The 63,093-nt window shown below is 32.0% G+C and overlaps 1 protein-coding gene across 13 annotated transcripts; it reads right to left on the bottom strand.

Moving 5' to 3' along the window:
- Positions 1-3,714: 3,714 nt before the first annotated feature.
- On the bottom strand, positions 3,715-59,119 carry LOC148600228 (cardioacceleratory peptide receptor-like). 13 transcript variants are annotated; one of them, XM_088558558.1, is made up of 10 exons: positions 34,638-34,886; positions 32,914-32,961; positions 29,766-29,843; positions 27,775-27,827; positions 11,111-11,203; positions 9,529-9,667; positions 7,989-8,335; positions 7,451-7,595; positions 5,251-5,346; positions 3,715-4,832 (listed from the first exon to the last, which is right to left on the bottom strand). In XM_088558558.1, the coding sequence occupies exons 5-10, from the start codon at positions 11,195-11,197 to the stop codon at positions 4,603-4,605; spliced, it is 1,044 nt and encodes a 347-aa protein (XP_088414684.1). In that variant the 5' UTR covers positions 11,198-11,203; positions 27,775-27,827; positions 29,766-29,843; positions 32,914-32,961; positions 34,638-34,886; the 3' UTR covers positions 3,715-4,602. The 13 variants fall into 13 exon arrangements, with proteins under 13 accessions (XP_088414684.1, XP_088414673.1, XP_088414672.1 ...); XM_088558547.1 differs by lacking the exons at positions 27,775-27,827; positions 29,766-29,843; positions 34,638-34,886 and adding exons at positions 45,155-45,291; positions 58,880-59,119; XM_088558546.1 differs by lacking the exons at positions 27,775-27,827; positions 29,766-29,843; positions 34,638-34,886 and adding exons at positions 45,155-45,291; positions 56,482-56,627.
- Positions 59,120-63,093: the final 3,974 nt, after the last annotated feature.

Genomic DNA, 63,093 nt, shown 5'->3' with positions numbered 1-63,093 from the left:
ATTATGAATCAATAGCATGCAAATGCTATTTAAGCACCACTGGTATATTCAGGATGCAATGGAAGAAGCTGGTTTAGGGCACTGTAAAACCTAGATTTAACCCACTATTTCGATTGAAATGTCTGTACCAGCTGTTCCAGTGGTGGTATATCAATTTCGCCAGATTTATTTTGCATTTAACTTGATTATGAATCGGAGGAATTTTCGGTAATTTTGTTGTTACTCTTATTAAGCACTGTAGTAACTCTTGTCGTCTGTTGATATGTTGAAGACTAGCAATAAATTAAAACTTCCGTTAGTGTCTGTCCAGCACAAATCGGGTCATATGATGCTTGATTTTTAACAGTTTCATTTGACATAGACATATACGTCAAAACTTTGAATACAGAGCGACTATAGAACAGTGTTTTGGTAAACGTTGAAAGGAAAACAAACCGCAGTTTGCCGGATTGAATACAAGTATGAATAAAAAAAACTCAGTAACATGGTTACAGTTGTTCTTAGTGTATTTTTATGTTTTTTTTTCAACGCTGTATACTTCTACACCTCATACTCAATTAAAATTCCGACTCAAAAACATAATACATTGTTGTTTCTTAAAAAAATACATTATATAGTTCTTTTTAGAGGTTCCTCATAAAAATTAAATCCAAATCATCTTCCACATAGACAGAAGAAGATGTTTTCAAAATGCTGGAATTTTTTATAAACATATTTGTCCAGTGTGGTGGACGTGTTTTTCAACGAACGGTCGGTATTGCAATGGGACCAAATTGTGCTCCTCTACTTCCTGACCTATTTCTACACTCTTATGAGTCTGAATTTATAGCTGATCTGATCAGAAAGAAAGAACATCATGTAGCTATATCCTTTAATCTCAGTTTCCGCTATATAGATGACGTACTATCATTAACAATACTAGTTTCGGGGACTTGATACATCGCATCTACCCCAAAGAACTTGAGATAAAGGATGCCACGGACACTGTAATGTCAGCCTCAGTCCTACCACAACACTTGTTACTCCCGTAGTGGTATTAATTCAATGTGGATCCTGAAAAATTCGAAAGATCTTTTGGAGAAAGAATATCGTTTGGCTAGATCCTTCAATCTCAGTTTCCGCTATATAGATGATGTATTATCTTTAAACAATCATAATTTCGGGGTTTGATACATCTACCCAAAAGAACTTGAGATAAAGGATACTACAGACACTGTGAAGTCAGCCTCATATCTTGACCTACACTTAGAAATCGTTGGTTAAGGAAAACTATTGACCAAACTTTACGATAAACGTGATGACTTTTCATTCAGAATTGTCAACTTTCCTTTCATCGGTGGCAACATCCCATCGGCTCCTGCGTATGGAGTGTTCATATCACAACTCACACGTTATGCCAGAGCTTGCTGAAACTACGCAGACTTTTTGTATCGCGCTAGAACTCTAACAAATTGGCTTCTGGAACAGGGTTATGTTGCTACAAGATTGAAGTCATCACTACAGAAGTTTTATGGTCGTCATCATGAACTCGTGGATCTCTATGATGTATCCATCATCACCATGAAAACTGATTTATTCAACGGGTCATAGTTTACATTTCGGCGTTTGTCTACCCCGGACTTGACTTTTTATGAGCAACTCGGTGGGTGTTTCTACAAATACAGAGGACGCTTACCCTACGGTGCACCTGGTCCATGCTCCCAGTGTTTAGTGGAGTCCGAGTTGTTCATTTGCTTTTGTTACTTTGTATGTATGATTTTAGTTACTTTATGTTCTTTGTTGTGTATGTCTGTTTTCCATGTCTGGTCTTTGTCCCTGGATTACATTCTTTCGATTACCGCTATAACCTTGATTACTCTTTCTTTTCCCCTTTTTTGTCTTCTTCGGACATGACTATCTATGAGCAACTCGGAGGGTGTTTGGAGAAAAGCAGAGGACGCTTACACTATCGATGCACCTGGTCGTGCTCCCAGTTTTTAGTGGAGTTTTAGTTACTTAATGTTCTTTGTTGTGTATGTCTGTTTTCCATGTTTAGTCTTTGTCCAGGGATAACTTTCCTTGTTTCCCTTGAAGACTCTCTGAAAAACAAATTTTAAAAGCGATAAGATCCTTCATCGTTGTCGGATCGTAGGAAGGAATGAGCTGGATGTTGGGCCCCTCCTTTTGATAGTTTTGTGCGAAACTTTGGAAAAAGCACATTACAGTTTGGAACCCCCTTATGAGTGGATACATTTATCGAGCGCCTGTTTAACAAAGGTAACAGCTATCTGTATGCCGATTGTCGTGAAAATCTGTCAACTGATGTATGAATTGTTGCCCTTTTTCGACATTTTTGGCAATGTTTGATGTCGATATTTCTCTGAGACGACTATACAGAATCAAATGAAACTTTTGATTGTTCCTTCGGGTTTGTTGCACAAAATGATTGTTTAATTTTTTTTTGAAATATCGAAGAGCATTTCTACAAATAATACATATGGGTCAAAAACCTTTAAATTTAGCATAAATTTTAATGGAGTGTAAAATTGTTAACCACCAGAAGACGGACCGAAATTTTCAAAATGACTCGTCCTCTAATGTAGTCATGGCTATTGAAACAAATTTTTGTTGTTTTTTTTACGTGTGCAACAATGAAAATCTACTCTGAAATCATGCAATGAAAATTTAATGAAAGTTGGTATAGCTTTTTAGGGTATCCTGCACAAAGTAGTTGTTTAATTTTTTTATCGATCAAGAACATGGTCGTCGCTACTGAAAATAGAACATTATTGTCAAAATGCTTTTTTGTTTTTTTTCAACAACTGCAGGACGATAATGAAGATAAAAGCTACTCACAAAATAAATATGATATTCTGATTTGACTGGCAGTATATACATTTTTAGGCGGTCATTTTCATTTTCACAAGTTGCTCAAATTCAAATGATTTTAGGTTTTGTTAGGCGACATGGTATTCTAAGTTGAGTGGTGATAACGAAAGTTTGTTCTGGACGGTTATTTCGCCGCTTATTTTAATAATTGGTTTGATTTCAACGATATTTGTTTTATGTAGTAAACATGAGTTGAATGGTGATGATGTAAATACTATATAGCCATGATTAAACTTCATTTTATGCTATTTTTCAGCAAATGTATACTGGGCTAATGCCTCATACCCAATGGAATAATAGAGCTCAGGGGACGCCTGCCCAAATTTTTTTCAGAGGTTCTAAAACACTTTGAAAGCATTATAACATTTTACAATGCCTTAGGTAAGTTGAATTTACATCATTCCTGAATACACTCATGTATATACCCCTTTTTCAGCACTTTTTTGTCAAACATTATAACAAAGCATGCTACCTTTACTTACTTAGTTAATAGGTTATGGTTTGCCAGGTGAGTGATTCAGGCTCTTCGAGAGCCTCTTGTTCTTACTATTCATGTACGTCCGTTTCGTAAAGTCATTTATCCGATAGTCTCTAATACGACAAATTTTCTGCAAGGCTTTTGATAATTAAGTAGATGTCTTTTTAAGAATCATGCAAAATCTGAAAGATGTGATACACCTCAAAAAAGGCTGTATATTTTTATCCTTATAATTAAGTTGTTTTATGGGTCTAACTAATATTGAATCAAAACATTTTTTATTTCCAATGCATGGACCAGGTGCACCGGTAGGGTAAGCGTCCTGCGTAGCATGTATCTTTCTAAGAGAAAGCAATAAAACAATACAATTTTCGGTAACTTTATAAATATATTTGATGAATTATATAAACAGTACACGCTTAGATTACATGAAGGCATATTAAGTATCAAATAAATATACGACTAAATTAACAGACATGCACAATATAGCCCCTGAAACGATCCATATAACTTTCTAATGGACTGTCATTCGATTTATAGTTTTTGAAATTTTTATGCAAAAAAACTACTGATCTTTTCATTGAAATTAATTAAATATTAAGTCATAATAACTACATTTTATTTTTGAAACATTCAATTTACGTTTTGCTTTTTATTAGCAAAAGCAAATAGAAATTTGAAATATATTTCTATATTAGTATTTTTGTAAAATAGAAAATTAATCATTTCTATGAATTTATCATGTTCCATGTATCATGGGATGGCAGGGACTTTATATTACTAATTAGTATTATATAGTCCCTACTTAGGGAACCTTTCGGTGGACCGACGATTGATGTCTATTGACAGTTAGCTTAAATTCTTGATCGGTAGCCGAAGAATGAATAATGAATAATGAGGCAGGCAGATCTCTATTGACTATTCATTGAATTGTTGAAAACCGATAATTGATCTGTAGCAGAAGGATTACAAATGACTGATCGATGAAATTGTCAACGAACCGATATTTGATCTGTACCATAAGGATGATGATACTTCAAAGACAGATGACGAATTGATATTTGATCTGTATATCAATAACTGATCGATCAATTGTTGCACAGATCGATTTAGGAGCTATGATATCTGATTCGTTGTATAAATACAAGAATAATAGTCTAAACATTTGTTCAAGTATATTTATGTCATTGATATACACTATTCATTTTAACACCAGTCTTGTCTATTTTATTTAATTTTCGCCTCTTAAGAACTAGTCACATAGGCTCGTATGCGGTGTTAGGACTGGTTGTCGTCTGATTATGCGCCATCCGATTGCGATCAGATTTTAACATTTGTCGGTTGAATATCATAAAAACGACTGGGTTCATTAAACTGTTAATTGGAGCCAGTGCGTGAAGAAATTGGTATGTGACCCCAACCGGTAATATATTATACACATTAAAAAGCTGTGCAAACGTGATTGGTGACCAACTTATGATATAAACTGTAAAAGAACGTGAATTTAAGCATTAGAATAAACAATACTGATATTTTAACAAAATAGGTGTTATCAGTTACATGTTAACTAAAGAGAATATTTGCTGTTCAAACTTTGACGTCTCTTGGCTTTTTAGTGGCAAATATATAGAAATAAAAAACGCAAATCATTATGAAGTAATATCTCTTCAGCATAGTTATTTGACTAACTAAACAAAAACTTCCGGTTATTGGTTTGGGGGAGATTTCTAATTTCTAAGAAAATTATTTTCAAATGCTTACCTAGAAAACATTAAATTAAAGGAGAAATTGATATTAATAATGTCCTCAACGAATTCGATGTATCTGTGAAAAGAAACATAACTAACAGTATAAGCAAATATTCAGAGTCAAACAAGACTTTTATAATTATTCATAAAACTCACCTAAGACTACGACAAGTAAAACTTTGATAGTTTTTTTCTTGGCATTGGTAATTAGTGATGACCCTCTCTGAACACTACCCACTAACATTGTTTGACCTAAAAGAGTCACATTAAATTTTATACTTACATGCACCGTTTGTTAAGTTGAAATGCTATACTATCTTTGAAGTGAAAAGGTGCATACTTAATCTACTTGATCTAATATTAAGATTGTTTGTGATAATAAAGCAGAATGTTCTTCACAAAAATAAAGAAATGGATAATTGTATACGCTGAAACAACTATACCGGAAGTTCTCCCTGAAATGCTCTTTTTTGTACCATACATTGGATTTAAGATTTCTTAGGCACTTCAGATGTGATAGAATGATAAAGGGAATCAAGATTCTAGCGGTAATTAAAAGAATGTAATCTAGGGACAAAGACCAGACATGGAAAACAGACATACACAACAAAGAACATGAATTAACTACAATCACACATACAAAGTAACAAAAGCAAACGAGCAACTCGGACTCCACTAAAACTTGGAGCATGGGCCAGGTGCACCGGTAGGGAAAGCGTCCTCATGCGTGATTCGTGGTTGGAATATTTTTAAATTTTTTTTTGGTATTTTCTTTACAATTTTATAGTAAACAGAAATTTACATGTGGCTTTTCATATAAACATTGTTTTCGGAAGATGAAAGTTATCCTAATTCTGAGAAACTTAGGTACTTTGAGTATGGTTTGTATTATTGGATTTCAGGTAAGGAACACAACTTTTACGAATCATTGGAATGTTTGTATTCAGCATTTTATATCAATCTCATGTATGCATCAAAGTAACTTGGATTGATTTCATTCTGTTTCAAACGAAGGCTTGATATACCTTGGTGAAATTGAATATGATACATACATATCACTGATTGTAAGAGTTGTGTCCCTTACCCTAGGGGTCTACCTCCTTAAGATCTGAACAAGCACATATGATCCAACATTAATGAAACACATAACATCGAAGCGGTTACTATAAAAGGGAGGTCAATGGAACAAGGCTTTGAGTGAAACACCAATTTAAAAGAACAGAAACATATAAAGAAAGAAGTGTATTTTTTTCCTAAAAAAATCAACATTATGGGATACTTTTATTGTTTACTGTACGGAATGATTTGCGTATGTGTACCTAAAGTTAATTAAGAAAATGTAAATCAGAGATTAAGTCGCATAGGAATCAATGAGTTGATGTGCTTTATAAAATTGATTTTTCAGGTAACTTGAAACAAACATTGATGTTAAACTACCGAAAGTAACTTTGTGTCTATGTTTGCAATCATCATCAAAATTCAGCTGTTGTGTTTTCATCAGTAACCATTTAAAAAAAAACACCAATTACTGAATGGCTTCTTGTAATGTTTAAGTGAAAGTAGAGTTACTGTATACCAAATTTCTGTTAACCAAACCCTGTTATGCCACAATGATGAATGATTAAGTAGCAGTCTTTCTAGAATTCAGAATGAAGAAATGAATATCGTTTTGTGAAAGTAAAGCTTATGTAGACTGAAAAAGCATCGTTTGTTTGGTAGGTAGGTTTTTCTACACTATACATCACTTTATAAAATTTATGTAGACTGGTAAATAATTACATAAAAAATCAGTTTCGTACATCAAGTCGAAGGGATGTCGCGAAATTCATCTTTGTTTTGAAGCATGTTTTTCTTTTCACAATATAATCAGTTTTGGCAAACATGTCGATAAATCACCATAGTATCGTTTAGTCTTTATTTCTGAACGGCATAACCTGAAGGTGATTAGACATTTTTGGATTAAATTATATTTTGTGTCGACATTCATTATTATGTTCGGAAAATCGCGTTTGTTTACATGTATTCCTGTGACCTATAACACAATATAAGTATTTGCTTGATACTGATAGACAACACATTCTTTTATTTCCGGTCACTTCCGTTCAACGTAAATCGAGTTTGATAACGGTGGTCCAGTTACCGCTTTTATCAATTCAAAGTACGCATCAATCGGAACTACTCGTCCATTTCCGTGTCACGTTTTTTTTTTTTTTTTTTGTTTTTTGTTTTGTTTTCTTTTTTGTGAAGAGAAGGGATGAGGAGTTCCGATTAAGTATGCATGTTGTTGACACTTCTAATTTAGGGTAACAATGACGGCTATAAAAGTCAACTAAAATTCACCACTTTGGTTATTTACCATTAGAGAATTTCACACTTTGTTCAGATGTGGCGAATCCTGCTCGTTCACGTCTACGGATTATCAAGACGATCCAAGCATAGCAAAATGCAATAATACAAACCGGGATGAAAACGTTCATGACTGCCTCGGATATCACCATAGCCTAGAAAAATACAGTAATGGTTATAATATACTTTTTAGAATTAAAGTACAATATTCTTTCATTTTATATGATACATTTCCAAATGTTATATGATTTTTCCATGTCTTGTCTTTGTTCCCGGAATACATTCTTTTGATTTTCGCTAGAATCTTGGTTTCCTTGATTACTCTTTCAAACTGAAGTAACTTCCATTTAAAAATGTACATTGGGTCAATTATTATTAGTATAAAATACCAAAGATAAAATTCTTGGATTATGAAACGATAAAGTTTCATCTTAGTAGCGGAAAGATTGCTAGTCAAAATAATTTATCACACACCGAATCACTCATTGAATCAAATTAGTGAACAAAAAGACACTGTAATAAGTGATAATAAGTAAATTTGTAACAACCTTCGTAAGAAAATCAGTCCTAAAGAAATGCCAGCAGACATTAAGTCCTTGATTTGTACATTCAAATCTGATATGAGCTGCGTAGATAATCGCAAGTGGTACAGCAAACAACCAAGCCCCTGCTATTAGTCCGTAACGATATTTTTTCCCTGTTTTTGAAGCTGATAACGGTTTTTCTATCACATAAAGTCGGTCAATCGTAAGAACAACAATTAGAAATGTTGAGGCACATATTGACATGTTTGTGCAAAATCCGTGTAAGATAAAGCAGGAATATTTCTCCCAACTTTTCAGAAAATGTTCAAATATGCACTTCGGGAGAACATACAACACACCGACGCATAAATCTGTAAACAGAGGTAAAAAGAATATTTCAGTGTAATGGAAGACACAATAATGTATCTAAATGGACTATTTCAGCAACATCCCAGGCATCTGAAATGAACAGTCATTTACTATATCATACTACGAAAGGGCGAGTTATGAATAATGTCTGTTAAACATTTGATAACATCGTTAACAACTCGCAAATATGTACAACTTCCTTGTTTAAGTAGTTATTATTCAGTTCCATGCTTAAAATTTGTTTCATATGTGTGTATTTGTTTTTGACGAGAAGGGACTACAAAATTCGACACCGATTTTTAGGACTTAATGTTATACAGAGCATTCCTCTTTTCTTAAAACCTGCTACTTGGCTCTAACGTCGATATTTGATTTTCCCTCAGAATATATTAAAACGAAATCAAACATTCCTTGAGCTTGCCGTAACTATTCAGACTTTTTTGTAGCGCGCTAGACAATTAGGCTTCTAGAACAGCGGTATTTTGCCAAAGGATGAAAGTCATCCCTCAAGAAATTTTATGGTCGTTACATGAATTCGTCGAACTTTGCAGTGTATCCTTCTGCGCCATAAGAACCGATGTCTGGTCTTTGTCCCTGGATTACATTCTTTTGATTACCCTATAACCTTGGTTCCCTTGATTACTCCCTCAACGTGTCATGATTTTCCTCTCTTCTTTCGACTACCCCGAATTGACTTTTTATGAGCAACTCCGCGATGTTTCAAGAAAAGCAAAGCACGCTAGCCCTGCCGGTGCACCTGGCCCATGCTCCCAGTCTTTGATGGAGTTCAAATTAATCATTTACTTTTTAAGCTTTGTGCTTATTATTTTGGTTCTTTGATGTGTGTGTTTTCCATGTCTGGTATCTGTCCTTGGATTGCATTATTTTGATTTCCACAGGAATCATGGTTCCTTTGTTACTCTTCCATCAAATAAGGACAATATAAATTTACAATAAGACGTTTGATATGATATACATATATCTGTTCAGCTTAAACAGAAAATAACAAAAAACAAAATAAACAACAAAAATAAATAAATAAATAAATAAATAAAACAAAATAAAATAAAAAACGAACTAACAAAACAAACAAACAAAAAACAAAACAAAACAAAAAACAAAACAAAACAAAAACAAAACGTCTTGAAATATTCTGGGGAGCGAAATTATCTTTATTACATTTTAAGAAAGTTACCTGAAATAGCTAGATGTTGCACAAAGAAGGCCATTCGGCTTTGTTTACGACGTCTTCTTAATAAGATGATAAGTAATGTATTCAATACAATAATGCCCAAAGCTTCTAATATACAAATCCATTTCAAAACTTTATCAGTCTGAAATGTATAATAGTATTAGAGTATATCTATTTCGTATAACATTAAGCGGTAACCTAATAAAACAATTGTACTATAGGATTAAACATTTATTTTCTAGAATCTATGGATGTGTAAAATCGAACCTTTCACTCACAGAACAAATAAAAATCATAAGGACTTTTATGTCAGGTTTGTGAGTGAATGGTCTGTTTTTATACATTCATAAATTTTGGAAAAACAATGTTGAAACATTATAATTCCGATTCCTAACTATCTGTAATAAATTGTTTTCTTGAGGACTCTCATTCAATGAAACTGAATTGCAAATGGCAGCGTTCAACCAAAAACGTGTCATGGTTATAAATTTTTCAATACCGGTATTCGTAGTATTTACGGGCTACTGATAACTACATAATATATTTGTATTGAATATGCAATGTCGAAAATGAATGGAATAAAGCAGCTAATACCGTTTTAAGCCTCTTAACAGACTCTATCTTTTGTCACAGCAATGGCAACCATGTTGTTTACGATTTGTACATGGAACTTACACTGTTGTAAAAGCTGTCATTGCCGAGGTCGTGAAAGGTGAATAACTAATCGTAATGCACGGAAAGGGCATATGCAAATTAGATTGGAATTATATCAAAATACAAGTTTAAAACAAATGAATTTTATTAACAAGTGTTTGATTCATACTCATAAGTCTTTGTCATACATAAGATTTGGTTATGCAAATATAGTTTTGTAAATTGAAAAGGCTAATCGTGTGCTCTAGAATAGGTTGACGAACAAAGTCGCATCGAATCTGATACGTTATTTGACGAATGTTTATGATAACCAGTATGCCAATATTATTTATGTGAACGTACTTAGACCTCCGTATTTAGTACCAGTCCATATAAAATTCAAAAACTATAAATGGTAGAGGTGATTCATCGTGTACAAAAATCTTCCGCACAAACGCTGCTCTTTAGGTCTACATATAGTATATTTTTAAGTAACAAAAGTTCATTCTGTATGCAGTTCTGTTTTTTTTTATAGAAAATTATACATTCATATTTTACTAAAATCAGCCTAATCAAACCAAATCAAGAACGATTACGGCTGCTACCAATTTCACACATAATATATCTAGCTATATATATATATATATTTTATTTCTCAAACTGCAAGATCTCAATGACAAACTAAGATTAGTAATATGTTTTGTAACACTTTCTGAATACGAAATAAAGTGAATTCAATATTGTTTTAATCAAATAATATTTATAAAGACTGCTACCTAAGTACGTAAGATAATGTCTTCTGTTTGTAGTGAACGGATTTCAGTATTTAAAATGAGATAAAGTAAAAAAAATGAAAATTAGAATAAGCATTTGTTTGATGTACGAGGGGGTAGACATTGATTGATACATATGGAATTATCTGTGAAATGCGGGAAATACTGGAAACACTTACCATTTCTTCATTCAGTAATTGTGGTGCATTGAAGCAAGCGCTGTGATTGGCATTGACGGAATTGTTTAATGTCATATTTGTACTCATGATAATCTGCAAAAAATGTAAAAGAAAATATACAAAATATTATCACGTAAGAAAAATAATACACAGCTTAATATGTTAGGTTCATATAGTTAAAGTGTGTATATATTTAAGATTTGAACTCAGTCGTGAAGATGCTATCAATGTTCCTTATGAATGATATGTAATTAAGTAGCAGTCTTTGTAAGAATCATACAAAATCTGAAAAATGTGGTACACCCCTAAAAATGCTACATATTTTTATTTTTGTAATTAAGTTGTTTTATGGGTTTATATTGTGCAATGTGTAATTATTCATTCATGTCTGCCTGCTCTTAGGAGATAATCCACATTGAAAATACAATAGATTCTATTGTATTTGAGTGTCAATTACAGAGTTATCTCCCTTAATTTTGAAATCTACAGTGCATTCTATATAATTTTTATCTCCTATGAACATGGGCTATATGAAAAACCACATGTAACTTTAAGTTTACTATGACATTTCAAACAAAATATCAAAAATAAAAATATGTAGGCTTTCCAACCAGGAATCACATTTTGCATGATTCTTATGTGGAGTGCTACTTAAGTTTAAATATTGATTTGTAAAGTTGTTTTTATCAAAAATTCATGAAAGGACAGTAGGTGATATTTTTCAACGTAACATCAAAGAGAGTAACTTAGTAAGATACGAAAAATCTGAAGACAATATTTCAGCTTAATCCTATATTTTGTACTAAATACAGCTGTTTTGAATACCTAAAAAATGTTTCATCAGTTAAAAGCATTGTGACAGCACAATCTTTATCACACCCCTTTATCACACTCCTTTATCACACTTATAATCGGATTTCTTTCTCTAACGCTATTGTGCTTGCCGTTATTCGGGATTTTTCAGACAAAAACGGTGGCAGGCCGTATTGATCGTAGAAAAAAAAAGCAGAAAAACAAGTTTTAATCAACATATCAAATTGAAATACAAGTGTACTTGAGTATCAAACCTAGACGAAAGGAATGTCAATCAAAATATCATAAATTCTTTCAAATATATGTTAAAGCGGATAAGACATAGCTAGACCCGTATCACGTGCCGTATCACCCTCGACCAATAATAGCCCTCGGGACAGAGGCCCTCTGGTTATTATTGGTTTCTCGGGATGATACTTATCATAGTAGTTTAACTCCCTGAACTATCGACAGGTTTTATTTGATCAAACCATTGTATTCTTTTTAAACATGTGATAACAATACATGCATCTTTGACTATTCTTAATTCTACAGCGCTTTCTATATAATTTATATCTCTTATGAACAAGGGTTCTATGAAATGTTATTTTCTATTAACTTAAGCATTTTAAACACAATATCAAAAATAAAAATATGTAGCCTTTCCTACAATGAATCACATTTTGCATGATTCTTAGCTGGAGTGCTACTTAAAACAATCAACTTTATTGTTTTTATCATTCTAAAAATGAATTTTCTTCATCCCAACACTTACTTTTCTTTAAATTTGTGCAAAAATAATCTGGAATCTAAGTTTATCCAAAATCAATAAAAAAAATAATTTTTTTAACCTGTACTCACATGTCAACTTTGTGTAATTGTATACAACTCAAGCAAAGGGTAATCAAGAGACCCAAGATTCTGTGGAAATCAAAAGAATGCAATCCATGGACAAAGAACAGACATGAAAAACAGACACACACAAAAAAACCATAAAAAACATAAAAAAAACATTATTTAACTATACAAAATGCTTACTTATAAAGTGAAATGAAGGATTACTTTTTGCTTAAAATCTCTTGTTGGTTTCCCAAAAACATGTCATTGAATGCATCTGAATAAAGATTTCATTGTTACAGGGCTTGCATCCACTCCATATGAAAGTCAAAAAAGAATTGAAACAACAAAATTAATTTCACTTAAAATACATCACTCCTTGTCTGTTTAAAACACTACCAATTCAAATATTATTTTCAATTCATAATTCACAGCACTGATCTTATCTTAATACAACTTGGACCTTAAATAAAGTGTCTAACGATCTTTGTAAAGCGACTGTGCTCTAATGATAAAAGAAAAATTCCTTACAAGTTTGATGCCAAATATATTCCCTCCTATAATATTTACAAATTGTTCATCAAGAAGAATCTGAACACGTGGGGAATAAATAAGGTTGGTTTAAGATTTTCTGGACATTCAAGTTGGAAAGGTTCTGAAAAGGAATAACAATACAAATTTTTAACAGGAGACAGCATTTAATATCGAATAATTTATCTTTATACGTTTTATATAGACCGTAGATATTGAGTACTAGTACTTTAGTAATTGTAAACGACCTGTTTATATGATGTAGTTGATGTATTGAACTTACTAAAGGTACTAAATATACTTGTAAAACTCCCAGTTTTTAAGGCAGTCCAAGTTTCTCTTTGGATTTTTGTTTCTTTCTACGTGTTATTTTAGATATTCCATATCCTTTGTTAACGTTGTGGGTTTCTATTTTCCCTGTCTACTCTCGTTATCTTTGGATTATATTTTTCTAATTGCTGCTTAACTAATTGTGATATTACATAAACTTTTTTGCTATGTATTTTATTGAAGTAATATCGACCGGCTTTATAAATGACAAGATACACAACTATTACTATGTTATTTCTATATGATTGGTATAGTGATTTCCAATGAAGTTTGTCAGCCTTCTGTTTTTGTGAAAGATAAGTATCTCATTTATTAGGCCCACGAGGCACACGGTCAAGCGTCACATAACAAAAAATAAGTGTTGTACATAGTTAAGTTACACCATTCTGAGATCGCCAGACAGTTTTGAGTAGTTTTCATGAAAGGTCTCATTATTTACACTTAACTATGGTGGTGATTGACTTTTAATAGTGCTCTCATATCGACGAAACATTCTATTATAAGACCAAATACATTGACACTGAGCACTGGAGGTTCACTAATGAACAAAATAGAGCATATTAAAGCAACCGTCTTTTCAAAATCTAATTTTTATGTCTGGATCTTTCCATCGATATAAAAGAATACCACTAGCCACCAAATATTCAACTACCATAACGACATAGATTTGAGCTGTACTGAAGTCGAGATAAAAACCCTTTTTGATGCTTTTTTTCTTCATCAGCCGAGAGTTTAATAACATGGTTAGTATGCGAACAAACTTTAGACGAATCGGGTTCTCATGATAATGAATTAGGAGTTCAAGCACTTAATTCCATATTAATTTGAATAAGTGTTTTTTATAGAAAGAAACAACGTTAACATTGGTCATACTTAGTGTGAAGTATAAGAGTAATCCCACTCTGACACACTTTCTTAAAGATTTTTACATATATACTTTTTTATTATTCTTTTATTTAACAACAAATGTAAATTAAAATATAATTTGTTTTAGTGCTATGTTTTTTCTTTCTTTCAAGCTTTTAATAAATTTTACCCTATCTTCCTTGGAAATGTCTGAAACACTGCTTTACTTGGTGATAATAGTATCATCGCTCTCCAATATGACAACCGAAAGTCACGTCAATGTGGCTCATGATTTCAAAAGATTATATAAAAATAAGAAAACTTGTAATATGTAATACACAGTAAATTGTATCCTCAACTAAAAATATAAACAATTGGTTATTTCATAATTTGAAGATACTTTCTTAGACGAGAAGTGCGCACAAAACTGCATACTTCGTTGAATACAATATGCCATACTTTTTTTCCCTTAGAGATAGTAGTACGTTGTCTTTAAGACGTTGATTGACATTTCATGAATTTTAAATTTTATAAGTTTTTTTTCTAAGCCCAGTTAATTACATTTTGATTGCATTTCAGAGAAAAACAACTACGCACAATTCAATTTGAATTGAAAGACTACATTTATTTTCTCATTAGATAGTGGCAAGTGATTTTTCAATCTATTTTAATTAAAATAGAACAAATACATACACCTTTGCAAATTTGTTATAAAAGAAAAAAAATGGAAACATTCTACTGTTTCATTTGAAATTCACATTACAAATATTTTATCTTGCAATAAATATACACAGGTTTATGTTCATAGAGTTTACATTAAAAGAGCATGGAAAACTAATGAAAAAAATGAATTTAGTTTGTTCAGTTGGGAAATTATCACAGGATTACAACAGTAAATTTGAAAATTGGTCTGACTTAAAATGGATGAAAAAGTTATAAATGGGTCAGAAAAATATCAGTTTTCTTATTAACTCAGTCAGCAATTCAGCTTGAATTTGGCTGTTTTATTATAACATGGAAGATTTTTTTAATTAGGTACAGCTTTATCCAGATTACTTGACTCGCGTTTCAATTTTTCAACTTTTCCACGTTATCAACTGCGACGAAGTACATTGATAATTCTGATGAAATCCAATAAGCTTTACGAAATGAAAGTATAACTTTTTTGATTAATTTAACATTCAAAGGATATCATTGTTGTTAATTCGCAATATTACATTTTTTTCGTGTAGTATTTAGTTGACTTACTAAGGGAAATCAGTGTTGCCAAAGCAAATTATTGCCTAACTTACGTAATGCAATTATTTTGCTAAGATCGAGACAAAAAAGGAATTGAATGATGATATTTCATTCTATTTTAGTCATGGAGTTACACTGAAGTCTTTACTCTGCAAAAAACCACTTCTTGCACTTTGGAATAGGAGCTAATTGCCAAATCATGTCCTTTTAAGTAGAGGTCATTATAAAAATCAGTCAGCAGATGAATTGCGCATGTCAAAAACCCACCGAATTCACTTTTACTTCTTATTCGGAATCAGTTATAGACCAAATAACCAGACATTTGGATGTTGCGCTTTTGAAATAAAATTTATATATATAGTACATTGAATTAGCACTTTGCAAGAGTTATCGTTCTTGATTTTGTTCGATTTGGTTATTTTTTGTTGGAGATAAATGTATGATTTTTTTTCAAAAGTACAGATCTGAATATGGAAATTTAGCATATGTAGATTGAAAAGTGTTTTTTTTTTTGTTCGATGGGTTTTTCTTCACCATGAATCACTTTAATATGGGCAGTGTCTGAATTTTATATGGATTGGTACTTTATAAATTATTAATGCACCTATCATTTACCATAATCTCTGATACATGCATATTTGTAAAAATCAAAAGTCGTTGCCTTTTCCTGTATGGTATTCATAATAATTCTATTATTATAATTTAGTGCAATAGAAACAATTTGTAAATTTCTCATAAAACCAGAAAGCGACATATTTAAGCATACTACAGCGGTATCATATTTCTAAGAAAAAAAAAACCAAACAAACAAACGGCGGGTGTTTCTAGAAAAGCAGAGGACGCTTACCCTTCCGGTGCACCTGGTCTATACTCCCAATTTTTTGTGGAGTCCGAGATGCTCATTCATGCTTTGGTTACTTTGTGTGTATGATTTTATTTACTTTATGTTCTTTGTTGTGTATGTCTGTTTTCCTTGCCTGGTCTTTGTCCCTGGCTTACATTCTTTTGATTACCGCTATAACCTTGGTTCCTCTGATTATTCTTTAAAATGTTATTGAAACGAATTTTACTGTATTAAGAAACAAAAGATTTGAAAATGTGTAAATTTTAAGAAAAAATGTAATCTCTTCCCTACTGTAACAAATGCATCAAAAAAATAATTATGTCCATGTGTACTTCCATTGTTCATATCGTATATTGTTTGCCTGATCAAATGACACTATCGCGATATTGCAACTAAATTAATTTAATAGAGAAGTTTGCCTTGATGACAATAATTAATGATATAAGTATTTTATAACAAAATCATTAGCGAAGCATTCTTCTTAATGCTAAATTGGAAAAGAATATAAACAATTGTGGTTTGTTCCAGACTTCCTTGTTAAGGAAGTAATCACGACAAATGTCTCAATATTCTGTACAAAACTATATTGAAGATTTTAAACACATTTGTTTTACAAAGTAGACGACATTATATGTGATTTATTACTGATAGCTTTAATCGTATTCTCTACATACATTGTTTAAATTATTGACATTCAGATACACTCTTTCATGACGTTAATAGAAAGATATTGTTTTGAACCATCACGAGAAGTGGAAATACAGTTCGTATTTTACCAAATTTTTCTACTTCGGTATTTTGTTTGGTTAAAAGTGTGTAATGTTTCAAATTTCATTGATTTAAGATACCACTTCCCAAAGTAGAATCAGTACAAATTAAAAAATGCCTTGTGGTAATAACACACTTATCATTATAATCTTTTTTCTGTTAGTTACTACATCAATGCTAGTTTTATAATTTCTAAATAAACTGTTCATTTAAAACCGCGTAGGTTACTATATCATCATAATGTGAATCCAAACGTGATTTTTAATAAGCACGCATACAAAAACGGCTGAAGAAGCTGGCTGACTCCCGCAATGAACGCAGATATCTTATACTCCACAAATACTTAAACATGTGCTTTATACTTTGTAAACAGTCTTGATTTCGAGTAGTTATTGAATCATTTATAGAAGCTTTAGGTTGGATATGTAGGAAGAGAATGGAGTAATGGAATAACTAGCTAGTTCCTATCTGATCCTGATCAACTTGGTCGGTGCACCCCCTGGAGATTGTCGTGGACAGCTCCGAAACAGTCGGAGATGATGGAACCAGTTGAGAAGTGGACTAATCGGCAACCATGATTGGAATTGCGAAAAATAGTATGTTGTCAGACAGTGAACAGTGAAAACGGGTACAAAGGCTTACAATTTTTTGAAAGACCTTAGTTCACTCCAGCAATGGTGAGTCTAAGAAAAGATTTTTGATAAGAAACACCATTATCTTGCAAAAGCGTGGGAGGATGAGTTACCACTGAGAAAATTAATGGAAACAACTGAGACGGAAACACGGACTATGAGACAGTGAATGGACACACCTAGAGTTTGCTGCAGTGGAAAGATTAGGATGAAAAAGGACTTATGATTCATCGCACAATCATAGAATGACCAAGGATAACGATTCTTTAACGACGCACATAGCAACGTAGTGAGCTTAATCCATTTATAGATGACATACCGAAAACAGCCAGGTCAGTTATGGACAACGAAAACATTTTACAAGACCTGGAAACCTCATAGACTTGGCACGCACGAATTTCAAACCTGTGAAGTCAAGGAGTCTGATATTGAACGAAGGGAAGATGCAGGACAGAGTCAGAATTTTTACCGGGAGAGTATACAAGTCAGGGTGCTATCAGCACGGGATATTTCTAAGAATCACATGTCTATTGTAGATGTAACAAGAATCTTTGAACTGAGGAAAGTCTAGAGAGGATGTTCAACAGATACTTACGATGATTGCTTGGGGTTTCCGAGTGGTTAAGCAGCATGGGTATGTACAATACCAGTTCAAAACTTCAACTATCGCTGTCTTCCATTACATAGGAATTTAAAGTCATCAAACCAGACATGTAATGATGTTAAGGGACAATAAAGATGATAAAGTGGAAGGACCAAATGTTGAAGTCTGGACAGGACGGAAATGGGCAGAATGTGGTAGAAGATGCAGACAGTCTGTTGAGAAATTGAAAGTAATCATCTAGAAACACAAACAGAAAAGCCAGTGGAAACTTGACAACATCAAAAGATTGGGAAATCCTGGATGTCGTTGTGACTCGGAATTTTTGGATGACGTTGGAGTAAAGGCATCCGTCCAAAAAGAAGTGTAACAATTACCCATCGACTAGATATCATCCTTTGGTTCTGAACCAGTAAACAGTTAATTATTGTGAACTTGACATTTTCATTGGACCCAAGACTGGCAAAAGTCCTTGAAAGAAAAACTAACTTCCAAGACCTGGTTAATGAAATCAAAGAAAAGAAGTTGAAGACATGATATGTTTCCAAGAAAAGCTGGACTGTAGAGGCTTTTCCCCCAAATTTTATGCATAGCGTCTAGGTTCCTTGAAATGACTGTTCCACTAAGAAGACATTTTGTTGGAAGGGTGGTAAGGCAAATAGAAGAAATTTATGTTCAGATATGGAGGAAAAGAGAGGAGCAGTGGAAGAGCTAATAAGTTCCTAGCTGAGCCGCCTGATCAACATAGTCTTGGCCTCCGTAAGAGAGTGTTGTCGACAGCACCGAAACAGACGAAGAGAGGGGTGTTCACCTGATGATCGAACCAGTTGAGAAGTAGAAACATTGTATTAATGTATTCAGCCAATACGTCGTCCTACAATTATGAAGTCACCTGTAATTATGCGTGGGATGTTTCAACATTTTAGTCATTTATAAAATTACACAGAACTAAAGTTATTCGTCCAAAACAAGACAAATATTATTTCAAGATTTCCCGTTATCCTTTATGTTTTGAACATTCAATTATACATGATGTTTTGTGTCTGAAATAATATTTAGCATCCGGTAATGTGGATCCTTGACAGTTATCCTTACAAAATTAGATTATTTTGCTTTTTGGAGGATATAACTTCAAAAGAATCGCTTAGTAGGGTCAGTATTAAAGAGTCTTTAAGATGATTAGACTGTACACCAAAGATCGAAATCATATGGAGCAAAACATGTTTGCTGTGGATACTGGCGATAAAAAAAGAAGAATCGAAATCAAAATATGTAAATAAAAGAAGATATTTCCGCTGAAAACGGGAAAAACCTTTACTATAGGTATGTAAATACATGAACTTGTGAATGCCAATGTGACCATCTGAAATGATATAATATTGAAAATCTTAGTAATATGAAATGCATTTTTCGATTCGCATTACTTGATTATTTTTGGCGTCATCATATTTTGGTGTCGGTATTTCAATGCCTTTTGAGCATGCACGCATATATAATTCTTACATATTGTATCACCCTTTCCACTTTTAAGGAGGTAGACCTAGGGTAAGGGAAATTACTCTAGAAGTCAGTTATATGTTTGCATCATATTCAATTACACCAAAGCTTATCAAAAACTTTCATTTGAAATCGAATGAAATCAGTCCAAATTACTTTGATGTTAACATAAGAATGATGTAAAATGCAGAATGTCCCAATGATATGTAAGAGTTGTGTCCCTTAGCCTAGGTCTACCTCCGTCAGATGTCCATGACAAAGTAATACTTTTTTTGATATACGAGTATAGTTTCTTGTCACAGAATAGATTTCACTGTTATCCGATTTCACATCGCACAAGTGTTTTTGATTTGACTTTTTGAACATATATTGCGTTGCTGTATATCATAAAATAGCAGTTATTGTGAAAGTACTTTTATTCGTGGGTACCAATTTTTGTGCTTTAGGGGAGAATGATCAGTTCGTGCATTCTTGAATTCGTTGATTTTGAACAATAATACTCTCACAGTAGGTTTTGTTTAGAGTAGTCAAGGGAACCAAGGTTATAGCGGTAATCAAAAGAATGTAATCCAGGGACAAACATCCGACATGGAAAACAGACAGTAACTATAATCATACATACATAATAACAAACGCAAATGAGCCACTCGGCCTCCACTAAGACTGGGAGCATGGACCAGGTGCACCGGTAGGGTAAGCGTCCTCTGCTTTTCTAGAAACACCCGCCGAGTTTAGGAAAGTAATGATTTATATTTCCTTGGCATCTTTAGATCTAAAAATAGGACACATTGCATGTCTATGAATAGATCATAGAACATGATCATATTTGATAACCAACAATTGAGAATAATAAAATATGTTACACAGCCATAAAAAGGATATGAAATTTAGACAAATTTCTTTTTGTTGATTATGAAAAAAGGAAAGGCTTGTTAAAACTGTTAACCAGAAATCCCCAAAGGGTTTAAAAGTCTACAATTTGAAATCATTATGTATAATCATAGTTTTTTAATGTAGAAAAGCCCACATTTTTCCATTTTAAGAACGTGGTACTCTCTTTAATTCCAAATGATTACAAAATTATAAAAAAAAAATGGCAAAATTGGCCTGGACGATTTTCAGCATTGAGTAATGTTATCAGAACGTTCAACTTTTTCTAAAATGTGGATACAGGAAATTTGTGAAAAAGCGTCCGAACATTACGTAAGAGTAATCACGGGAACCAATGTTATAGCAGTAATCAAAAGAATGTAATCCACGGACAATAAACCAGACATGGAAAACAGACATACACAATAAAGAACATAAAGTAACTAAAATCATACATACGAAGTAACAAAAGCATACGGACCATCCCATAGTATGATCAATAAGCTTTCTTTTTTTTCAAAAATCAGTGTTTGTTATTTACAAGTACAATGTAGACGTTTTAATGCAATATAAAATTGAATTATCTAAGAGTTGAAATACACAGACTCTCTGGATTAATAGAATGTCGCCTATGATTTTTTTTTCAAATACTAATATTTCATTTAAATTACTGACTGTCGATGGAAAATAAAAACTGTACATGTACGAAGTGCATTGATCGTTTTGAACTGAAAATTATTGGACATCTTATTAACATTTCAGCAACTACTATAATGTAGTGCCCTTTTACGCTGAGTTTGTAAAGTTAACATATATTAGGGATATCAATTTGTCCCCTTTTGAAAAAAAATTCGGATCATATAGTAGCAAAAATCTATTTCCCGTCTTTCCTCGATCGGGAAATAGATAAAAGTAAGTACACTGCACAATGATTGTTCAGTTCATAGGTTTTTCGATAATATACATAAAAGTCAAATAACATGTGCAGAACTTAACTCTGGACATGATAATGGTCTTAGTCTTCGTAATGTATATCCGTACAAACAAGGTTTTGGAGAACAAAATCGCTCTTCTAATACAATGTAATTTACTGTTTTTATTAGAATCATCTAATGGTCTTTCTAAACACTGAATGCCCAGTATGCTATTTGCAATGCAAATGTTGCCGATACTTCGACAGAATTTAGTGATGATGAACGCTCCGACAATAAACTTTTCGCAAAGTCCGTGAAACATTTAAATTCCGTGAAAAAAATACAAGTGTATAAAGTTGTTGACAAAACAAAATCTTTTGATATCAAAATGAATGATGCTCATGTAAAAATGAACCCGATAGTTTAGTCAATGTGGAGCTTAGAAACAAAAACAAATATATAGCTAATGCACACAGATCAAGTAATGCCACGAAATTAGAAGAAAGTAAAGCGAATCTAAGTACGTTACAAAACAGAGCCACATGAACTCAAAATACCGGATAGTATAAATTCTGTTAAAGAAAGTTCAACAGAGATAGAAGCATTGGCAACAGATACAACAAATGTTCAGAAGTATTTTGAGGAATAGGTAAAATTAAAGGGCAGAAAAGTGACGAAAATTTCATGGGTAATTATCATTGAAATCAGATTGTATACCCGTTGCACAGAAACCACGACATTTACCATATTTCTAAAGAGCCTTTAAAGAAATGGATTAAAAAGGTATCAAAGGGGATATATTTGAAATGGTTGGAGCAAATGAAGCAATTACATTGTGTTCACCATTAGTGGTAAGGAGAAACCAAGATTTGGTCAAGTTGTAAGGATAATCCTGGATTGCAAATGATCCGCGCAAGTGTAGATTTGCGTATTTTGAATTAATACATGAAGAACAACAGAGTTAATCAATACCAGTAGTAGAAGATTGCAATTACATGTTTTACGGATGTAAAGTATTTTCGAAAATGGACTTGAAACAAGGGTATCATGAGTAAGTTTTACACCCTGGTTTGAGAAAATTCCAACATTCAGCACACCATTGAGACCCACGAGACTGACTTTCAGTGAAAAATCACTACAAGATTTGTTCAAAGAAGCAATGTATTATATATTCAGTGACTTTCCTATATGTTTATTTCAAAGAGTTGACATTCTTATTGGTGGAAGAACAATTATTGTGGAACAACAAAAAGCACTCAACAGAGAGAAATGCCAGTTCGGAGTCGAGGAACTAAAGTTTTATGGCTGTCAGTTTACAAAGGACGGTTTGAAACCGTTACTAAAGAAGGTAAGAGCAGTTAAAGAATTTAAACCGCATGAATCTAAAGAACCCCTCAGGAGTATACTTGGTATGATATGATACGAGATACATAGTGTTAAGCACAGAATTAAGAAAGTGGAAAAAGAAAGAAACAAAGTGGAAATATAGGAAAATGAATCATTTCAAACTCGTAAGACAACATTACAGACGAAAAGACAATTGTTACGTCCGAATAGACCAATCATAGTAAAAACGGAGGAATACAACTTGTACAATTCATAAGTAGTTCGATGAACGACACCGAAAGAAGGTCAAACGGAAAAGGATGCATTTGCCGTGAAATGGGCCATAACTATTTAGTATGTACTTCCAAGGAGAGCCAAAGTGCAAGATTATTACGTTTAAAAATTGCTCAAATGTAACAAGTACATGTGTACAGTACCTGAACTGATCTTCGAAATTTAAATTGCGATCAGTCATCGATCACCGATCAATTTCCTACCAGTCATCGATCCTTCACACCGATCCATTAAACCGGTGATCGCATCACGCAACCACAGAGCGATCAACATATTTTTTCGGATTCCGTTGTTTTACTTGTCAGTTTTTACACATATTAACATATATTTTCAACATCAATTTGTTTTATTTTACTTTTCAAATAAAGACAATACCGTATGCGGATTTAATATCTTAACTTTAAAGTGAATTTAATTTTTAGTATATTGTTTTCCTATGAAAAATCTTAAATTTACATGAACCGATCATCCGTCATTTTACATATAAAAACTGCAATGAGATTGTTCAACGATTATTAATCCGTCAAAATATTGGGCGGATCGGTTCAGGGACTGTATCCCGTTGTAGAACAAACACACACAACTTCAAGTAAAATGACAATTAAAAAGCTACAGACAATCTTGTCAACTTTTAGAACACCGCATCGAGTAGGAACGGATAATGGAACGTCGTTTGGGTTAGCAGAATTTACCGATTTCGCATGAATTTGGATTCAAACATCATAATGTGACACCGGAACATTCTAGAGCTAAACGGGAAGCTGAGAACTTTATGAAACTTTTAAACCAGGCAGAGAAAACACAAATATTAAACGAAAACGAAGTAATGGCGCGATTCAAAACATGCCTATTGGATATAGATCAACATCGGATCCCGCTACAGAATATACACCTACGAGGTGTTATTGAAAAGAGAAGTGAAAACGAAATTTGATTACACCGGAAATCATACGAACACTGATCGCATGAAAAGCGAATTCACTAGAACTGATACCAAATATGGAACAATCGAAATCAGCTAAAGAACATTCATTCAAAATTAATGATCTAGTGTTGAAACAAGAGAAAAGTAACAAGCTCATAACAGCTTATAAACATGAACAGTGTATTGTTTGCAGAATACCAGGATCAAGTGCAAGAGCACATTGGAAATCAAATGGACAAGCTTTCTGCGATCCCACACACTTTATTGGAGCAAACGATAAAGACGTTTCGATCGAAGATCGAGAAAGTCGACCGTTAAAACTGCTCAGAGGGACGCGAGAGGATACATCAGAACAGTGAGCACGAAACAACCGGACAAATACTAGGCACGCCCAGAAGAACCAGACAAATACCAGAACGATTAAAAATTTAATTTTCAAATAAGTGACTTTCAATTAAATGTAGGGAAATTACGGTTAAGTGAATGGACTGTTCATTGTGAAATATTTTCAATTGATTGATATAGAAATCTGAAAGACTGTAATTATAATTCCCTTTATAATTGAAATGCTATTTTATTTTCATTCAGAGTTTTCATGTTTTGAAGAAATGGAGAAATGCAATGACTTAATAACGTAACGTTATATTTTTGCTTCAATGTATTGTAATGTCGTATTGTAGTTACATATTGTATATATACGTGTTTGTCTAATATACACGTCTAAAACTGTAAATTTTAGTTCATTAGTACATAAACCTGTCTAATAGAGAGTTTTTAGTTTCAGTCACTCACATCACTATCTATACATACAAATGCACCTATCAACATGTTTTTATTAACTAAGTATTTGATAACAATTTATGATAGACATATCACGGAACTCTCCCCGACAAAACGTCTGATAGACAAGATCTGTCTTTTAGCCTTTGATATATTTGTAAGGTTTTTAGACGAAGATTTGATTATTTTGAATGGATTCATATTTACAGAACTTTAAGCTGTCATATGTTACAATTCTTTAATGTTTTCTATCTAGAAGATATAAGAGAATATATTTACGAAGCGAAAAGGTTTTTCTACAGTTTTTTTTTTTTAGAAATGTTTATCAAAGAAAAAGAAAAGAAAAGAGAAATATTCCTTTTTCTTGAAGTTAAACTATTGGAAGTGCTTCTTGTGATAGTCATGTAATAGTCAACGAGTTTGTTTTTGCGGTCTTGTATACTGTTAATTAAACTTATGTAATAAAATAATCTTGACACAAAAAGAAATGAAGAATCAGCGTTTGTACCTGTAATATTTGAATAAGAATTTGTATTTTATTGTAAACATTTTACTAATATTTATTATGCGTCACGTAAAACCTTGTCTGATTCTTAAATCAATAAAAAAAATATTGAATTGTTTTTGTTATTTGTTTTTTTTGTTAAGTTATTACATGGCGTTAACGTCCAAATTTTGATTGCATGGGAGTTTCATATTACCTTCTTTCTAATTCAACCTATATTCACAAAGTATTTTTCTGTTGACGATTTTTTTCACGAATTAGTCTGCCCATAGAATATTACATTTCCCTAAAGTAATTTATGAACAATGTTGTAACTGATAACGGTATAAGTGAGATTAAATTGTACATGTGGGAATTAATAACGATGTCTTAAGTGATAAAATTGATAAAAAAAAAACAATTACTAACACCAGGACAAATAATGCAGCAAAAAGTAAAGTACAGATGATGAATTGTTTTAGTAAGAAAAAAATCATCTATTAAAATGTGAAAAGTATGCCTTGAAAGACATGTGAATTAATTTACTGGTCTTTGTCAGTATCGGATGAAGTTAAATGTATGCACCAACTCTACCTTCAATACATTTTCCCTGAATCCTGTATACAGGCATTAAATTTTACTTTTAGAACTGATTGTCTCTAAAAGATCTTTCGAATTTTTCAGGATCCACATTGAATTAATACCACTACGGGAGTAAGAAGTGTTGTGGTAGGACTGCAGACCCTCTTTGACAGTTGTGAGTATAGAAGTTAAAAGTTTTGAAAGAGGTTTGGTGGTACATTTTGTAACGTTGTTTGTATGGATTCTTGTGGAGTTCAGGAATCCAGTACACGTAAATCTGACTTAAGCTTGTCATATGACAGTGTGGTGTACAAGGTAGAAAAATTGTTTACTGCTACAAAAATAAGATCACTGAAAGAAAGACACCCTCGAAAGTCTTTTAAATTCTTCAGAATCAACATCTTATTTTTGCCACTTTTTGTTACTCTTCTCTGACCGCCGTGAGTAAATGTAATGGGGTTTCGATAGGGGTTTAGTCGTGCCCTTGCCAGACCTAGCAGTATATGTATATACATCTTTTTGTTAGAACACTTGTGAGGCTTTAGAATATGATAAATAGTATGGAGAACCATAGTATCAACACATATAAAAATTTTGAAGGCCGTTACATGTAGCACAAATATGTGAGTTTTAATTATGTTTTCCTTGGGTATAGTTATAAGCGAGTATGTGTGTTGTTAAGTGAACTGTCAATGTTTGTTTGTTTGTTGGGGTTTAACGTCCGAGCAGCAATATTTCAGCTATATTCAGACGATGAACATGAAATGATGATGAAATGAAAAAGGGATGGGACACAAGGACAATGGGGTCGACAAATTTTGATTGCCACTGGAAATCGGGAGATGTGGGTAGGGTCTATAGTTCCTATTCCGTGAGAATACCACACTCGAGTTCTTTAGCGTGCGAGGAACGTGGCATCTTTCCCAACACGGTGCACCACTATGGTTTGCGGTCAGGTTTTCCGTATTATAGCCTGACAACCCCACTATGTAACACGCCAGGGGTACCCCATTCAACCACCTGGGGCACCCATCCCAGTTGCTCTGTGGGCAAAGCGCTCTAGCCCCCGGCTAGGGTTCTGAGCACTATTTAGTCGCCTTTTACTTAGCGCTGCTGCTGGCCTATTCTTTTAACACCCGGACCTGCACGGGGCTGTGAACTGTCAAGGCCCATTTTATTATTCAATGTCTTTTGTACACAAATACTATGTTGTTAAGAACTTTGTCTGTTGGAACGACGACATATTTGTCTTCTTAAACTGGGGATCTTTAAACATATAGCTGGTTTTGGAACCGACGGGATGTACAACATTATACTTATTTTTTTGCACCTATTACGTTTGGTAAAAATAGGTACAAAGAATCCTAAGAAAAAACGCTGATTTGATAAATGTCTGACGAAAGGTGAAGGTTGATTACGATATAAAAATAAATGACATAAAACCTTTGAAGAAATAGACATAAGAAGTTTGATACAGAGACAATATAGTAATGCATTGATATGATATTAATATGATATTAAAACCAAAAGATTAAAAAAAAAAGCTTTTAGTAAAATTACTTCAAAACTTACTTGTTTATGTTATTTTCACTTAAATTTTCTATTAAACTTCCTTCTGTAATCACCTAATTAAAATAAATGAATATATAGTATTAGGTATTGATGGTAATATGTAATGTATCTCAATGTCATGTAATTGCTTTTTACTAAAATTCAAAACAAAATATTTTACCTCCTTATAGCAAAAATTCACGAAAACTCGTATCGTTAAACGCAATCAAATTTTGCGCCAGGAATGCCTTTAATCCTGGTATCTGCATTTCGTTTTTTTATCTTGTTTTTGTTTTGTTTTTATTTTTTGTTTTTATTTAATTCTATTATTTTTTTTGCATTGTAGCAAGTTACTTGCACTTAGCCTGCATGTAAATAATCATGTAAAATGTTTGACAAAATGATTGTCTTACATAGTCATGTTCAGCCACAATTTTTGCAAATACTATACAATGACTTTTGTCGATTGCAATAATGATTATATAATAATAATATTTCTCACGGGATTAGATATTGATGATTATTCTGATATCAAATATATCTTTATTTGAGGAAAATTAAAGATTAATCTCTATTCCTGTCAACAATAGTTGTAATGCATAAAACATGATATAAGATATATTCTGTCTACTTCTGCGAATTCGTCTCAATGATAGATGCATGTTAGATTTTTTCCGAAGAAAATTAATTCACATCTTAACGTGTCATAGTTTTCCTTTCCTCTTTTGTCTACCCCGGACTTGACTTTTCATGAGCAACTCCATGCTCCCAGTGGATTCCGTGTTGTTCATCTGCTTTTGTTGCTTTGTGTGTATGATTTTAGTTACTTTGTGTTCTTTGTTGTGTATGTCTGTTTTACATGTCTGGTCTTTGTCCCTGGATTGCATTCTTTTGATTACCGTTATAACCTTGGTTCCCTTGATTACTCTTTAACAAGGTCCCGAATTTCATTTCATCACGTAACAAGAAGTCTGTGTCAACTAGGCAATTGCATTAAAAATGAAAATACGTAAGTAAGTCTGGTTATAATCTCATCGAACGTGAATGACACAGAAATTAGCAAATTGTTAATATTTATAAATTTAGTTGATCAAAATTATTTCAAATCTTTCTCCTATATGTGCTATCAGTAATGATTTAATAGTCATACTGATGGGTTTATAATCACGTCAATATAAGCTGTTTTTAGAGTAACTAAACAAGTAAAAAATCTTCCTCACATTTTCCCTACATAATAAGTTATTACTACACTACAATACTATTGATTGCAGTTCATACAAATATGTCAATTTAAAATAATGACACTTGACAAAATAAATGATTATATTCTATGTCATTTTCCTGGTAACGTTAATTGAAGAATTGGTTGAAAACATTTGGTAGTTACTAAGTACATCTGCCTATTTGAATGATATCATTATCTACAATAACCCAAGAACACTATCCACAATAGAATAAAAAAAATACACGTTGAACGAAACATGTCATCATAATATTTTACCGTCAAATTTTTATCAAAGCAGTTGAACTGTATTTTATGTGTTTTCTTGCTAATGTTAATATGTATGACAAATAAAGTTGCGACTTCAATGGTTCCAAAAGCAATAATGAATAGACAAAACTCTATTCGTGATTATGTTCAACTGTTGAACTAAGCAAGCATAGAGCAGTATTTTGTAATATTCATGAAAAATTTTGACTTAATTTTGACTTATTAAACTCAATGGTTACTTGTATTGGCATGCAAAGTGGTGTCGTTGAAAGGCTCACTACATTTAAATGTAATAATAGAATAGTATATTGAAAAGAATAACCAAAATATAATCACGAACGTCGAAGAATTCCACGATTAAACGAGCTTTCGGAACTTGTTCTGCACACGACTTTAATCTTAATTCGTTCTTGGCTTAGAATATAATAACACTTAAATCATTATAAAAGCTGTATGAAATTGCAATTGATCGTAAAAGGAATTTATTCTCACTGTCATTGACAGTAAATGGTTACCATACCTCCAATTATTCCGTCGTGTAATTGTGTCAACTTTCCTCCTTCAAGTGTCACGCATGTGATGTTTATACTGATTATAACTGTGATGAGACAAAAAAAGGTCATCGCTTGGAAATTGAGTATTTTCAGATGGAACCAAAGTAAATATCAATAGACAAATCATCAATGATAACGACCACACAACAATAATATAAAGGTAACTATGTGTTTATGAGGGCATGCTTATCACGTGATATAATGGTCAGGTAAAAATATTTTTTTCAAAGGGAAAATAGAAGTATTCAAATTTCATGACTTTTGCAAGCTTCTTTTCCATTTTCTTGAAGGAATGAAACCTGTGATTCCATTTCGTACATTTCCATACTACACAAAATATTGAAGTATTATCACGTTATATAACTCTGTTTTATATAGTTCATTTTTCCTTTGGCCCTTTTATAGGTATTATTTTTCAATAAAGTTAGGTAATAATCCCATAAATTATGAACTTCTTTTTGTGGTATGGTATTTTGTTGGAACAAAACAATATCATACAGATCCATGTGCTTATACTTGAGTATCATATTTTTTTTTGTTACTTCTGCCCCGTAATTCCAGCCTTACAAATCCTTACAAATTCTGATTTATTATTCAGTATTCAGATCCTTTTTTTAAACGAATCTACAGATCCACAAACAAATGTTTAAGTCAATGGCACAAAAACAAGTGTCTTTTGATGACAACGACACAAAAAACGAAATCAGCAGATAATATTACCACCGCATTTTTTTTTGCAATCGTATAAAGCTGACAGGTTTCGGTTCTAAAGTTAAAGTTTTAACACTGAACATTGATGAATGACTTTATCGAATTTATCATGTACCTTTCTTAAAGAGCTTGAAGTTGAGAATACTGAAGACACGAAGTCTTCCCCAACTTTCCATTGCTATACAAAAGGAACAAAAATCGCAATGACTTTGATTTTCCTGCTATATATTTCTATATTAAGCAGATCCACCGTTTAAAGTCTAACAATTATTTTGCCAAAAGTTAAGGCAATATCACAGACCTTTGGGTAAGGCACAACGACTAATAGCCAAATGCTACTTTGGACGAACAAGGTTAGCAACTCAAACAAACAGGTTATAAAATTGAAATAGTTTCAGGTTCAGGAATAAAAAGATATTACAAATCTATTCAATAAAGAACAAATATAGATGTTAACAGACAATGTTATTATGTAGCTAACAACATATGTTTGCAGCTGTACTCTTATTAATCAATAGATAAAACTATTTTCAGTCTTAAATGTTCGCTCTCTGGCATTTACAGACCCTTAAGCCTTGTCAGCATCAATAAATTGAATTGTTGGACATGAGTTACTTTCTTAAACAAATTATCCCTTACATCCTTGCTGATAAGTTCATATTTTGCAGGCAAAGATTTCAGTATTCGGTAAAGCTAATGAATGGTTGTTATTTCTAGAAATATCTTCATGTTCGCTCATCCTGCGTTGATGTCAAAATTGAGTATTCCAACGTATTGTAAAATAACTTATCAAATTTCGTTGATGGCATTTTATAAATATAAAAACGTCCCGTTCTTGATATTAATGTCCCGATAAAAGGATTGGGTTTAATTTCAAAAGAGTATAATATCTATATACAAAATAACACAAGACTGAACTCGACAAACAACAAGCACATACACAAAAAGTGAGCGACACTTTAATAGAGAAACAAACACAGAGATGGAAGTGAATGGTCAGTCATATCTCACTTTAATTTAAAGGTAGAAAGATGGATTTGTTAAAAAAACAACATATACAACAAAAACAACAAAAAGATGGACTGTAAAAAAACCAAAAAATACAACAAATGGATGGAATGTTAAAAAAAAACCCAAAACAACAAAAAAGAATTTTTTTTACTGGAAAGTAACTCTACATTTGAACATGAAGAAATCTATTCTTATCAGACAGAATGATTAAATTTCTGCACTCCTATTGTACGTAAAAGAATATACAATCGTCAACTTTTGATTAAACATTAACTGAAATAAGTATTCAGAACCTCCAGACCAAACGAGTATGTGTTATTCATTTTTCACAAAATAAATAACACTATATAATATGGTAGTCATTGTTAAGAACAATAAGAAGCTTATCGAAATAAATTTTAGACCGGTATTCAAAAGAATGTAATCTAGGGACAAAAACTAGACATGGAAAACAGACGTACACAACGAAGATCAAAAAGTAACTAAAATCATACATACAAAGTAACAAAAGCAAATGAGCAACTCGGATTCCAATGGGAGCATGGTCCAGGTGCACCGGTAGGGTAAGCGTCCTCTGCTTTTCTAGAACACCCACCGATGCATAAAATGTCCGGGATAGTCGAAAGAAAGAGGAAAGGAAAACTACGACACGTTGAACAAATCAGTTTTCATTTCGCAGATGGAAACAACGTAACGATCCACGACCATAAAACTTCTGTAGTGATGACTTCAATCTTTTTGTCAAAACATAACCCTGTTCCAGAAGCCTATTTGTTAGAATTCTGCGTAGTTTCGGCAAGGTCTGGCATAACATATGAGGTTTGATATGAAAACTCCATACGCAGGTGCTGAACTGATATGTTGCCACAGATGAAAGGAAAGTCGACAATTCTGAATGAAAATTCATCACGTGGCAGGTGATGAATTCCAGAAATGGAAATCCGATCATTTAATAATTGCGACTGTAACAATACAGATATTGCTAAATCTGGCGAAACCTAAACGTAGTAATTTCAGAGAGTATATTTATGTATTTTACTCCCTGGCCCATTAATTAATTTAAAAAATGACACCAAGGTCAAGAATGATACATTTGATATTTCTTAACTATACGCATGTATGAAAATACATTGATTGTCAATTTACATCAACTGTGCCATTTATTGTTGCTTGACAAATATTTATCATGAGCATTTGACAATAAAAGCATTAATTCATGTCTACTTTGCTCGTTTAGCGATCTTCACGGTTGTTGTCGGTTTGCCCCTTAAGGCAATTTGTATAAATGGTTCAAACACAAGGAGAGCATAATTAAGAATACGTGCTATACATATGCACTGATACTAATATTTTAATGGAGAATATAAAAAGTACTGAGTATAATAAACTTACATTTATTCCTTTCATATCTTGAAAGTCTTGATGTATCAGTTGAAAGATCTAAATGACACAAATATTGAACAAAACATTCAAAATCACTGACATCAATGCTGTAACGGCTAGTAAATTATCAATGGACCATAAATATCATTTACAAAAATTTTCATCACAATGCTTCCAATGTATCATTCAGAATGATGTAGTTCTTAATCTTCTTAAATTTATGGAAAATTTGTGTAATATGATTCATGACAATCATTTAAACAACAATGATAGCCTTCCACGCTATGTTAACAAACATGAACAGGAAATGAAAAAAATATTTGTTTTATTGAAATCATATAAAGATAAACTATTTGTCACCGGGTTGCTCTTGCAATCATGGTATTATTTACATGTATTGGGATATGGAAATTAGAAACGTTGAAGGTTGTGATACCAATATTACACCTTGAAATATTTTTTAGTTTTATTTATTAGGAGAGATCTATTCATATCAAATCTAGAATATAATGGCATTTTTATCGTTAATGTACAAATATACAACAGCTTTACAATCACATTGTTGTAATATAAAATGGAAGGGGAATACCTGTAATTACATTTCACCGTTTATTAGTTTTGCACGATTTATAACCTTTTTGTTAAAATCTGAATCGTGACTGTTTCAAAACCGACAACTACGAAGATTAGATAAAGCTTCGTTCTGTCACTCCATTTAAACAAAACAGTACTTTTTGCTATGTCTACACTAATATATTAAGTACAAAAAGGATTGACGCTAAACAAATGTTCTGTGATTATGAAAAGGGCAAAAACTGCAGTTAGTTTCTTCTCAATACAATGTTATCATAATGTTAAGTACAATTTCCATGTTAGATAAATAGAGGCACGTATCATATTTGAAAGCCATTTCCTAATAACAAGATTTAATATGATTTAGACAGTAATAAACAATGGTAAAAACTTCAAATCCCATTAGATTTCATACTTTATATAAAAAATACAATTAACAGATAATGTATTATATCCAGATTCCTATCAATTTTCAATCATTATTAAATGACAGCCTAGGTTCCTTCTGCTTAATTTGTTATCAACAGTAACGGGAAATAGCTAAATATGAATAGTCCGATTTAAGATAAAATTCAATTAAGACGTCGACTTTTCAATGTCAGATACTTATGTATCATCATTGTCGTCCATATCAAAGATATACACTTCTTAGAAAAACGAATCATTGATGTCCAAAGTTTTGTAAAAAATGATCTAATCATGTTAATATTAGGTAGTAAAGAAAGTACTGCCACCAAATCACTTTAAATATACTTAACGAAAACGGTTTGTTTTGTTTTAAATCGACAACATATTTGTCCCTGCACAATTTGGCGTTCCGAAAAGCAGCATGCGCCCTCTATACAAAACACCGATTAAGTACAGTGAACTTTGAAATATCCTGATATCCGTCTAAACCAGACACTTTTGAAGTATCTATATCTAAGTTTAAATGCATTTTGAACCTTGAACACCTGTCTAAAGCGAACCAATTTAAAAATCCAAAAAGGAGTTCGATGTAGACAGCAACTGTGATTTGATCCTTCCATAATAAACGTTGTTTATACATTGCTTTTGCAATGAAAAACATAAACGAATCGTCAAAAGGCTTTGATAACTACAGGTTAATTGTTAAACTAACCACAAAATTAAAACTTAGGCACAAACGATCAACAGCTTACCTGTTCGTTGGATATACAATGTACCAAATGGGTCGAAACATTCAGAATGATTATATAAAACCACATCTAAGAAGACTTTCTTTTTTTTTTTAAATATCCCACTAACTCAGAATATAGCATGAGTTTTGTATACTGAATAACTACATATACTTGATTCTTTAGACAACTTGCAATCTACCATCCTATATTCTTCATAAAAATATATCTAAATTATATATCGCCTTGTTCTTTTGATTCGTTTGATTAGATCAGAAAATAGAGTTGAATGTAAGTAATTAAAGATATTTTCAGTATATGTCTACTTGAATCAAAAGACGAATTAATCAAGCAATACATTTTCACAAGATGGTTGCGTCATAGCAACACACCGAACAGTTGTTTAGTTTTCTCTGACAGTAAATTGGAGATTTTTCAGGAAAGTAAATATACTACACACATTCCATTAGAAGAAGGGAAAGTAAGAATCCATCATCTATAAAAACAGTAATGGTAATTACTAGTGATGGTATAAAATGTTAATGTATACATAGTACCAAAAATCAGGTATAAAAACATGAAAATGGGATGTTTATATAACAAAGCATCACAAAAACTATTTAGTTTTTTTTAATAATCAACAAGCATAGACATATTGTGGTTCAATAAAGAGAATACTAATTTCAGTGTTCCAAGTTGCATATTCGTTTACCCGCCATTGTCATTAACTTAGCTGGTTCTAGATACTTATTGCAAGTCATGTTTCCATATTTAGTGAAAACATATACTAAGTATTATATTTTCCTTCTCATTTTATCCTTATTTACTTGTATGTAGAAGATTTAGTGATTAAAACCATCATTTAATATTCCAGCTGAACTTGTACGTGTACTTTATACTCACTATGTATTATAGAGGACGAAGGCCTCATAACGATAATCAGTAAAAACTTAAACTTTGACCTTAGAAGCATTGGGCGCCCGATTTGTCTGACATGAAGTTAACAGGTAATGCATCGGGTAAGACTGTGTAAGGATCTTAATTTGTTTCGTATTTTAATCAAATATTGAAAATGTTGAAACTAATATAGAGTAGACACTGCCTATAAAAACAAACACCATGAAATTATACTCGACATGTAATTTTACCATTACGAGCAACTCCAGTCCTTTTTTAACAGTGTTAGTTAATTTGTAAATACACTGGAGCAATAAGTATTCTCATATTAGTATTATTTCTTGAAGAGACCACAGAAATAAAAGAACAATTTCAAAATTAATACTTCTTATTACGTCTGTTTTACGCTTTACGCCTCCTGGCTACTGTTTTGCCAGTGACCGTCATGACCATTCTTTAACCAAAAAAAAAAGAGATTCCTGACGGAAAAAATAAATTGGTTTTATTGCGAAGTACACGCTGCAACTTATCTGAAATGCTTTAATTTTTAAAGAAAATATTTAAATTTGCTCCCACAATTGCTTTTCTTTTAACAAAGCCTATACGGACAACATTTTTCAATTAATTCAACATAAACATTATGACAAAGAAACTATTTTGTTCATAAAGAATACTAAATAAAAAACGGGGTTGTCAATGAGCAACAAATTTAATTGATTTCAGTTGTTGCATTTTTATTTACTTGAAAGTCACTCTGTGTTATCGTTCAAGGAGGCTTAAAATAGGTTGAATGCATTGTTACATTTGTACATTTAATTTTCAGAAGTGACAGTAACATAATCTATCTTTTTACTATATAATTGTACTAAATTACCAATCAGGGTTTAGAAATTGAAATTGTCTGAAGTGGTACATTTTAAGTTTAGAATTCAATATAAAAGGGTAATATTTAAAATAAATCGTAGCAGCTTACTGGCCAAACGTAATGCAAAATTCTGCAAATGATGTTAGTATCAATATCATTTAAAATTGATATTGAGGGAAATAATAGATTGAAAAAGATAAATAAAGACTACGTTTATGAATATTTTTAAACACTAAAATGTGCAAGTATTCATTCTCTCTTTGTTCGTTAATTAGTTGACATCATAAGTCCAATCATAGAACATGAAAGATAATTAGTGACATGTCTTATTTGCTGCATAATTGGTCAGAATGATGAATGACTACAACTGCATGTTTTGTTTGCAGTTGGTAAGTTTCACATATTCTTTCCAGAATATTATCACAGCTATTTACGTCAACCAGGTTTCTGCTGTAAACAGAAACATGTTTCATATTTTATTCTTTTGACGAAATGCTTATAATCATTGTTTTAACTCATATAAAATTCACTTTCTATTGTTGAGGTGATTCATAGCTCAGAAAAAAACAACCGAATAAACGATGCTATTTCAGTCTACATATGCATTTTTCTTAAATACCTAAAAAACCTTTCTGTATACCGATCTGTATTTCTTTTTAGATTTATTTCCAATTTAAACCAACAAAATCACGAACGACGACTCTTGTGACACGCCAATTTCTTGTACAATTTTTTTTTCAAAAATAAAAATAATACTGGTTATTTGGCACTTGAATTTTTCTAAATCAGAAACATAATTCTTTCTTTTGGTTTTTGACATGCAGGAATCAATAAATATTGATCATAGTTTTTCAAAGAAATAATAAAACAGATACTTTCATAACTTCCTTTTACAAAGTGAATTTTATTCTGTTCTTTAACAATTTATTTTGCAATTATGATAACATAAAACTATCGCTATGACCTCTTTCAAAGAGTAATCAAGTGAATCAAGATTCTAGGCGGAAATCAAAGGAATGTAATCCAGGGACAAAGATAAAAAAAATTTCACCCACCATTACATACTTGTTTTTTTTCCAAAGACGAAAAATATCTTATCATGCCGATGTTTGTTTGATTCGTTTACATTGAAAGTTTAAATGTTTCTCTTTCAAAAGAAATTCGTAAAGGCAATGCTAAATATAAATGGTTAAGATTAACCTTTGTTTTGCTTTTAAATTATTCTACCGTCATTCAAATTGTATACATTATTCGGCAAAGGTTTAGATAATTAACCGACTTCCAGCGTACCGTTATTGTTGCACTATTGTTTTGTTTAATAATATGACAGAAATTATGTGATTAATCTATATCTCTTCCGCTTTACAGTTAGAAGCTGTGTTATCACAATTAAGATCAATGCAAAATTTGCATAAAATGTGCAAAGACGATTAACAGCCTTTGATATTTTGACTTGAATAAAGGAGGTACTACTAATAACCATGCATATTCCATATTATAATAATTAATTCTGCATTTTTTGTATAATTTCAATGTGTTACATGTAACATACATTATCAGAAAAAGATGTGGTTATGCATAGCTCAAACTTATATTTTACTAGAATTTGTTTGCACATCTTATCAACAAATACTCTGTCCCATATATCATAAGTTAATTATATTAATATCCGTATATATGGAGATTTTTAAACCTGGAGTACTACAGTGGCAAGCATCGTAATGTAGGCGTCAAAATACCTGAAGTACAAAAGAAAGTCGTGAGCCGAATAGTCTACAGGGTACTGAAGGTGTAACAAATCGTTATATCGACAGATATGAACGTAATTAACGAATTTATTCCTGATGTAAGTCTAATAATATTAGTTTTCTGTCAGAGGGTCAAAATAAGGCGACTCAAAAATAAATAAGGCTTTCTTTGACATTCTTTTGATATTGTTACGAACTTGGGAAAATTGAGTCGTTTTAGTCAAGTGTAGGGATCAACCTGTAGTAAAAGTAGAAAACGCAGGTTCTTAAAGAACGCGGTTTTAAGAGTTGTTTCGTTTCTTTTGAATTTTTTAATACCACCATATCTACATGACGTTGATAATGTTGATTTGCATATACTAGGGATTAAACGGCACACTATTTGCGGACAAAGTCAAAGCAATCTGATCTACTATAACAGCAATGAAGGTCATTAGAAAATCTGTCACTCATGATGGTAGAAAACGTTTCTAGCGTATTTTCTTTCTAGTACCAAAAATAGAAGAGAAGTGAATAACAATAGGTGTATATACCGTCACAGTAGATAACAGAAGTCACGTATGTCGCTCAATTATATGTAGTAACAGCAAATCGAGTGTTCCAATCTTATTTAATTAAAGTTGAATCATGTGTACAAAAAAAAAGATGTAGAAAGTTTCGAAGACCTGTTTTGTTTGGTTTGTATACGATTGTTCACGTTTTTGATTCAACTTCTGTATATCCGTAATGGGTTCCTTCGGGAAAAAAATGCATTTACACGTGTATGTGTTTTGTTATTATATAGATAGCAGTCATATACCAAATGTTCCCAGTGTGAAAAAATTTTCGATAATTCACACTGTGAAATAAATTCGGTAATTTCATTCCCTGACTTTCTACCACCAAAACGTCACAACACGAATATCAATCCACCGATCACAAAATAAAAATTCATGTTGAAAATAGCATTGACTAATGAAGTAAATGCTATTTTCAACATGAATCGTAACTGGTGGTACAAAATTAACATCGTTAGACAGCATATATCGAGAAACCGGATGGGAAAAGCTCGCGGATAGTAGGCGAAAGCACAAGCTTGTGATATTTTATAAGATGATAAATGGTGACACACCTAAATATTTGAGTACCTTTGTACCAGACGCGGGGGTTAACAGTCACAATCATTTTATCCGTCAATCTAATGATTGAACAGAGATACGAACAAGGACATCCTTGTATTCGAACTATTTCCTGCCGTCCACTATTCGATTGTGGAATAACCTTCCGATCGAAACGCGCAATTCCAGATCATTACATGTCTTCAAAGCGCGTTTATATGTTTCGAACGAACGGCCATTATATTATAATATTGGAAGCAAGCTAGGTCAGGTATTGCACACCAGGTTACGAATGAACAGTAGTTCACTCAACGAACACCTGTTCAGGCGTAACCTCATGGGTAACCCAAACTGTGTTTGCGGACGAATTGAGTCAAACAGCCATTTCTTACTTGAATGTAATATTTATTCTGATTTACGACCTACCACTATTCACACTTTGAATTTCCAGTTTGACATTGATATTCTCCTAAATGGGTCTGATGCTCTATCATCAGATCAAAATACTGAACTTTTCTGAAAGAGTAATCAAGGGAACCAAGGTTATAGCGGTAATCAAAAGAATGTAATCCAGGACAAAGACCAGGCATGGAAAACAGACATACACAACAAAGAACATAAAGTTACTAAAATCATACATACAAAGCAACAAATGTAAATGAGCAACTCGGACTCCACTAAAAACTGGGAGCATGGACCAAGTGCACCGGTAGGGTAAGCGTCCTCTGCTTTTCAAGAAACACCCGTCGAGTTGCTCATAAAAAGTCAAGTCCGGGGTAGACAAAAGAGGAAGGGAAAACTATGACCCGTTGAATAAATCAGTTTTCATGGTGCTAATAGGTCAGCTAGTAAAGAAGCACAATTTGTTCCCATTGGAATGCCGACCGTTTGTTGAAAAAACACGTCCACCACACTGGACAAATATGTTGTCAATTAAAAATTCCAGCATTTTGTAAACATCTTCCTCTGTATATTTGGAAGATGATTTGGAATTATTTCTTACAAAGTATGAGGAATCTCTACCAAGAACTGAAGGTACAATTCTATATTATAAAGAGTAAACGATTTGTAAACGCATAAAAATATAATTTGTATACATGCTATGTTTTGAGTGCATTTCATCTACTTTATATATATAGATTTATTTATATTATAAGTCTAAAGGAGTGTACAACGATACCGATAAAGGTTTTAACACACTATATTAAAGTATATAATGGGCAAAATTTTCAGTCAACAAATGACCTTCTTCAGTGCCTTAAATAAACTGAGTGTGTATGAAAGTAAATGGTCTGTGAATACAATTCACTACCTAATCAGGTGAATACCTGTGACATAATTTTTTTTACCGACAGTAACAAAGATCTTGAACATTGTGCTGTAGACACACGAAGTGTGTTGATCTTGAATACTGAACTATAAAACTAAAACTATTTACAAACACTGTTATAAGAAACTGTACAAAATAGGAAGACCTTAATGTTTTTTGTTAACTTCATGTGTGTAAAAGACGGAGTTCTTTTATCCAAAATCCCTCCCGCTTCACTCTCTGTAGATCGCTCCAGATCGTGTTTTGTTCCACGATGAAGATTTTCATTTTGTTGAAATCATCGAGGCAGTGGTTAGGTAATCTGAAGTGTTGACTCACTGGGAGTAAAGGCTTTTTTATTAGGTCGCTCCTGTGTCCGTTCAAGCGCTTGTGAAAAGGCTGTTTAAATTCACCAACATATTGAAGGCCACAAATGGGACAGTGGAGCAAATATATTACAGTGCACGTTGCAAATATCTCGTAGCGTTTCCCTGTGACTGTGTTGGTGAATGATGACAAGTGGTGCATTTGGTTGCAACATTTACACCTTTTTTCACCACAGGAGCAACTCTCGCCTTGAGACAAGTTGGGCTTAGATATTTCAGCCCTCACAAGTAGACTACGCAAACTGTCTGGCTGTCTGAAAGCAATTATAGGTGGTTCGGGAAAGACTTTGGATAATGTTGAGTTTCCCAGTGCTCACGAATGGTGTTGTGGCTGTTTGTAAGGCAGGAGTGGTATGTTAGAACACAAGGGGTTCTTTTACATTTTTTCTTTGCCTTGTATTGTAACAGACTACTTCTTGGGATATTGTGAATTTTTTGGAACCCTTCTTTGATGGTCTTGTATCTATATCCCCTTCTTCTTAAATTGTTCTTCAGTTGACCTAGACGTTTCTTTCAGGATTCGTCATTTGAAGAAATGCGTCTTAGCCTAAGAGCTTGACTGAATGGTATACTCTTAGTCAGGTGAGATGGATGACAGCTCTTAGGCATAAGATATTGATGTGTGTCAGTTGGTTTTGAGTATAGGTCCGTGGAGAGCTTTCCCCCCGATAGTGTGCTGGAGTTATCGAGGAACGAGATGCTAGTAGCAGATGTTTCGTGAGTGAACTTAATTGAAAGATGTTGATTGTTGGCACGAGGGATAAAATTGTTTAGTTCTTCCACTTCATATCCACGTCGTCAATAAACCTATACCAGGACAGAGGCTTTTCTATAGAGGATTCAAGTAGTTCTTTTTCAAATTTTCCCATGAAAATGTTGGCATAAGACGGAGCCATTTTGGTACCCATAGCTGTGCCATTTATTTTTAAGTAATGGTCTCCAATTAAAAGTAAAATTGTTCTTTTTTAAAACCATTGTGAGCAAAGTGACTAGGCAGTCAGTAGGTGGAACTTTGACCTCCCGAGAGTCCCATACTTCTCTGCAAGCCTCGATACCATCAGAGTGAGGAATGTTGGTATAGAGAGATGTAACGTCCATAGTGACCAGAGTGGTGTTTGGTGGAAGGGGATTCAGAGCCTGCATCTTCTGTAAGTAATCAGTCGTATCTTTTATAAATGATGGAAGTTTTTCAACATGTGGACGTAGATGAAAGTCCACGAATTCCGACATTTTCTCTGTTGGATGGCCGTTAGCAGAGACTATAGGTCTACCTGGGTTGTTAGTTTTGTGAATTTGGGGAGTAGGTAGAATCGACCAGGTTTAGGATTTTCAGGTTTGAGATATTCAAGAGTTTTAATGTCAATGTGGTTATTATCGTACATTTTGTTTAACTCAGTGTTTATTTCGTCCGCAAAGGATTGAGTGGGGTCTGTTGTTAATTTGATATAAAAACGGTCGTCTTTAAGTTGACGCTCGGCCTCATTAATGTAGGCGGATTTGTCCATGATCACTACAGCGCTGCCTTTGTCTGCAGGTTTTATTATGATATTGTCATTGGTCCTTAGACCTTGGAGTGCAGCACGTTCCCCTATTGTTAAATTATCGCGACTCTCTACGTTGACCCTTACATTTCTTATTAAGTCAGATTTTACATTATCAATAAATGATTCCAAAGTTAAATTTTTTGCTCTTTTCAGGGACCCACTCACTTTTCTTTATAAACCGATAGTTGTTTTCATCGTCTGAATCACACTCATTTTGACCCTCACTCACTTTTGAGCCAAAGTACTCTTTGATCCTCAAACTTCTGGCGAAGTTGTCAAGTTCCTCGATCAGGATGGTTTCATTTACAGGACCTGGAACTGGGCAGAAATTGAGACCCTTAGCTAATAATGATGTTTCATCTTCAGTTAGGTTGTGTGATGAAAGATTAATGACAGTGTTGGATGGTTGACTGTCCAAGATCTTCTGTAAACACTCGTGAAGGAACTATTAATCAAGCTTAAGTGTTACTCAAGATCCAAGTGATAAATTAAAATGGTTTAAAATCAACATGTTTCAGAGTGCCAAAACGTTTAATATAGGATGGGTGTTTAAAACAAAGATTATTGAGTCTTATAAACATTAAAGGTTTAAACTGCAGAGGACATTGGTTCCCTTGATTACTCTTTCTGCTATTCGTGGATACAAATTTTTGTGGATTAAGGAATTTACAGTTCGTGGACTATTCGTGGTTTTGCGGTTTTCAGTATACACATCAAGGAAAATCTTCTTTTCGATGGGGACCAAATTTAGTGATTTGGCCCACCTACGAATATCACAAAAATTGATGCATAGCGAACAATTATGTTTTCAGAGCAAATAGAATAATCAATCGTAACAAAAAAACCTAAAAACAAAATATAGCAAGACATTTGGGAGTAAATTGCATGATCAATACTACATCGGAAGACAAATTTGTAAGAAGGAAAAAATTGGCCAAAAAAAAAATAATAATGAAAATAAATACTAATGATAATAATAAATAAAATAAGATGCATTTAATTAATGAAGTCTAAATACCATGGCTCATCAACGGACTAGAAAAAAATAAACTTGATTTTTAACTTTGCATGACAAAGCAATGTACCAAATATCCTATGCAAATCTGCAAACATAGCAAATAAAATAACGGAAAACTTGGTTTTTGCATTAATTAAGCACAAGGACCATAACTTTAGGAAAACTGCATTGACAGACTGTTGGACGGATGATGTGAAAGCCTTAAGTCGCCGATAGAGAACTAATAACTCGAGAATTATAGGAGATTTTACTTGTACGACGTTCTTTGGCGCTCGCGATCGTAATCATATTTTGGCTATTTACTCTTTCCAATTAATTATTTTTTCATTAGTAAAAGTTAAAAAGTTAAAGTAAATGTCCAAATTAGAAACATTTTGGACGTCATATCTGGATGTTAAATGCCTTATAGCAATTTAACCCAAGAGCGCTGTGTAAGTATGTAACATCTCCTATGGTAAAAAATTCTAGAGGAAATGAATCGTGCGTTATCGATAGTTTCAACGAATGAGATCTTAATGACTCATGACTTGTTTTCTTGAGGATGAAAGCAAAAATGCGATAACCTTAAAACAGTAAAGATAGATTTTTAGATTATGATTGACTCTCCCATATCGTCTGGGAATGTATGAAATATAAACAAATCAAAATTGAGCTACAGTCAGCCCGTGAACTAAATCCATTTATTAAAACTATTACTTTACAATTTGAAATTTTTTGAATGACTCTTTATCAATGATTTTTTTTATAATCACTTTTGGTTTATTAATTAGCTGTTTGTAGACATTAAACAATGTATTGACTATTATCAAGCTTAACATGTCTTTTTACACTTTATTAGAGCACATATATACACGAAAACCATTTGAAATTCATAATCATGTTAAAACACTCTATTTTAATCAATTTAAAGTTTTTTTACGCTAAGCATTAAAGGACAGAAATTCATTTTAAATAATTCTACTGAACAGCTTGAAACACTTCTTTTACATCGAAATTATTCTATTATCAATCTTGATTTAACTTAATTTATCATAGTGATAAAAAGTAATCATTTACCCTTTCAGATGTATAGGTTCATTATGATTGGAAGCTGAATATATCAACTCAAGTTATTAAATTTCAACATCATAACAAACTACCTCGGGGAGTTTGTTACCATGTTGAAATTAAATATCGCAAGTTTTTGCATTATTCAAATTCCACGAGTTTTGAAACCTTTTTCCCCCATGATTTATGTGGGCTATTTTGCAATAGTAAGCAATTGTTCGTCCATGATATAATAAACAAACAAACCATAGAAAATTAATATATAATTTTATATATATATAAGATCAAGTTAAGAATCATGCAAATTCTGTAAAATGCGATACACCCAAAAAAGGCAACATATTTCTAATTTTGTAATCAAGTTGCTTTATAAGTCTATATTATCAAATGTATAATAATTCATTCCAATTTGCCCACTCTTAGGAGATTAGTCACATCGAAAATCCAATGGTTCTTTCTGTAATATACATAGTTGTCTCCCTTAATTTTGAATTACAGTACATTCTATATAATATATGCGTCTTATAAACCAGGGTTTTATCAAAATTCACTTGCTATTTTCTGTTCATTTAAGCATTTTCAACTATATATATATAAAATAATATGTATCACATTTTGCATGATTCTTACCTGGAGTGATGCTTAATAAGATGACTTCGATGGAAATTTTATCTTGAAAGAGAGGTTATTTTAAAACCTATGACTGGTTATCCCCGGGATGTTTTTTATTGGATGACATAGCCATTTAAGTTGCCCGTGAAATGATCCTGCAAAAAGAAAAGTGTTTCAAGCTGTTCAGTAGAATTATTTAAAATGAATTTCTGTCCTTTAATGCTTAACGTAAAAAAACTTTAAATTGATTAAAATAGAGTGTTTTAACATGATTATGAATTTCAAATGGTTTTCGTGTATATATGTGTTCTAATAAAGTGTAAAAAGACATGTTAAGCTTGATAATAGGCAATACATTGTTTAATGTCTACAAACAGCTAATTAATAAACCAAAAGTGATTATAAAAAATTCATTGATAAAGAGTCATTCAAAAAATTTCAAATTGTAAAGTAATAGTTTTAATAAATGGATTTAGTTCACGGGCTGACTGTAGTTCAATTTTGATTTGTTTATATTTCATACATTCCTAGACGATATGGGAGAGTCAATCATAATCTAAAAATCTATCTTTACTGTTTTAAGGTTATCGCATTTTTCAAGCCAATATAACAATAACATAAGTATGATGAATTTTATTTGACAAAATTCTAAGACGGAAAAGGAGTCATGGCCATCGCCACTATACGTCACCTAAGATACACGATGTCTCCATAGATGGTCTTCTTCCTTTCATACAAAAACCTCTTAGACTTCATCAAATTCGAACTAAACTATATTCTATATCTCTCACTCTACTATACTCTCTTCACAAAACAATTCTTGACACTCCTGTTTCTGAACTTACCTCATCATTATACAGACTTGTTGTCACCATTTTGGATATTAGTTTCCACAGACTCTTTAAACCAGTTTGTGTAAAAGGTCAAGATGAAGAATAATGATCATTTCTTCCACTGCCGTTTGTCAACAAAGGTATAGATGCAATTAATTTGGCTGACATCCTTCATTGCAAAAAAACGTAACCAAGAAGTACCCCCCATATTTCAAGGGCAAATCAATACAGATTATTTCATATTCGTATACATAACTTATTGCATCTCAAATTTTCAATCATACAAGGCTATTGCAGAACCTCGAGATTGAGAACTTCAAGACTAAACCATCTGACTTGCAAAAACTCTCCATTTAAATATGGTCCTTTCAATTTAAACATCATCGAAAACGAAATTAAGGTCCTTTCTTAAGGTCCCAAGAACGTGAACCACGCCCTATATATTGGAATTATAACTTTAAAGTTCTGAAAGATGTTGTGGAGGACTACGCAAGAAAATGAATAAAACGAGAACAGAAAGACATCTGTAGTGGTATTAATTCAATGTGGATCCTGAAAAATTCGAAAGATCTTTTGGAAATCCTCAATTCAAGATTATTGTTAGAATATAATGGCATAAAAATCTTTGATTTTTCAACACTGTATACTTCCATACATATTTAAAATCCCGATTTAAAAAATTATACATCGTTGTAACTCCTAACAAAATGGTACACCTAGATACAAATATATAGTTCTCGGAAGAGACGCCTTATCCTTTGTAAAAAAAATCCAAATCAGCTTTCAAATAAACAGAAGAAGATGTTTTCAAACTGCTGAATTTTTTTATCACATATTTGTCCAGTGTGGTGGACGCGTTTTTCAACAAACGGTCGGCATTCCAATGGAAACAAATTATGCTCCTCTACTTGCTGATTTATTATTTCACTCTTATGAGGCTGACCGTATACCTGATCTGATCTGAAAAAAAATTACCGTTTAGCTATATCCTAGCTAAATCTTAGTTTCCACTATATAGATGACGTATTATCTTTATAAAAAAACATAATTTCGGGAATTTGATACATCGCACCTACCCCATAGAACTTGAGATAAAGGATACTACACACACTATGAAGTCAGCCTCATATCTTGACCTAATCTTAGAAATAAATGGTAAGGGAAAACTCTAACCAAACTTTACGACATACGTGATGACTTTTCATTCAGAATGTCAGCATTCCTTCATCTATAGCAAAATCCCTTCAGCACCTGCGTATAGAGTTTTCATATCACAACTCATACGTTATGCCAGGGTTTGTCGTAACTACGCAGACTTTTTGGGCGCGCTAGACTTCTTACAATTAGGCGTCTAGAACAGGGTTTTGTTGCTACAAGATTTAAGTCATCACTACAGAAGTTTAATATCATGAACTCGTGGATCGTTACGGTGTACCCATCTGCACTATGAAATTTGTCATAGTTTTCATTTCCTCTTTCGTCTACCCTGGACTTGACTTTCTTTGAGCAACTCGGCGGGTGTTTCTAGAAAAGCAGAGGACGCTTACACTACCAGTGCACCTGATCCATGCTTCCAGTTTTAGTGGAGTCGGAGTTGCTCATTTGCTTTTGTATTTTTTTGTATGTATTGTTTTACTTTCTTCATGTTCTTTGTTGCATTTGTCTATTTTTCATGTCTGGTCTTTGTCCCTGGATTACATTCTTTTCATTTCCGCTAGAGTCTTGGTTCCCTTGATTACTCTTAAGACATAACTTCTTTGTTTCATATTTGATCACACAGTAATTCGAGTTCTTGGTTGTTAATTAATTTGATTTGTTTATTGTCTACATGTTTATTATTGCTTATGCTTATGCTATTGCAAACATTTTTGTCCAAATGAAACAAATCCGCATTTATGGGTAATAATTTGTACATTACACATGTAATGTTTTTACATTTTTGTTGTTCTTATACAACCAACGTTTAATACTAAATCGTACACGTTTTGTACTCAGTTACCTACCTAACAATTAATTACAGCCATCTTGTATATTTAGATAAGATGCTGTCAAAGTGTCAACATGCTTGGTTTCAACGCATAAATAAGAATAACCAATTCGTTGCGATTAGAAGTCAGTTAATGGAAAATTGGAAAAAAAATATGATATGATTTATTCTATTGGGGTCCATTCTCTTGAAATGTAAGTAGCACTTAGATTCCTGTATATCCCCTACTAACACGGCAGTTTACGTCCTTAAAATAATATGAATTTTAAAAAAAAATTGTGTTACTTAAAAAAAGGAAAATATGATAAATTCTTTATTTATTTAGTTGGTAGTTTCTAGATCTCTTCACTTCTGGTTTTCAAATCATATCCTTCACACAATATTGACGGCATCGGTTTTTATTTGTAGCTTATTCATTAGGTATTCAATATCCAATTGTAATTGTGATCATAATCAAGTTAAACAGCTTAAAATACTAAGAGCGAGCCAGTCGTGCCGATAACCGTCAACATGATTATCAACAAGTCTAACGTCTTTATCTGTAATGGATGTCGTTGACTTTGAACACTACAATGTATACTTAACTTTGCTTTTGAATCAAGAGATGTCGGTGGGTATATGATTTTGAATAACTTAGAACAATACCAAAACAAAATATATATCTAACACTGCCCTGTATTTAATCCTTGTTTCAAACTCGACATGATATTAGCATTAATATAATGAACATTCTGTTTTGAATATCCTTTTTGAAATATATATATATAGACTTCATCAGTTCGGTAAAGTTGTTATAACTCTAATATAATGTATTAAATTCAAAATTCCCTGTGAACCAGCTGATCTGATCCGAAAGAAGGAACTTCGTTTAGCTAGATCCTTTAATTTCAGTTTCCGCTATAAAGATCACGTATTATTTTTAAACAATCCTAGTTTCGGGGATTTAATACATCTACGCCAAAGAAATTCGGACAAAGGATAAAAGAACATTTACTCTACCGTCGCAACTGGTCCATGCTCCCAGTTTTTAGTGGAGTCGGAGTTGCTCATTTACTTTTTTTACTTTGTATGTATTGTTTTAGTTACTTTATGTTCTTTGCTGTGTTTGTCTGTTTCCCATGTCTGGTCTTTGTCCCTGGATTACATTTTTGTTTATTTCGCTAAAGTCTTGGTTACCTTGATTACTCTTTAAAAAATTCTCCCATCCCAACCCAGTGTTTAAAAATGCATGTGACTTTTCAACCACCGGGCAGTTATTAAATATCTGCGAGAGTTTTCCCTCCATTCTACATTTCTGAGTTTTCTACAGGTTTCATAGGAGAAACAGGATCTCCTCCAATGCGCTGAGGGATTACAAGATTTCTCCACTCTCGGTGGTTAAATTAAAAATTTAACCTACCCTCTAAAGTTCTTGTTTAAAATCTAATGTTTAACTATGTCGAGCGGCAAAATCTTGTAATCCTCTTGAGACTGAAGGAGCATATATATGTATAACATACCAATGAATTTGATCTGTTTTGTTATACTTAGAAAAACTATTTGTGAGTATTTAAAAAAGCGATTAATTTTATATATAAATTATTAACGATTTAATTTTTTTCGAATAGTCTCTTATAAACAAAAACGACACAAACAAGTGCAAAGCGTTCTTTTCCACCATAGCGGTGAATTGTGATATTACTGTATAAGTATTTTGCCACGTATTTTCAATACTTAATGGCAGGTTAAATTACAGCTATAAGTTTAAAGTAATTAATAGGTTTTTTTTTTAGAAATTTATTAAATAAAAATATAATTATGATATCTAAGCTTTGGTTTCAAACAAAAATCCGATGTGTTGAGAGCACGTAACTTTAATATATTTTGTCTACTTTTAGTTAAGATGGCGTCTACGTAAAAACTTGGCAGTGGGTAGTATATGACAGGTTTGGTTTTCAAAAACAAAAAAAAAAAAACAAAACAAAACAAAACAAAAACAAAAAAACATTCATCCATTTCTTACCACAAATAAACCTTTTCTCAAAGTTTTTTAAATGTTAGTTTTTGATTAACTACAGAGAGGAGAAACAAATAACATAGAATGCATTGAAGTTCATTAAAAAAAGGAGATAACTCATTTTGTGGAAAATTTGTTCCTTCTTTAGGACAATTAAAATCAATTTTTGATCCATCCATTGTCGATTAAAAAGTTATTTATTATTTTTGAGATACATACGATATAAACATTGCATTGGAACAAAATATTTCGTTAAATAAAATTTTCCATGTGCCAACCAAACCATAGGAATTGTCTAGTTTCTACGTGGACAGACTCTCAAAGAATCTTTGAGAAAAAGTCCAGATACATGTATGCTGATTCAAGGAGTAATCCATATTTTAAATGCTGATGGCAAAATTGTTTTGTGTTTTTGATATACCTGAAAATATATGATCAGTTTTAGTATATCTAATAACAGTATAAAGTTAGAAAAAATTGCTGGGAATTCATAATACATTGTAATGCTTAAAGTGATTGCAATGACAAAACAAAAAATGACAAATACGTTATGCGACTAGTAACTGATAGGCTGATACATATATGATACTGATGTCTTATTCGAAAGAAACATACAACACAATAAACACCACGAAATAATCCAAGTAACGATTTTTTATATAGAAATCTTCTGTTTTCACACTGTAGTTCCATTACGTTTTTGTAGGAAATATAAATTATCAATTGGACGTGAAAACCAGGGAAGCTACGTCTAAGTGATAAATTGATTATACTGTAATCCGAAATTTTAATTTGTTTGTTGATCGAAAGCTATTTTCTTTGGCATATTTGTCTGCAGAAGCAACTACATCTATGATTTGAGATCCTTGAACAAATAAACAAATAGAAACAAACACAAAGACAAAAAAATATAAAAAAACAATAGCCCAATACAAAATACCGAAAAAAAATTTTGAAGATAAAACACTTCACTGGTCAAGATCAGAGCGAATGTTAAATTAGAAATCGAAAGCGTCATTGTTTAACATAACGTCAACTTATATTCAAGTATAGTTCAATATACTTATAAAGTATTAAGTGCCTTATAAATAGTAATGTCATAATGATATTCCCAATATAAAATATTCTTATATACATTGCGATTGACACCAGAAAAAATCGTGTAAAAATAATAAGCTCTTTTATTTCTCCCTGTTATTTAATCACCATCAACCACATTTTAAAGCCGAACGATTGTCTTTAAATAAAATTTGATTGGAAATGTAGTGCTATTTTTAAAAGTGTATTTGAATTTAACTCGAAAAGATAATATGATCGCTCTACAAATCGTCAATCAGATACAACATGAAGGTAGGAAAATTAGAAAGAGACAGAAGGAACAGAAAGAACACAGCATACTTCTAGTAGACCGCAATGTATTATGATAATATTTAATAGAGATTATATCAATTTTATTTAATAACTGCATGACCCATAAATCTGAGCAACTGACTTCTTTAATTTACAAATTTAAGAGCACAAACTTATCCAATTCAACCACCTCAAATTTAGTTTATCCCGCGTGTTTTAGCTTTCTTACGGTCTAACGTCATTGAAAAATGTCAAGCATCCGATCCCATTTCAAATAAGGCAAAATAGTTGAATTTGAATATACAAATAGACGGGCGATGCTTTAAAATAATACCCATAAAGTGAAGTGCAATTCAAGTATATTCATTGAACTTAATCTTCAACTTTCTGCAAGTTTAAAAAAAGGCCGATTTCCCCAAGTTTCTTGCGTGACGAAAATTCACAACTTAAAGCGGGGACATTCATTGGATTGTATGTTCTTCGCTATATTATTTTCCTGTGGTAGATATGAGACGGTGATAAATGTTACTATAAAATTGTGCATTTTTTCAACATTTGATTTTCAAGCGATTTAAAGACGAAGTTTAACCGTATTCAAAATGAATAATTTCGCGTTAAAATAACTTACAATCAATTAGATTTTTAACTGATTAACATGGGATGATCTATTTTGTATCATATCTAGAAACTCGATGAAGTGCAAGTAAGTTCGCATTTTTTACACTGATATTTTAAACTACGTCCTGAAAATTCGGTGTTGTAATAATGACAATGCGAGATTGACCTTCTTTTATTGGGAATTCAATAATGCCAGTTTGTTATTTATTTCATGTAAAGGGTTAGCAGATTTATAATGGTAACTAGTTTTAACTTGTCGTAAGAATTTGAAAGCCCTTATAAACAGTAGTCGATTTAAGTCAAAAGATATAGACCTGTTTCAACTTTTTTAGGATATTCTTCAAACGCGCAGAGGCGTACTTCGACAATAAAGAAATCTCTGTAGGAATTTGAATGTACGTAGTCTTGCTATTTGAAGTCGCCCCTTGAAAGCACCAAATGGAGGTGTTTTCTTGATTGTATCATTGACAACATTTATTGGGACATAATTTCGTGACCCATGTAATGCAGATCAATTATCTCTCTGCACGCCGAACTTAATATTTTTAACTGATAAACCAAAGTATCTCGTTTTTGGACTAAGATGAAAGAATTTTTATCCTTAAAGCAAACTAAATCAAACAAAAAATAAAAATTTATCTCGATATGAGAACAAGATTTGTTTATTAATTCCTTATTTAACTTTCATCTATAGTGTAGAAGCTGAAATTAAGGATTTTGCGTTATCTTTTTCTAGAATACGTTCAGGAAGGAGAAAAAGATCAGAAGAAAGAGATGAAAAATTGTTTGTCATTTAATAAGTTCACATTAATTACTGGTTCGTCAATAACCAATCTATTGTGCTTTATGGTCGAAAAAATTAAGCATATAAGTATATTTTTTATGTGGTGTATGGGACTCTCAAACTGACAAATTATCACTTTTCAAAGGATTTATTAGTTATTTTAAAAGCTTGTATTAAGGGATTAGGTAACCCAATGTAAATATGATATATCAAGAAAATCTTTGCTTATAATACAGATGGACATGCACAATTCAAATACAGCTGAGAGGTAGAATCAAACAATCAATCGAAGAAAAATACACTATACAAAGAACTCAACCACAAACTGTCACAAAGTCTCGTAGTAACTCAATATAAGTATAGCACGCTTAGCCCTAAGGCGTATTTACAATAGATAGTATACACATTGTAAGTACTAGTATAACAAGTTTCACCCTTAGGCGTATTTACTGTAGAAAGTATGCGCATCATTAGTCCTAGTATAGCATGTTTCGCCATTATAGGCGTATTTACTGTAGAAAGTATACACGTCGTTAGAACTAGTATAGCATGCTTCGACCTTAGGCGTATTCACTGTTGAAAATGTAGATATTGTTAGTACTAGTATAGCACGTTTCTTCCTAAGGCGTATTTACTGTAGAATGTATGCGCATCGCTAGTACTAATATAGCATGCCTCGCCATTATGGGCGTATATATTGTATAAAGTACACACGTCTTTAGGACTAGTATAGCACGCTTGGACCTTAGGCCTATTTACTGTAGAAAGTGTACAAATTAATATTACTAGTATAGCACCCTTCGCCCTTATGCATACTGTTTAGTGATTGGATGATTGCTGAACTATTCAATTCGAAAGAGTAATCAAGGTTATAGCGGTAAAAGTTTAATTAGGTATGGTATACCTAAAGCTGAATTTTTGGAAATGAAATTTGGTTAGCAATGGTCTTAGAAAGAATATGTGTTTAAGCTTTTCTTTTCTTTTCTTTCTTTTTTGACTAAATTAGTAAATTATATTTGCACTCAAACTTTAAAATTTAAGAAAATAAGTAAGTCTACCAGTGACATGTTGACTAAATCGTATTATTAAAGAGCCTGAATATTGAAATGAATAATAGAACTTGGCCACACGTTAAGCTATCTCGCGTAGAAAACGACGCTTATCAAATTCATAATTAAATTTTTTAGCAAATGATAAGTTAATGTTCGAATCACACTTACATTTCAGCTTAAAGCAATGCTTTGTTTTCAAATAAAAAAAATGATATATACTGAACATATTGTGTGTTATTGACATTGGCAGAGCACATATTAATTCACATTTATCCATCAAAGTTGACTCGGAATTTACATAAGCTCTTAGAATTGTTATATAAAAGTCAAGACCCAAATACTTAAGATGTGTACCAAAACCAACTTGTCTAAAATACTGTTACTTTACAGTTTTAATTGTAAGATATGTATTAGCAAAACAGATTGAAAACTTATTATATGCATTGCATGACTTTATTTTTTGTTCATAATATTGATTCAATTACGATGTGAGCTATTTCCATGACAAATAACATTGAAATTTTAACAGAAATATGTTTGTTCAAATGCAATTATTATATTGTGTCATTGTTTTTGCTGATTGACCTTCCTAAGTGTCACGCATGTGATTTTGCTTCTGATATTAACTGTAGTGAAACAAAACGGTTGACTCTGGAATTCATGTAATTGTAAAATTTCATTAAAATGACAGAAGCAGCCAAATGACAGTTGTTATTTTTTGCAGTCGTTAATTATATTGCCACTGTGTATAATGATACCAACAACATTGCTATTATTTATTAACCGAATTTTGCAATTTATATAACGTTGAATTTTACATTAACAGTTCTTTTTCCCCTAATTTACAAGGCGATTTGTTTTTTGTATAATTAGAAATCCAATACATGTGATATAATCTATATGATCATTGGAAAATTAACATTTACATGTCTTTCAAGAACCTTACTCATTTAAAGTCATAATAAAGCATACCATTCATTCGAAGGAAAACAAAATTTATAGTACCGATTTTGTACTTTTTATCACGCATATCTTCATGTATATGGTTCAGGTAATGTTAAATACAACCTTCTATATTATCTCATAAGTAGTATGAAAAGGTCGCTTTCCGTCGCACTGAATGAATATAATAACATGTTTTTATTGTTTTTTACAATGTTTAATGTCAACTGAATACAATTTGTCGATTATGTATTAAGACATTAGAATGCTTGCCGTATTTAGGGTTTACATTGATGTGACTCATATGTTTTTATGTGGAACTTTATGAACTAATGAATCATTGATTTTAGCCCATTCACTAGGTGAAACCTGAAACGCTCCCGAAGAAGATAAGTCCTTACAGGTCCTATCAATTTTCTGTTCGATGTGAGGTCATTAAGAAAATGAGGTATAACACTCTTTTCACTTGTTTGTCGAAAAAAATCATTCAAAGTCTGTATTGAGTAACTTCTTATTGAGTAATTCATAATTTTTCCACGTCAGTTCTTTGTCCCTTGATTACATTCTTTTGATTACTACTATAACCTTGGTTCCCTTGATTACTCTGACCAAATATCTGACAAATAATAACAATAATCGTCACGGTATTCTGATGGAATATTGAATGAACAAAATATCGATACTTCTATTTGGGTTACTTTACACATATAAAGTTAAAAAAACAACAATAGTTGTTGATCTACGAAGAGTTGTACGTAACACTGCCCACGTTCAATATGTCATGAGTATGTGATTTACACGATTTATCATTTCAAATATATATTCCGTATTTTTTTAGTTTTGTTGCACCTAAACTACAGTAGGTTTCAAAGATTTCTTAACTATTAAAGTCACTCAAAATATGTTATTTAAAATCTTTGTGGTTCATCATTATAAAATACACCTTTTGAGATCAAACTGAATTAGTATACACTAACAATTTAAATATTTTTTTAAAAAGCTATTACGGTTTTTAAAATTAGTTAACAGGGCAAAATCAGCAACATTTTCGAAAGTTTGTGCAGTAGTGAATTCGTTCTTGATGATGTTAGATACAGATTTAATATCCAAGCAATAACATCGTAAAATAACATGGAAAAAAGAGTTATAGTAATGGAAAAATTACAAGCCTAGAAGTATACTTTAGGTAGCTGTCTTTGTAAGAATCATGCAAGATCTGAAAAATGTGATACACCCAAAAAATGCTACATATTTTTATTTTTGTAATTAAGTTGTTTTATGGGTCTTTACTATAAAATGTGTAATTATTCATTCAAATCTGCCAGATCTTAGGAGAAAATCAATCTTGAAAATAGATTCTATTGTATTTGAGTGTCATTTACAGAGTTATCTCCCTTAATATTGAAATATACATTGCATTCTATTTAATTTTCTTCTCCTAAGAACACGGGTTATATGAAAAATTGAATGTTTATTTCTGTTTAGTATGGCAATTCAAACAAAATATCAAAAATAAAGATATGTAGGCTTTTAACCCATGAATCACATTTTGCATGATTCTTAGCTGGAGTGATACAAGTACTTAAAACATCATAACATAACATTTAATATTGTTTATATAAAAGAATCAAAACACTCAAAAGCTATGAAAGCAAAATACTAAAACAAAACAAAAATAAATAAATAAAACAAAAAACAAAAAAATACAAAAAACAAAAAATATAAGAATTGATTTAAGCAAAAAAGGTAAAAGCGTTCTTACTTAACAAAAAAGTTCACTAACCTTAGCGTTTCTTTAGCATCGACTATAATGCCAAATATACGAATGAAGTATGAAGAACACTGATCGAATCATTCTTTAACAGATGCTATTTAAGCATCCACGCCGACTGACTGGCTATGCTGTCATTACATTTATCACATTATCATATCTATTTATTGGCTAAATGCTTTCTAAATAGGACACAAGTTTTTTTCATTAAAAATGATATAATTACGTACACCCTTTTATACATAAAATAGAGTTTCAGATGTATATGAGTAAACTTTATACACAGTCAGATGACTATATACGAAATACATATACTTGTCTAAGAGTTTGCTCAATTAAAATCAAAAGCAATAAATCCGGAATCTAATAATTTTGGGTATCTAATGCAATAAATAGATAAAATGTAAAATACATTTCGGTGTAACAGGGGTCCATTTTTCAGTCAAAAATCGCCTTAATACAAATAACAATTCAACCTTTGAACAATAAACGGTTGATCTTCAACTTGATAATGACATATTAATAAATCATGCGAAAACTGACCGAACATAAAAAAAAACTTGTTTCAAGATTTGAAGGGAAAATGAAATGTATCTCTGTCTAATTTTCTTGATCTTTCGCGACTTTAAACATGCGATGGAAAAAAATATATTGTAAGTCATAACACTAAGCGTTTTTGGCTCCCCCAACACAGTATGTAAAAGAAAGGAGCTACAACACTGTAGCAAGTAAGTGTCAAGTTTGGTAGATTAATGATCCGTTAAATCAAAATGAAGATATATCGTCGCGTCTGGCAGTTAAAAACTTGATATCGGTCGATCCAATTGTAATAAAAAACCACATAAATGTTAGCAATGAAGGCTTAACATACTCCCGATTTCAAAATGTTGACCGTTTCTATGTTTTATAAACAACGTCAGTATCGAGATCACAGATTCGACAGTAGCAAATCAACAATGAAATGTATAATCCATACATGTTGGTATATTGCCACTAAGAAAGGAAAGGTTTACAATTGGAAAATCAAAACATCTCGTTTGTAATATAGTTTCGATTTAAAACGTTATTTTTCACCTTTGTTTAAATGTATGTCTAGGAATAAAGCAGAAGAATGTGTATCAGTTGTCTTTTTAATTTCAATAAAATGTAAGTATTCGTTTTTAAACTAAAATTATTGAAAAGTAATATTGGAATTTGAAATTGAATGACTCGGCTACTCATATCTCTTTTTTTCCAATGGTTTGTTGGTACAATTGTCCTTTAAATTACAAAAATGGTAAAATAAACTACTTTATGAAATGCATTGTGCTCTATGACACGAGTTAAATCTTAAAGCATTCTTGCGAGTGATCATATTTTGGTTATTCACGATGATTATCCTAATTATCATATATATTTTCTTCATATTTTACATGCTATCTATATAATAATACCTGACATTTCTCAGATTACATCTTCTAAACCTATTCTAATGATACAAAGAAAAACCCCAAAAATGTCTTGTGTTATTGAACCGCATAGAAAATAAGTATAGTGTTAAATCAAGTAGGTTGTTATGTTACTGGACACTCTATTACTCAATAATTACGTCTTGTTAGGGTTTACGTATATGTTTAAAATTCTTGGATTGATCTAAAACAGAACCTTATTATGTACAATGTACCGCTCCAGAAACCTATTTCAAAAACTTATAATAGACAAATATCAAAACGATGAGTGCACTGTATTTTTTTTAATACAAGCAAATTACTGTTCATTTAGGAGGTAGACATAGGGTAAGGAATACAACTCTTATAAGAGTAATCAAGGGAACCAAGGTTATAGCGGTAATCAAAAGAATGTAATGCAGGGACAAAGACCAAACATGAAACGCTTGTATTTGGCGTTTTACATCAATCTCATGTAAGCATCAAAGTAACTTGGACTGATTTCATTCTGTTTCAAATGAAAGCTTTATAGTCTTGGTTAAATTGAAAATGATATAAACATATCACTGATTTCAAGAGTTATTTCCCTTACCCTAGGTCTACCTTCTTAATGTAATTGTAGCAGCTGAATAACAAATAATAGCATGAAATCTGTTTTCTTTGGCTTTTTAAGAAGCGTTATAACTTATCTGATAAAACTGAAATTACTATGAAATAAATGATCTAAAGAATGTTTGCTCTGGTACTATTATCAATGCTTTTTTGTATTGTTATTCCCTACTAAATGTATTTATACGAAACCTATCCCTTCTTTTCTCCAGTTTATCTCATTTTGCAGCCAAAATGATAAATAATAATTTTGTCTTATGAATGCCAAATTGAAAATTTTAGACAACAAAACGATTTATGTTATGAATAGTTTGATAATTCATTTTTTTATAACTAATCCACTAGTATGGCAATATTAAATTCCTATTTCTTACCTTTCCTTACACTTTGCTTTTAAATATCCAATAGTCTTCCCAACAGACGGCGTTAGTGCTACTTCGTTGTGAATACAACACTTTATGTAGTATTCCGATAATACGATACTGTTTTATCGAGTGATTACGTTATCGGCAGTATGACCTAAACTGATTACTATCATATTAATTTTATCATATAGCATCTCCAGGACTTTACCAAGGTTAACTGGACGAAAAATTAGCGTTTCTTTCTTTTAAATATAAAGTCCGCCATTATCAATTTACACATGATGCATTGTTGTTCGTTTTTCTTTTCTTTAAATGCCTTTTTGGTCAACCAGTAGCAATGTGTTGCAAAAGAAATGTCAGATAAAATTGCATGTTTTTTGCTAAAAACAGCTTGTAAAGCCAAAGTAATGCGTATGTGTCTGTATGTGTCATGTTGTCTTTCTTAGCGGAAAAAAATATGGCCAAAAATGGCAAGTAAATTGTTAAAAAGTAGCAAATGAATGGTTATATGTGGCGAGTATATGGCTTAAAACATGGCAAGTAAAGAATCAAAAAGTGGTAGGTAAATGCCAAAAAGTGGCAAGTAACTGTTTAAAAATGTGGCAAGTAAATAAACAAGATGTTGCCAATAAATATTTCTGATGTAACAAGTAAATGGTCGAAAAGTTGAAAGTTAATGGTCAAAACGGGGTTATTCAAATTGAACATCATAAGATTAATAAATACATTACTTAATCTAACAAGTAAAATTGGCAATTCAATCATGACCACAACATACACTTACATTCATGTGTATGCATATATCATTCGGAGTTCTTAAGTTTTTAATCATTTAAGAAATGTAAAAGGTGATGTAATATTACCTTTAATTCCGTTATATTCAATCTCAACAACAATGAAACCCTATCACGCTATGGAACAACCAAGGGATTAACAATGAATAAATATATTGACTTTATTTAAATCGCATAAAAATAATGAATACGTTTGGTGTGAAAGATACCTAAATGAAAAGGCCTATAGAATACAAGTCTATGATTTCTAATATAAAGATATTGAAGTGAAAGTTTCGTTTTACTTTCATTCTGAGAAAAATTAATGTGTATTCTTATGATGAAGATACTGTTCTATTTAAGATCATGGCAAAAGCCATATCATGTATTAAATTGACTTTTTGTGAAGGCTCACAGATGTTTAAATGGATTTATATCAAACAACCGTTTTTTCTTCGTTTTAAAAACCAGCCAATTTCATGCATTTCGTTTGTGGCCATAAGCACAGACATACAAGATATTCGTATTTATTACAATATAATTTAATTTCAGATGTAACACGCTTTCTGATTGGATTTTAAAAAGTGTTCATCATCTCATAGACCAAATTTTGTAAATGTCTGTGAAGTAATCAACATCTTTCAATGATTTACTGGTTGAATGTTGATACTAACATTAAATTATAAAAAAAATGACTGTTGAATTTGTTTTTAGGTTTATTTGAAATAAGCTCAATGCCCATGGTGTATACTTGAAAATAACATGCTACGCAGATTATTTGTTATGCACAACTTGGTTGAGGTTATTCCTTCATAGACCATTCATTCAAAAAAAAATATAACAGTCATTCCTTATATAACAGTACAAAATTTCGAACATTTGGTTTGTCCGCATCATGGTTATCCCGTTTGAATGTTCTATTAAATTCAATAAATGGCACGTACTGATAAAACTAAAATTTAAGACAGATGAATCGTGTATATAACAAACATGTTTGTGAAATATTTGGATCACGTGATATCTAGTGCCTATGATAAGTACTTTTTGACAAAATCTTCGATGTTCACCTTATGCAGAGAGTAAGCTATCAACCCTCTTTTCAAAGATCAATTTCCATGCTATATTAATCGAGCAATATCAATAGTAAGTACTCTTTTTAAGATAACGACTAATTTATAGCAGGAGAATAAGAAACGAGCAATTGGAAATGTAGAAGATATTAAAATGAAAAACGAGAGTGGTATGTAGTCCCAATATATAATGGTATACCAGCGCTAATAGCCACTATACTTACTATTAGATACGCCATCTTTGCCTGAGAGACAGGATTTCAGACCAAGGTTGTCCTCCTCATACGCCTCCTAGTGGCAATTAATTGTTGTCTATTTGAAGTGCAATATACCGACAACAGGTTTTAACCGGGCTATAAAACCTGCTTAAACCCTTCATTTTCATGTTTTGCCTTTATATTGCCATTTAATATCAAGCCTTTCATATTTTATTCTTCCTTTTGACGATTGAGTTAATCGGTTCGGTAATTTTGAATTACCTTTATTACTCATTCTGCAGTTGTGAATTGTATCGCTATCATTGACAGTTTGTGTAAAAAAGTAGTATTCAAATAAGTATCCAAGGGTTTTTTTCTGTTATAAGACCAATAATCTAATTGAAGATTCTGTTAGGTAGTTGGGATAAACGTACAATTTCTCGAAACATATAAATTTGTACTCTGCTTCAGCCTCACAATCAAGTAATAGATGACAGTCATATATGCATGAGAACATCACCAATCGCGTTTTATCTAGAATGCAAAAACTCTATATTCCCTATGTCTAGAAAAACATGATTTCATAAATAATAACAAGTATATAAAAAAAAATATCACAATAAATTGCATTAGAAGTATGCAATTGTATTTGACAGGAGAAATATTCAAAGTGTTTAACTTTATAATTGCTATAAAAAAATATAAAATATAGTACCATTATGTCCGCCAGTTACGTGGTAAGTGGTTAAAATGATAAAATCTGCAGAGTTATATGTAGAAACCTCACTGAATGATGATAGATAAGTTTTGTATTTAGAACTGTACAGTTCTTCTATATATCACCTCCCTAAAATCGTCAGGTAGTTGATAATGCTAGTCTTGTATCACAGCAATATTTCTGAATAATCTCGAATTCGACTTCTGTATTTGGCTGACCATCATTAAGATTTGTTAAATTGATTTCCGACATAAATCATGTCGAATCACGGTTGCTCGCTAAATTTTGTCATATTTTTCCAGTGGTTCCGTTTTCGTTTCAACTTACACATTTTAATCTTTAAACCTGCATCATTTTGACGAGAAATATGTATTTCACAGCTTTTTTCTGGTATATAAACATTTAGATACTTTACACTTTACAATATTTATGAATTATCACACTTGATGCAGTTCTTTGATTCGGGTCGATTTTTATATTATGTTCTAAAAGAGAGGATAATTCTACAAAGTAATTATTTATTATGAAAAACAGATTAATGCTTTTCCTTATCAAGCCACTTTAAATTGGGTAATTATTAAAGATATAATGTTAAGTTTCGCATCGGCTGAATGAAAAGCCCTCATACTATGTTACACATGACCTCTCTCATAGAATTAGAGCTTTGAATTTTCACTTTTGTTCTATTGTTACTATTTCTTTATTAGTTTAAGGCGATATTTAGCTATAAAAATGTGCACTATAATCTTTGCTATACCAATTTATAATTAACAGTCTAATAATGTCTTCGTCTAACTTTATACTTCATTCTTAAAAGCTTGCTTTTAAGCAACAATGAAGAAGTTAAAAGAAATGTCAAGTATATTTAAAATAAGGTTGAATTCAATTATATTTAACGTCGAAGAACATAAAAGAGTGTTTCTAATACTGCAGTGCAACATATTTGTATAGAAAGAAGTCGCCAATAGCCTCATGAAAGAACGCCATAGCAAATTCCAACGTTAATTGTTTTTCACTCAAATTGCCAGAATTGGCATAGAACCGATATTTCCCTTTGTTTTCTAATTTGAAGTCTTGTGCTTGGGGTCATGTAGGTCAGAAACCGTATTTTAAAAATCCAAATAAAAATAAATTGATATTGTTGACGTGACAAATTGAGATAATTGCAATGACCAGAGCCGATTGGCTTCAAATGATGAAAAACTTACATTTAAATCAATGTATTGTTCATGTAAGAGAAAAAAAATGTTTAGAATAGATCAACAACTGCGACACCAAAACATGCGATAAGTCCGCACTGACAATTTAATGTCCATTACTCTCAACAATAAAAGAGACGTAGATTGATGAAAGAGTAATCAAGGGAACCAAGGTTCTAGTGTTAATTAAGGGAATGTAATTCAGGGGCAAAGATCAGACAAGGAAAACAGACATACATAACTGAGAACATAAAGTAACTAAAATA

Source organism: Perna viridis, chromosome 13 (assembly GCF_037379345.1).
Source record: "Perna viridis isolate PV_CMFRI_1.1 ecotype Kerala chromosome 13, ASM3737934v1, whole genome shotgun sequence".
Taxonomy (NCBI): Eukaryota; Metazoa; Mollusca; class Bivalvia; order Mytilida; family Mytilidae; genus Perna; species Perna viridis.
This window is presented reverse-complemented; position numbering and strand designations above follow the sequence as displayed.

Coding starts and splice junctions, on each gene's coding strand:
- LOC148600228 (XM_088558544.1), bottom strand. CDS start 34,703: ATGTGGTTTTATATAATCATTCTGAATGTTTCGACCCATTTGGTACAT. Junction 32,962..34,637: donor ATTGTATATCCAACGAACAG/GTAAGCTGTTGA, acceptor TGTGTCATTTAG/ATCTTTCAACTGATACATCA. Junction 11,204..32,913: donor AAGATATGAAAGGAATAAAT/GTAAGTTTATTA, acceptor CATTTTTTGCAG/ATTATCATGAGTACAAATAT.